The 60,948-nt window shown below is 51.8% G+C and overlaps 1 long non-coding RNA gene and 1 pseudogene across 1 annotated transcript; both read left to right on the top strand.

Annotated features, from left to right (window-relative positions):
- Positions 1-791: 791 nt before the first annotated feature.
- On the top strand, positions 792-6,115 carry LOC105469227 (putative uncharacterized protein FLJ46204; annotated as a pseudogene).
- A 6,527-nt stretch (positions 6,116-12,642) lies between these two features.
- On the top strand, positions 12,643-20,328 carry LOC105469228 (uncharacterized). The gene is made up of 2 exons (XR_979866.2): positions 12,643-15,206; positions 19,100-20,328. It is a non-coding gene; the product is annotated as an uncharacterized lncRNA (long non-coding RNA).
- Positions 20,329-60,948: the final 40,620 nt, after the last annotated feature.

Below are 60,948 nucleotides of genomic sequence, written 5' to 3'. Positions count from 1 at the left end.
AATTTTGTCTTCATCAGACACTGAATTGGGCATCCTCACCTCCCACCTTACAGATGAGGAAACTGAGGCTCAAAGAGCTACAGCGAGACGGAGGAGGAGGTGGCCCCGGCTCTGATGCAGGTGGCTGGTTCGATGGCAGACGCCCCCGTGCCGTGACTCGCAGACCAGATCCGGAAGTCCTGGAGTAGAGTGGGTGGGTCTGCCAGGGCATGGCCAGGCTGTCTGTCTCTGGAGTATCCCCCAAGGAGAGTTTCTTGACCTTGAGGATGATAATGCAGGGTAGGCTCTTGAGGGTTGTGCAGGGACTCCCTGGAGAGCCCTGGGAAAAGCAGGTCCCTGCCTGCCTGGGCCTGCCTCTGCTGCAGGGGCCAGCGCAGGGGTCAGGTCTCCACACATTTCATGTCCAGGCCATTTCCCCACTCCAGCGCCAAGGCTGGGCACTCCCCAGTCAGTGGCACAGCTGCTGCTGTGGGGTCTCTTGCCCTCCAAAGGTTGATTTCAATCCCAAGTGTCACCGCTGGAAACACCAGCCACCCTGGGACATGTGGTCTTGCCAGGCCTTCTGCAGGGCTCTGTTTCTTAGGTCCCAATCGTCTACAGGGAGCACTGGTCTGAGATCTTCCAAGATGCTGGGCAGGAGCAAGCCTGCCATGCTCATTCCCAAAGGACTCCACATCTAGATAAATGAAGACCTGGAAGGCTCTTTGGCTGCACTCTAGCAAAACAGCTTACGTCACCCTGCCTAAAGAGACAGTCAGGAAATCCCCTTGTTCCTGGGCGAGGAGAAGCTGGCCCACAGGGAGTGACGGCATTGAGCAGATACTGCCCTTGGCTCCCTCATGGATGGGGCGTGGTCTGCTGACCTTGACAGCGATCAGGGCAGGGGACTTGGAGGGAAGGGGTTAGCTGGGGAAGGTGAGGGAAAGGACTGGAGTTAGGACAGGGTGCAGCGACCACATCCTGTGACGAGGAGGCATCTGTGACCTGTGTGATCTGCCAGGCAAGCAACACAAGTCATTGTGCTGCTACATGCCTGCTACTGAGATAGGAACAAAGAGAGGCTGGTCCTGCCTCTCGGTGCTCTCCGTTGGACACATCTGCTGGGCAGTACTGGCTTTTACCATAGGTATGTTTCTGCTCTTCCTTCTCTCTTCCTCTCCCTCTCTCTTTTCCAGGGCACTCACACACACACTTGCACATATGTGCACAGTTGCACACACACGCATTGAACACATGTGCACATATATGTGTTTGCATACACTTGCACACCCACACACCTGTGCACTAGCACCCATTTGCATGCATACCCACACACTTGCACACATGTGCATTTGCAGAAATACACCCTTGCACTTGTGTGACACACTTGCACACTTGCACACACCCATTTGCACACAGGCACAGACACACCAACATGCATTTGCACACACAGCCACAAACTTGCATATGCAGCACTTGTACACTGATACACATCCTTTGTGCCTATGCAGTGCACACTTACACCTTTGCACACAGCTACGCCTGCTCCCACATTTGCACACACCCACCTACACACTTGCACACATGCTACACACTTGAGCGTGCAGCACACATACGCATGTGCACACAGGCACATTTGCACATGCACACAGCAGGGGCACACACTTCTCTATCACTCTCCCTAGTCACTGTTCTCTCCTGTGATTCCCACCCCTCTGATCGCCTCTGCTCACTTGCTGCCCCCTCCACTGGAAGGGACCTGGCCTGGTGCCCTGTCTCTGTCTGTCTCCACCATGCAGGGAGGTTTCACAAGGACTGGCTGATATCTCGCCTTGAGCTGGCCTGGCCGCAGCTGCTGCTGAGCGGAAGTCTCTGAGGGGCGAGGCTGAGAGGAAACCACACTCTCGCTCGGGTTCCTGCAGCTCTGGCCTCTGGGGAGGGGTGCGGAGTTGTGTGGGTGTGAGATGGCTTTGAAGGAGGGACAGCGTGAAGCTTTTCTCTGGGTCTCTTCCGTCTCCAGGAGAAAACTAGGCCACTGTGCTCCAGGAGAAGGGAAAACCCGTGGCCCCCCCAGGCTGGGCCCCCACTGGCAAACTGGGCTCCCAGGCCCTTCTCAGCCCATGCCTCTGTCTCTGCCTTCTCAGGCTTATTCTTCGGGCCTTTGAAGCAGCCTTTGGTGGGCAAACAGGATCTCAGGGAGCCCTGGCCCGTCTCCTCCAGAGTTGTGCCTTGGCCCTGGGCAGGGGCCACCATGGGCTGTTAATGTAAATGGCATCCCCTAGAGTTGTGCAGTGTGGGGGCAACCCTGAGGTGGCAGCCCAGCCCCCTGTCTGCAGCTTTTGCTACCCAGCCCAGCTCCAGCTCCGTCTCTGTCACTGGGGGTGGTGGGGGAGGCCGGAGCTCAGGGACAGGGACACTCCTGGCAGATTGTCCCTGCCCCAGGTGGAAGGGGAGGAGGGAAGTGCCCATCCTCCATACTGCTATCCTGCCAGCGGGGTGGGCGCTACTATGCAGGGGAAGGTCTGGCTAAATAATGACGCTGAGCTTCGGACACAAGCCTTCTCCGTGCACCTACTGTGTGCCAAGTACCATCCCAAGTGCATTATGGATGGTAACTTGTACAGTGGCTCGGAAGGCACCACTACAATCACCCCCAGTTTCTGTCTGGTTCCAGTCCTGGTCACACAACTAATAAGCAGCAAATGGATTTGATGTGATTTTATCTGAACCCGGGCAGGCTGGCCCAGAGCCCACCGTCTAACCATTGAGCCGTCCAGCCTGTCAAGACTCCAGGCTCACTGGCGTCGCACCCCTCTGTCATTTCCCAGGGAAACAAGCTCTAGCAGCCCCTACCCTGTGGGCACTTTGGCCCAGACTCCCTGCCTCCCTGCCTTTCATGACAGGAGCCAAAGAACAGTCTCCTTTGCAGGGAAGGAGCCCATTGGGGGTCTTCTCTTGCAGGCTCTGTCTTGCGTGTGGGTCCTGAGCTTTCTCATTGAGTAAGGGGAGGGGGCAGCAGGGTCAGTCCAGTGCAGAGTGGATGGAGGCTGGTTGAGGCTGTCTTGAAACCCTAAACCCAGTTGGGATCCTCGGGGAAGGATCCTTACCTGGGTCCTGACTGGCTCTTCCAAAAGTCAGTGGGGCACGTGGCTGGAGCCCAAGCAGGAGGGAGGGAGCAATGGTGGCCCGAGTCCTGGGGTGACCAGGCCCTGAACCTGCCCTGCTGGGACCCCATTCCCTGACTTTAGGCCCCCTTTCCCCACCACGCAGGACACCAGGCTCTTGCCTTAAGATAGGAAAGGAAATGCCTTATGGTGAACAATTCTCCAGGTCTCTAGTGTAGCTCCAACAGGTGCCAGAGGGACATGGCAGGTGACCCTGGTCTCCTATGACCCTGACTTTACTTGCTGTCACGAGGTCAATCTCCTACCTTGACCCACCTCCTGCCTCTGCTTTCAGAAGGGCAGAAGGGAGGGCCTCCTCCAGCTTCCCAGCCGCCTCCCACCTCCTGCCGCCTGGCAGCGCTGGGCCCCCCAGCAGCAAGGTTCAGGAGGGGAAGAACCTCTCGCAGGTGAACAAATTGCTGCACATCAGACACATTCTTTTCAAGCCTCATTTTCTCTCCTTTTCATGCTAACTTTCCCACTATTAAAGAGCATTTTTAAAAAGAAGATGAAAAAAGGGAGAGAGAAAAGAAGGATGAAAGTGTGAGCGGGCACCCGGAAGTCCTTTTCAATTGCCTGCTGCTGTGTAGGGTCTGATCTAAGAGCAAGAAATTGGAGGATGCTGGAGGGGCGAGGTTTCATTTCAGTCCTGCCTGTTGGGCCGAGTCCGGGGCGGGGAAGGAGAGGTGATGGAGGTGGGCCTGGCTGGGCCCTGTGGCCCTGGAGCCTGCCACCCAGCCCCTGGCCTGTGCCTGGCACAGGAAGCCCCTCAAAAATTTCTTGTTGAATGAATGAAAGAAAAGAAATCAGTGGATGGAGAAGGGCTGGATTCTTTTGTGGGGACCTTCCACGCCACCTTCTCTGTGGGGCTCTAGGGCCGGCTGAGAAAGAAAGGACAGATTTGGCAAAGGTCAGGCAGGAGCTGGAAAAGCATTAGGTGGACCAGGCCTGCTACAGCAAGGCCACGCCTGCACTGCTATCGTACTGGTGACGTCCATGGGTGCAGCCACGGCGGGTGGGCACAGTTTCACATGAGATGGGGGCTGAGCCTGGGTTGGGTAGGTGACCCCTTCCCCTTCCCTACCCCTCTCCCCACCAGCAGGTACTATTGGGTCTGAGTGAAGAAGAAAGCTCAGGAACATGCCAGGAAAGTGTGACCATGATAATACCTCTGAGAAGAACCCAAGAAGAAACAGCAGAGTATTATGCAGGGGAACAGGACTCAGGGTGGGCTTCAAGTATCATTAAACATAATCAAATATTTTAAAAGTTATTATTAGCTGGGTGCAGTGGCTCACACCTTTAATCCCACACTTAGAGAGGCCAAGGTAGGAAGATCACTTTAGCCTAGGAGTTTGAGACCAGCATGGGCAACATAGTGAGACCCCATCTCTAAAAAAAAAAAAAAATAAAACCAGGAAATAAAATACAAGGACTTTTTTGCATCATAGAAACATTCTCTATCTTGATTGGGTGATGGTTCCATGACTATATATACATGTTAAAATCCATCAAATGGTACACTTAAAATTAGTGGGTTTCATTGCATGTAAATTGTACTTCAATGAAATGGGTATTTTAAAAAGCTACAGCTTACTGCAATCCTTCTATGTCCTAGGCATGAGCTGGGAACATCTAAATATAGGATTTTCAATACTCAGAGCAACCTAGTATCTTTTCAGAGAGATGGGCACAGCCTTTGCGAGGTCACACAGCTAATACAGGCCACACAGCTCATATGCCAGCATGGAGATAAAGGCTGAACTTTCTGCCGGGGGCCTGGGGGGCAGTGAGCACAATAAGACCTGACCATGGTGGCCATGGAGCCTGGTCCCTCAGGGTTCTGTGTTCCCAGGGAACTGCTGTGTAAGACCCAGCCATCTGCACACAGGAGCTTAGATCACCTTTCTCTCCAAACCCTTTGGGTATTTGAGTCCCTGGATTTTTCTAAATCAGAGTTTTGGTTAGACCCGGTCCCCCAGAAATGCTCTCAGAATCCCAGGCAGGGACCCTAGCCACTTGCCCTGGAGGAAGCCCCTGGGCTTGCCCGCCTCCTTCCCCCGCCTTCTCTTTCTCTCTGGATATCAGCATATTTGTCACACTTACTTCATTTCTCCTCCCGTTTGGTGACACAAGGTGAGCTGAAGGAGAGCTGCTTGGGTGAGGATTATGAAGGCACGGGTGCCATGGAAACCACTCTGAAGGCCCCCTAAAGCTGCAGCCGTCAGGAGGGGCTGCTCTGCTGTCATTGGTCGGCCACGTGGACCCTCTCCCTAGCGTGATGCATGAGTTTTATTTATTTTACTCTGTTTTGCATCTTATGCCTGCTCTTGGCTTCCTCACAGTCCCGGTGCAGGATGCTGCCTGCAGGTCCATAGGATAAAGGTGCTAATGTTTTTTGTTTCTCTTTTTTTGAACTTCTGACGTTTTAGGCTCATTTTCTGGTGCTCTCTCCTCCATGCCAGAAGGCAGCACTGATTTCAAGCCACAGATATTGGAGGCAGAAAATGGGATTACGATAGACAGAGAGGGAAGCCACCTCCTCTAGCAGGTGCTATAGAAATGGCTTCTGATTTTGGTCACAGAAGCAGTCTCTAACTTTCCCTGCAAATCCAAGAAGCCCTCAAAGGGGGCCAAAGGCAGGCTCTTTAGTACAATGTCAATCTGAGCAGAATGGAAGAGCTTCCAGAGGTTGTTAGTGAGATTCAAAGCCCTGTGGGTGCCTTGATCTTCCTAAGCTTGCTTTTAGAGAAGCGTGCTGTCGAAGCTTCAGGAGGCCGCCAGCTTCTGGTTGGACCTCAACCTCCTCCTCCCTCAACCTCCTCCTCCCTTTGAATAGGAATCAGAAGAATCTCTTACATTAGGCTTTGCCTTGATAGTTTTTATATCTTTCATTTTATTTCTTTCCAGCAATGGCCCTGAGAAATTGGTAGGCGAAGTGCCATTAGCCCTGCATTGGAGAGGAGGAAATTGAGACCATATATATATATATATATTTATTTATTTTTTGAGACAGAGTCTTGCTTTGTCACCCAGGCTGGAGTGCAGTGGCACGATCTCAGTTCACTGAAATCTCCACCTTTCCGGTTCAAGTGATTCTCATGCCTCAGCCTTCTGAGTAGCTGGGATTACAGGCGTGTGCCACCATGCCCGGCTAATTTTTGTATTTTTAGTAGAGATGGGGTTTTGCCATGTTGACCAGACTGGACTTGAACTCCTCAAGTGATCCACCTGCCTTGGCCTCCCAAAGTGCTGGGATTATAGTCGTGAGCCACTGCACCCAGCTGAGACCCAATAATTTAAGTAGAAGGGCTGGGACTGGGGCCTGAGGCTGCTGCTCCCTGCCTGAGGCTCTGAGGCTGCTTGATCACAGGGTCAAGATCTTTGATGAAGCCACTTGCTCAAGCTGTGGGTGGGCTTTTCCTGGTAGGAAAGTTACCTGAGGCCTGGCAAAGATGGGACCTTTGAAGTAGTGAGGGGGAATGAGCAGTCCTTCCAAAGTCAAGTTCCTCAATGAAGTCCTTCTAAACACTGTCTGTCCTCCCTGCACACATGCCTATGTGCACACAACACACATGCTTGTTCACGCTTTATCCCTCTTGGTTAGGGGTCTATCCCCATCGAGCCATTAAAGTTGTTCTGGTGGAATCTCTGATGACATTTTTTTTTTTTTTTTTTGGCTTGTGAAAACCAACCATTTTGTTATTTCATGAGTTTATGAGTTGACTGGGCTCAGCTGGGAGGTTCTTCTGGATGGGCTGCAGTCATAAACAAACACGACTAGGTCAGAGTCCCCAAGATGTATCACTCACAGGACTGGAATTTGATGCCGACTCTGGGCTGGCCACTCCACCGGGGCTGTTGCTTGGAGAGGCTACGCATAACCTAGGCTGGGATTCTCGCAGCATGGGTGCTTGGGTCTGAGAGGGAGGGCCCCAAGAGAGCCTATTTTAAGAAAGAGGAAGTGAAATGTGCCAGTCTTCAAGACTGGACCTAGAACTGGCATAATGTCACTTTTGCTGTGTTCTCCTGGTTGCCTGATGACATCTCAAGTACCACGTCCAGTGGACCATTTGGGGCCTCATCTGAACTGAGCTCTCTGGCCACGTGATGCAGCTGACCTGCCCCTTCTTGAAGCCCCCTCCTCCCCGGCTTCACTGCATCCCTCTGTCTTGGTCTTGTCCCCCTCTGCGTTCCTACCACACTTTGATAATTTCTCTTCTCCAGGTTTTCTCTTCCTTGTTTCATTCTTGGCCTTTTCCTTTCTCAACTCCACACACTGTCCCAGAGACCCCATCCAAGCCCATGATGTGATGTCCTATCTGTGCCAAGGAACTCCAAGTCTGCCACTCCAGCCCACACAACTCCAAGTCTGCCACTCCAGCCCACACCTGAGAACCAGCCTCGGGCATCCAACTCTCCCAGACATTCCTGCCCAGAGGCAGATTCAAGAATTCCAAAGTGCCTCTTGCTCAATCCATCCAGAGAGGAGCTTGCCATCCTACCCCCAAACTCGTTTCTCCTTGTGAGGTCCCCAACTTGGTCCCCTGGACTTCTGACCCCAACCAGCCCCTCCACCATGTTCCTGGATAACAGAAAAGGCACTACTTGGGTCATCAGAAAAAATAACTGGAAGTGATTTAGAAAAATAAAAAGGAGTGCCTACTGCTCTAGGATTTTTCTTACTTTAGAAGGAAAGCAGATAGAGATCTGGGAGCAGCCCCAGCTTAATTGGAAAGCCACATTTGTACAGGCTGGAGGGGCCTCAGGAATGGCAAACAGCTTCTTTTTGCTCAAAGGAATTTTCTGGAAACCATAATGGCTGCCCTTGCTAACCACAGGCTGGTCTTTCTGGCAGAATTAGCACGAGTATGTGGTCAGAATGGCCGGGCTGGAGCCAGCCTGGATGTTTCTGCAGTCTGAGCTCCCTTAGTGTCCACAAGTGGGGGGGCTGGGATTCAGGGGAGCATGTGGGTGCCCCAAGGAGCTGGGGGGGTCACAAGGGAACCTGGAGATTGGTGAAGTGTAGTTTGGCCTAAACAGGGAGTAGGGCCCACCCTCCCTTCTCTCCATGCCCTCTCTTCTCCTGGAGCCCTCCCCTCTCCCTGCATCCTTCCTCTCTCCGCTGAGCAGCTTTCTCTTTCCGAGGAGCTGAGGGGCACAGGAGTAAGCAGGGGAGCTAGTGTGTGCTGAGTGCCCGCTCTGTGCCAGGCATTTTCATACCATCTATCACATCACACTCACCCCGAGGGTGGGTTCCATAATCACCTCCATTCTTCCTAAGAGGAAACAGGCTCAGGGTGGTTCAGAAGTTGCCCAAAGTTGCAAAGAAAAGATGCTGAGGTTTAGTCCAGCTCTGTCTGACTCCACACCCAGCTTCTGGGCACTGCTTATCTTACACTGAGGGTCCACACTCTACTGCAGGGAGGCGGGGCAGTGCAGAAACCGGGCCTCTGAGGGGGTGTACACATACTGGATCCAGGCAGCTGCTGGATACTATAGGAACAGAAATGTCCTCCACCAGTGTGGCTGAGCCGGGCCTCCCCTAACATCTTGCCCCACCCCCCATCATGTAACAGGACACTGCTTTGCTGTTGAGGCCGAGGTGGGACAGGAAAGAAGGATACAGGTTGTGATCTGTGTTTGGTGATGGTGCAGGGAAGGAGGGGGGCAGTCGTCCCTCTGTGGGGACCAGGGAGGGTTTCAGAGGCAGGTTGATTCTTTCGGGGCATGCCACCTGCATTTAAGGGGTGGCCATCAGACAGGACCTACTGGACTAGACTCTTCCCTGGATATCAAAACAGGTGTAAGCTTCAGTCCCACCATGTGGCTGGGGAGGGATGGGGGAAGAAGGGGCCCCTCGAGAATGAGAACATATTATTTGAACATGGGCCTTGCAGGCTTGGTCTGCAAGGCTGGACTCTGCAAGCTTGGCCTGGGGCAAGGGACACAGAGACCTTGAAGGGGACTCCAGTTTTGGGTTTGAGCAGAGTGGAGGGGTTACTGGTTCAGGAAGAGGCTGCTTCGAGTGGAGTCAGCCAGCTGACGCTGAGGCAAAGGGCTTCCCACATGAGCATCTTTTCCAGGATGGCTTTTAAAACAGCCAGGATGAAATGGGCACATCCTTGGACACATTCAGCGAGGAGATGGGGCTCCCACGAGGCAGGGGCCGTGGGGGGCGCGGGATGGGAAAATGGGCTCATTTTTATTGCTTGGTGTCCTTTGTTTCTGGCTCAAACAGACCTGGTCCTGATGTCTGCTTCAGCTGCAGGAGCAGAGCCAGTATGCTTGGCACTTCCGCATGCATCCTCTCCCCTCCTCTCCCCCGCAACCCCCGTCACTATCTCAGATCTCTTTCATCCACCTGCAAAATGATTAAGGCTTGGGGCAGCTTGAGCCAGGACTGACAAATCAGGTGCAGGCTTTCAGGGACTAAATCCTGTTTTGAAGTCTGTTTACTCTAAAAAAAAATTAATCTCTTTGATGCCTGGAGAAGAAAGATGCATATTAAACAAAGACCCAACTCTGAATTCCAAATGCGTGGCCGTTGTTATCAATCTCTCCAGGTCCAAACTCGAGAAAGCGTGCATCCTCCATGTGCGCCCTTTTCACCAGGCGTGTGGACACGTAATTCATTAGAGTTAATTAGTTAGTCACATGCATCCCCCAGATGCTGGATCAGAGCCTTCGTGGGGGCCTGTGCAGCTGTTGGATAGAGAGGGAGACACAGTGGAGATGGCAAGGGCAAGGGAGCTGAGGCTGAACAGTCTTGATCTCTGAAACAGACGGGGTGTGTGTGTGTGTGTGTGTGTGTGTGTGTGTGGTTGTGTGTATGGTCATTTACACCCCTGGGTGCAGCAGCAGGTGCAGAGGAGCATATTTGGGTGGGAGCTCTGAGCACCTGGGCTGTTGGCCGGCTCTGCTCCCACCAACTTTGTGGCTTGAGCTGCCTTCTGCATGTCCCTTATCAAATCAGCTGGGACATCACTGGGGGCCAGATTGTGTCCTCTCCTGGCAAAATTTACATGCTAAAGCCCAAGCCCCCGGTGCCCCAGAATGTGACTGTACTGTGTTTGGAGATGAGGTCTTTCAGAGGTGATAAGGTTGCAATGAAGCCGTTAGGATGGGTCCTCATCCAACCCGACTGGTGTCCTCACAATAATTTGGACACAGAGACACGAGGGATGTGTGAGCGCCCAGAGACCGTGTGAGGACACAGTGGGAAGACAGACACCTGCAAGCCAAGGAGAAAGGCCTGAGGAGAAGCCAAACCTGCTGACACCTTGATCTTGAGCTTCTAACCTACAGCACTGTGAGATGATACATTTCTGCTGTTGAAACCACCCCCAGTCTGTGGTTCTTCGTGATGGCAGCGCCAGGAAACAAATGCAGATACCGTCACCTTCCTGTCGGCAGTCCAAGCTCACCCAGCAGACCCAAGGAGACACTGCAGGCGAAAGTACCATGGAGATTAGCAGGCAATATGCAATTCTCTTTCATTCTTCTCTTATTGTAGTAAGGAGAAAATCTCATTTGGTGAAGGTATGTCTCTAACACCTTGCTAACACTTGGGAATCTCCCGTTTGAAAAAAAATGTAGATAAAATCCACTGAACATAAAATTAACCACTAGCCATTTTAAAGTGTGCACTTCTGTGACATTTAGTGTGCTCGCAATGTTGTGGAACTGTCACTTCTATCTAGTTCTAGGACACTTTTCATCACTCCGAAAGGAAAACCCATACTCATTAAGCAACCACTCCTCATTCCTCCTTCCCTCACCTCGTCTCTGCCCCCCTCCCCACGCCCCCTGGCATTCAGCACCTTGCTTTCTGGCTCTGTGGATTTGCCTATTCTGGATATTTCATAGAAATGTAATTATTTTACATGTGACCTTTTGTGTGTGGCGTCTTTCACTGAACAGAATGTTCTAGAGGTTCCTTTGTGCTACACCCTGAATTGGTGCTTCCCTCCTTTTTGTGGGCCTCCTTTTTTTTTTTTTTTTTGAGACGGAGTCTTGCTCTGTCGCCCAGGCTGGAGTGCAGTGGCCGGATCTCAGCTCACTGCAAGCTCCGCCTCCCGGGTTTATGCCATTCTCCTGCCTCAGCCTCCCGAGTAGCTGGGACTACAGGCGCCCGCCACCTCGCCCCGCTAGTTTTTTGTATTTTTTTAGTAGAGACGGAGTTTCACTGTGTTAACCAGGATGGTCTTGATCTCCTGACCTCGTGATCCGCCCGTCTCGGCCTCCCAAAGTGCTGGGATTACGGGCTTGAGCCACTGCGCCTGGCCGGGCCTCCCTTTTTTTTTTTTTTTTTTTTTTGAGACGAAGTCTCACTCTGTCAGACTGCTGGAGTGCAGTGGTACAATCTCGGCTCACTGCCACCTCCGCCTCCTGGGTTCAAGCAATTCTCCTGCCTCAGCCTCCCCAGTAGCTGGAATTACAGGTGCCCACCACCCCACCTGGCTAATTTTTGTATTTTTAGTAAAGATGGGGTTTCACCATGTTGGCCAGGCTGGTCTCGAACTCCTGACCTCAGGTGATCCGCTCACCACGGCCTCCCAAAAGTGCTGGGATTACAGGCGTAAGTCGCCGCACCCAGCTGTGACCCTCCTTTTGTGATACTCCGCTGTGCGGGTCAACCACATCTTGTGTGTTCATTCAGCCCCGGGCGGACATTTGGGTTGTTTCTACCTCTCTGCTCCTGTGAGTGAACGTGCTCCTGGGAACGTTTGTGTGCAAGGATTCGGATATCTGTTTTCAATTCTTTTGGGTGTATACTAAGAGCGGAATTCCTGGGTCATGGGATAATTCCATGTTTAGACATTTTTGAAGACTGGAAATCTCCTTTTTAAGCAAACAAGAGCGTTTTTCAGGATTCAAGCCTTTAGCAGACAAGAATACTCAGCTAGACTTTGCTGACCTTGATTTCTAATGTTATTTATGTTTACAGGATCAGAACATCCAATACTGGATTTTCATTTGTAGTAGCGACATGAACTTGTCTTTTAAAAATCAATGCTACTTTTTTTTTTTTTCTTTTGAGACAGAGTCTCCCTTGGTCACCCAGGATGGAGGACAGTGGCGGGATCTTGGCTCACTTCAACCTCTGCCTCCGGGTTCAAGTGATTCTCATGCCTCAGCCTCCCAAGTAGCTGGGACTACAGGCGAGCACCACCACACCTGGCTAATTTTTGTATTTTCGGTAGAGACGGGGTTTGGTCATATTAACCAGGCTGGTCTTGAAGCCCTGACCTCAAGTGATTTGCCTGCGTTGGCCTCACAAAGTGCTAGGATTATAGGCCACCACACCCAGACTGAAAATAAATGTCACTTTAAAAGTGAGAAGGTTATTGGTTAGGAGTGGTGGCTCATACCTGTAATCCCAGCACTTTGGGAGACTGAGGTAGGTGGATTGCTTTTGAGCCCAGGAGTTTGAGACCAGCCTGGGAAACATGGTGAAACTTGTCTCTACAAAAACAAAGCAAAACAAAACAAAACAAAAACAAACAAACAAACAAAAACCCAAACCAAACCAAAACAAAAAAAACTAGGTGTGCATGGCGGTATGCACCTGTAGTCCCAGCTACTTCGGAGGCTGAGGTGGGAGGATCACTTGAGCTCAGAAGCAGAGGCTGCAGTGAGCCGTGACTGCACCACTGCACTCCAGCCTGGGTGACAGAGCAAGACCCTATCTCGAAAAATTAAAAGCCCTACATGGGTAGGTATATTTGTCCCTTTTGTTTACTCCGTATCTCTAAACTTGGAATGGTGCCTGGCACATCTATTAGGTCCTCAATAAAAATGTGTTGAATAAATGACGATACCTAATACATACAAACACAATATTATACATCATAGTTCAGGGTGGGACACAGATCTGGCAAAAATCACAAAGGTGGAGAGCCAATGCCTGAGAAACCTGGCCCAGGGGCTGCTGGACAGATCTAAGGTGGAGACCCAGCCTCACTGCTAGTTCACTCTGACTTTGGTCAATTTCTTACCTTTTCTACACCTCAGTTTCCTCATCTGAAAAATGGGGTTGCTGGGAGAGTGAAATGAGTTGTTGTGCAACATACTCAACGAAGCTCGGCTGCTGTCGTTATTACCATCCTCAGCCGCTGCAGGGAGGACCACAGAGGAGGGCTAAATGCAAGCCCATCCCATTTTCTCACCTGATCTGCCCACAGCCTGGTGGGGTTGGCAGAGCTAAAACTGTGAATTGCATTTGACAGGTGAGAAAACCTGAGGTGGAGGAGAGGTTAAGGGCCTCGTCTGAGTTCACACAGCAGGTCAGTGTTGGAGCATGGATTGGTGAGTTGGGAATCACTATGGCCTTGTGGTCTCAAATAAAACATCCCTTTGCTTGTCTGTGGGTTTCTGAAGCTGCCTGCCCGGTAACCTCCCCTGGGCTAGGTCTGCAGAATGAAGTTCCACTGGGGCACTCCAGCTGCCTCATTCTGCAGAGTTCTGGCTCTGGATTCTGAAGCATCTGCAAAGGAGATACATTCGCCTGGGTTTTGAGAAGACAGAACTGTTTGCCCCATGCTGGGAACTACTGGGGAAGGATGAGAGCACGTGAGGCTTGGCCAGAGTGCCTGGAGGCTGGCTTAGGGTCAGCTGCATGATCCTTGCATGAAGGAGGAGGAATAGCCCCTCTTCATATGTCATCACCTAAGGTCACCTCCCATCCTCTGCCCTGGACACTGGCTCCTGGGAAATGCTCTTTCCTCCCAGTGCCACTGCCTCAGCGAGCTTGATGCCAACTCCCCTTCCACAGACACAGAACTCTCTAAACTCCCAATGGTTTGGGAAGAAGAGCCACCACATCCCAAGCCCAGCACCACCTTTTTGGATGTGATATGTCAAAGTAGTAAGATGATGAAGTGTCCTGTGCCAGCCCATCAGAACCTTAGCGACAGATATGGGCCCAGAGTGCCCTGGAGAGTCACAGCCTCTAGAGTGACATGGAATTTATTATACTTTCCATCTATTGCTTGGCAGCCTTCTCCCAGCTCTTTTCTCTTGAAAAATGGTTCCTGCCAATCTTGGTGTTTACTTAAGTGGTTTTAAGTATTTTTCCTGCTGCTAGTCTGGTACTTCTTGATAAACATTATCTATTTAAATAGAACTTTTAGGGAGAGTTCCACTCTGCCCCTACACACACACACACACACACACACACACACACACACACACACAGAGTGTCTGGGCATGAGAGTCCAGGTCCCAAACCCTCCTCTCCAAGCTGGTTGTGGTCAGGCCACCACTGAACGTATCACTTGACCTGATGTGACAGCCTGGTGTCCTCTTCGCCCCTCTGGCTAACCTCCTCTGGGCATTGGAAGTGGCTCCACCTTTGAGCTGCACACAGCTGCCGGTTGTGCCTCCCAAGGCATTCCAGGGCTGCTCTGCTAAGAGCATCCGCTTGGCTTTGCCCTGCAGCAGGTTTGAGGGAGGGGAGGTGGCTCGTGTGCATCGGGGGACCCTCCTATGTGTCAGTGCTAAGATCCTACGTGCATTTCTCGAACCCTCCTGAACTGGAGGGCTGGGGTTCTGGGTGGCACTGAAGTCAGGTGAGGCCTGGATAGGAGGACAGGACACTGAGGAACAGGAAGAAAGGCGACATGGCTGGAACACACTTGCCATGGGTGGGCTGGGGGTCTGGGTGCTTGATTGAAATTAGGCATCTGTGTTAGCAGTGGGTGTCCGAGCCCCACCCACCCAGGCGTGGCAGGGCATGAGACACTGAGCTGTGCCCAGTTTCTGTGGCTTCCCATATGTGCCAAGTGCAAGATGGGCTGCTAGTGAGCTTGGCTACTTTAGGCGAATCCTCCCCTCTCTGGGCCTCAGTTCATTCATCTGGGGACTAAACGGGGTGGGCTCCATCCCTACCCCACAGTCCAGGACTTCCAGAGAGCATGGATCTCATGGACACTCCACAGGCTGAAAATCCTTCAATTTAGGAGCTGCTGCTGCCGCCCTGAAAACCGAGCCAAGCTCACCTTCCAAACGAGAGTCCCGGGTGGATCAATTGTCCAGCGCCTCACCCTGTGTCCGTCCTAGGTCAGTGCTGTTTAAAATGTAGGTGCTGTTGTTATTTAGGTCTGATGTGGCTAACAGACCAGGCCATGGACAAGACAGTTTATTACTCACAGCCCTGAGAAAGGCCCAGACCACACCATGCAGGTCACACGGGGAAGCACCAGGGCTGGCCAGAGGCAGACGGAAGTGGAGCCTGGCAGGAGCCTTTCCTGTGGCTTCCGTGGGAAGGACTGGGTGGGATAAGCAGGTTTAGGATTGCTAGTTTGAATAATTTCAGAGGGCTCTGAGGAGAGGGGTTGTCCCAAGATATCTGGCAGTTGGCCCTGGGGTGATCAGGGCAGGTGCACAGTGGCCCAGGGTGAGAGAGCCTGATAAAGGAGGTGACTAGGGTGTGGGCTCTGGACTGGCTGGTTTGCATATGAAAGGCCCTTTAGAAGGTGAGCTGTTTGCTACGTTTAGGAATTACCTAACCCTGGGAGGGGCAGTCCCACCAGCGTCTGGAAGGCCCCAAGATGTCAAAGCATCAGAATGCAGAAAATAAAAGGCATGGTTAATAGACACACAATGAAATGTGTGTTGTGTGTAATTTATTGTTATTATTTTTTGAGATGGAGTTTTGCTCTTGTTGCCCAGGCTGGAGTGCAATGGCACAATCTTGGCTCACCACAACTTCTGCCTCCTGGGTTCAAGTGATTCTCCTGCCTCAGCCTCCCGAGTAGCTGGGATTACAGGCATGCACCACCGTGCTCATTTTGTATTTTTAGTAGAGACGGGGTTTCTTCATGTTGGTCAGGCTGGTCTCCAACTCCAGACCTCAGGTGATCCGCCCACGTCGGCCTCCCAAAGTGCTGGGATTACAGGCGTGAGCCACTGCGCCTGACCTATTATTATTATTTAATTTAGAGACTACTAAAAATATTTTTTAACAGATGGGGATCTCACTATGTTGCCCAGACTAGAGTTAATTGACTACATTTTAGAGAAGTTTTAGACTTACAGAAAAATTGAGTGGAAAATACAGTGTTCCTGTATTACCCTCCCCACTGCCAACATACACACTTTCCCTATTGCTGAGGCCTTGAGTTAGTGTGGCACATTCCTTCCAACTGAGCCAATGCTGATACATTGTCATTAACTAGGGTCCACAGTTTACATTAGAGGTCACTCTTCGTGTTGTACACTCTGTGGGTTTCAGCAAACACACAATGCCCTGTATCCACCATTCTAGTAAGTTACAGAATCATTTCCTTCACCAAAACCCCCTGTGCTCCACACAGTCGTCCTCCGTTCCCCTCCAAACCCTGGTGGCCACTGGTCTTTTTACTGTCTTCATAGTTTTACCTTTTTTTTTTTTTTTTGAGATGGAGTCTTGTTCTGTCACCCAGGCCAATACACAGTGGCACGATCTCAGCTCACCGCAACCTCTGCCTCCCTGGTTCAAGCGATTCTCCTGCCTCAGCCTCCTGAGTAGCTGGGACCACAGGCACATGTTGCCAAGCCCGGCTAATTTTTGTATATATATATATATGTATGTATATTTTTAGTAGAGATGGCGTTTCGCCATGTTGGTCAGGCTGGTCTTGAACTCCTGACCTCAAATAATCCGCCCACCTTGGCCTCCCAAAGTGCTGGGATTACAGGTGTGAGCCGCTGCACCCGGCCCACAGTTTTACCATTTCCAGAATGTCACAGAGTTGGAATCATATGGGATGCAGTCTTTGGAACTGGCTTCTTTCACCTAGCAATATGTGTTTACATTTCCTTCCATGTCTTTACGTACCTTGATAGCCCATTTCTCTTTCTCTCTGAATAATATTCCATTGTCTAGACGAATCACAATTTAAATGTAATGTTTATCCATTATTACTATTTTTAAAAAATGACAATGGCCTCTGTGGTGAGGGCTGGGCTCCAGAAGTATTCAGACAGTCTAGGGTGGAGGCCCAATGAGACAATTCCAATGAGACAATTATCTGGGCCCTTAGGCCCAAGGTCAGACACTGAAGGTGGGAGTGATCTCTGGGCTTGGAGAATCTGGGCAATTGTTTCTATCCCGCTCTTCACCTGCAGGCAGTGCTGTCTATATCTGGCTTTATTTTTCTTTTTTTAAGAAAGGCCTTGTAGCCGGTGGTGACCCAGGGATATTCCCCTTCATCAACAGGCCCTTGGGCGGAAAATCCCACACAGGAGACGCAAGAAGGCTCTCCAAGCTGGCCAGAATCGAAGCACCCTCTGCTTGCCTGATCAACCACCAACAACTTTGGGAGGTTAAACATCCAAGAGAAAGGTGCCGCTGAGCCAGGGGCTCCAAAGCTGTCCCCAGGGACCCCTGGCAGCCAGGGCTGGCCTGTGGAGCCTCCTGGCCCGTATGGTGGGCCTTGGGCTGCGGTGAATGGGGCTGAGCCCCCTGCCGTGCAGCCAACTGCCTGCCCCAGCCCTCCTCAGAATCCCTTTTCTTTCCAGACATAAACGAGGCCCACCCAGAGTCTGGGACATGGTTTGCTGCTCCTACGCAGGCTGCTGGCCCATGTGGCTCTCAGACAGGGCGTCTGCTCTCCTCTTACTTCACAGCGAGACACTGCATTGGCCCGGCCTGGCCTGGCCTGTTCAGATGTGTGTGTGTGTGTGTGTGTGTGTGTGTGCGCGTGTGTCTGCAGAGGGGGCGGTGCTGGGGACGGCCTCTCTTTCCTTTCCAGAGCCATGCAATCAGGACCCACATGTCTGTTGGGGAATCCTATTGCTGTGAGGACTGAAAGGGAGGGGGTGCTCAGGCCTCGGGCACACCTGATTTTCTGCCACGCCCAGCTTGCTTCAGTGTGTCTGCCTCACTCATTGGTAGTGTCTGACACAACCCTAGCTCCTGGAGTCTCAGAACTGCTTGAGGCTAAATGAAAGTCAGAATCAGCCAGCAAGAGTGATCAGGAAATACTGGCCGCTTCATCTTCTCACCCGCGACACTCAGAAACAGCCCCAAACACACGCCCCAGCTGTCATACATCCCGGCTGGTGTTGGACAGACACCTCAAAGGCTTCAGCAGTTCTCAGAGGTCACAGGAGCAGCTGGCAGGTGGCTGCCCTGCCCAGCAAGCAGACGTGTAGAACCGTGCAGATAATTTAACACCTGAAGTTAGGTACCTGCTTCGGTCCTGGTGCCTCTCCTTCTCAACCTGGTTGACAGTCCCCTTCTTCCAGGGAGACAGCCCTGATTCTATGCGAACCTGAGCACTCGTTTATTGCCTAACCTTAGCTGGTGAGGGTGATCCGGCTCCCCTTGGTTATAAATGCATTCTTCCATCACATCTTCGCCCCGGTGCTCTGCTGGCTGACCTTGTCCTTGAGGGAAGGTGAGGAAAGAATCAGATGTCCTGTCCTTGGTTCCTGCTGGCCCAGGGCATGGTGCTGCCAGTTGCATGGACGTCCACACGCTTCTGGATAATGAACGCTTCTGTTTTCTCACGGGTCAAAAAAGTGAAGAAACGAGGGGGCTGGCCTCCCTGGAAGTCAGGGGCCCATCCTGGAGTCATCTGGGCTTTTCCTGCAGGACTTGGCGGCATGGAAGGTGCCCGTGAGCAGGAGGGATCGTGCTGTTACTGTTTTTTGCTGACCGTTGCCCAAAGCCGAGTGGGCTCCCAAGCCTGCTGTGCTGAGAGGAGCTGTGCACTCAGAACACCCAGATGCCTCTGTGAAAGTGAGGGCAGGGAGTCCCGGGGTCCTGGAATGGCCAGTGCCGGCCTGGAAGGGAGGCGGCTTGCCTGAGGCCCTGGACTCCAGGCTGGGTGCGGCCCAGGCTCCACACTGAAGGCAAGGGTAGCTGCTTTCTTTCACGGCACTCAGTGAAACTGGCCGCTCTGCCCGCTCCCTGTCCCCAGGGCCCTCCCCTCTCTCGCAGGCTTTAATATCTTCTCTTTCTGAAGGGCGGAGAAGAGAGGTCAGCCTTTGGCGGAGAAGAGAGGTCAGCCTTGACCACAGCATGAAGACAACAGGAAGCGTATGAGCAGCTCTTGGTGGTGGAGACCTCAGGAGGGAGGAGTCGGCTTTTCATATTTACCAAGGACTCATTCTCCCCTCCCTGTCATTGGGGCATGAAGTAGTTCCATTGTAAACTCGTCTGGTGGTAGAGTCAGAGGCTGGAGCTCAGAGCCTTGGGAGCCTCCTGCCGCTGCCTTGCTGTGTGTCTCCGGGCAGGCTGCTTTCCCTCTCTGAGCTCACCAGCAACCAGATTCAGATGGTCTAGAGGACGGATGAGTGCTCCCCTGGTTCTTCCAGGGGACAGTGGGGGGACATGGGCAGCCCCAGAAGGAAACTTGTTCCTTGAGCTTTGATACATATTCTGAGATCTGAACCTGTAGGTGGAGGCCAAGGAAAAAACCTAGTGAGCCCAGGGTGGGGTGTGCAATGGTGTCCAAGGACGTGGAGCAAGAAGACAAGGCACAGACCAGGCCTGAGCCGGGGCCTCAAGTTCCCTTAGCCCTACCTCAAGGGAGGCTGAACTGCTGCCTAGTGACTGGGGCTGGAAACTGGCATTGAGCCCATGCCATCCATTCGTCATGGTTTGCTGTAAATAGAATCATATTGTTCACTATTTAGTACACTGTAAATAAAATGGCAGTAATATTTTCATTATTAACAACTTGGACACGGTGCTAGTGACTGTGTGTGTGTCTTCCCATTCACTTTTCACAATAATGCAATGAGGTGGTATTGACATTATCATCATTCTACAGACTGAAGATACCAGGGCTCAGAGAGGTCAAGTGACTTTTCCAAAGTCACACAGCTACTAAGTGGCAGAACAGGATTTGAACCCAGGCCTATACTGCCTTTTAATAAAAATAGTGGAAAAAAAGACCTGAAGGAATTTTCACTAGATAGCCCTCCATTAGGACACTGTGGGGGAGGCTGAGCTGGTAAGCCCAGCTGGCTACAGCTAGTTGTCCCCAAAGAGGTCACTTGAGCTTCACAACTGGAAAAAGGAGAAATCTGCCCGTGTAGGCCTGGCTATTCTCTCTCCAGCATCTGGCCGGGGCCTGGCTGGCAGGCTTACAAAAAGAATGTTTAACTTTACCCAAGGACTCGCTCCAGGGTTTCCTTTGCAGAAGGACTTGGACCTTCAGTCATTAAAGGGATTTAATTTTCAAGCTGAGACATGAGTGTGAACATTTCAGATACAAGTTTTTTTGTGTGTGTAAAGCAAGAGATGCATGGATCAGTAGAGGTGAGTGGGGTGCCAGAGGATGGGCCCGACAGGGACATTCTCCAGAGAGGAGAGAGGAGAGTTGTGACTAGAGAGTGGGCACCTCTTGTGTGTGTGTGTGTACACTTGCAGGCACGTGTGTGTGTTCATGCCTGCATGTGCATATGCACATTGGTGTGCATATGTGCATGCACTGGTGTGTGTGTATGTGTGTGTACGTGCACATGTGTGGTGGCTTTCTGTTGTCATTGAGAAGGGGGTTGGGGGGTTGCGAGGCTGCAGCACTGTCCAAGGCCATGCAGCCATGTTGTGGCAGAACAAAGCACACGGGGTCTCTGGCACACAGGAGCCAAAAGCACAAATAAATAAATCAAGCAGTCCAGGCTGCAAATAGATGCAAGCCCGAGGAGCCCCCAGGTGGCTGCCAGTTCCCTTCCCAAGTGGAGTCCTGGCCCTGGACTCAGGCAGGAAGAGGCCCACCCCAACCTTCATGCAGGGCCAGGGCCTGGGCCAGGACCTGGAGCCCTTCTCAGAAAATCCTTTCTTAGCCAGCTGCTGCCTATTGCATTGATTCCACCACCATTGAACTCCCTCCTTTCTGTGGCCAGTAGACCTGACCTCTAAGACTTTCCACGGCTTAGGGCAGAAGGTGGCTTGCTCTGGTGACTGGGCTGAGGTTTTCTGGGCTCCTCCTATTCTCTGGTTGGCCTTCACTTCCCATCTCCAAGGTGTGAGCAGAGACACTAGAGTAAGCAGGGACACTAGGACTCTGGACAGCTGCTGGGTGGTTTTAGAGTCTGTGGAAACTTCATGTGGAGTCTCCCTGAAGCATTGTACCTGTCTTTCCTCACCCTCTTGCTTAACCTCTTTCTCTGCAGTTTCAGGGAGTATCCTGAGCAAAGGGTCCATTCACCCATCTCCACCCATCCATATGCTCTTTCTTCTTTCTATCTGTCCACTCATTCATTCATCTGTTCATCTATTCATCCATCTTTCCTTCCTTCCTTCTATCCATTCACCCACTTATCCATCCATCTGTCCATTTATTTATTTACAAATGGACATCCTTCCACATTTTCTTCCACCTTTCCTTCCATCCACTCACCCATCTCCACCCATTTACCCACCCATCCATCTATTCATCCATATTTCCTTCCTTCCTTCTACTCATCCACCCATTCATTCATTCATCCATCCATTGACCCATCTACCCACCCATCTATCCATCCATATTTTATTCAACCCTTCCTTCTATCCACCCATCCATTCATTAATCTGTGCATCCATCCACCCATACACACTATCTTTCTTCTCTTCCTTCCTTCTATCCATCCACCCACTCATCCATCTGTCCATTTATCCATCTATTCATCTATCTGTATTTCCTTCCTTTCTTTCATATACCCACCCACCCATCCTCCACTCATTCACCCATCCATCCATCCATCCATCCATCCACCCATCCACCCATCCTCCATCCATTCATCCATCCATCCATCCATCCATCCATCCATCCATCCATCTACCCTTCAACCATCTATTCATTCATCCACCCATCCATCCAGCCATTGACCCATTGATTGGTTTCTCTGTAAAGCATTGATGCTACCTGGTGAAGGGTTCATCTGGTTCCCATCCCTACTTTGCTTGCTCTTTGATGTAGGACACAGTCCAGGCAAAGACAATTCTGAGAGAGCAGAGCTGTAGGAGGAAAAGTGCCAGCCGTTGCGGGAGCTCAATGCAAGGGCTCCATGCTGAGAGGCATTTGCTTTTCAACTCCTGAGTGCTGATCAGGGTGGGGTAGCGCTAAAGGGGACTATGCTATCTGACCACGTTGCCTACCCAATTCCATTGTGTGCATGCGGGCAAGTAATTCACCAATGTGAGTTGGTTTAGAAGCAAATGGAGAATGCATGAGGCAACAGGATATAATTGCGATAATGAGAACAATAATGGGATGGTCATCACTTACTGAGTGCCTACCGTGTGCTAGCACCATGCCAAACACCAGACCCAGATTCTTTCATTTAATTCTCTCAACAATCCCATTTTACAGAAGAGGAAGTGGAAGTTCAGAGGAATTAAGGTAATTGCTCTGATCTGAGGTCAGAGCCTGAGAGAATTCAGGTTCTACCACCGTCACAAGCTGTGTGACCTTGGCCAAGGCTGTTAACTGCTCTGAACAGCAATTTCTTTATCAAAAAAGAAGGATTTGCCATGGAATTGTGGTTCTTCATCTTTCCAAGCCTGTGAACTGCATTTTAATGTCAACCCTTTGAGGATCTCTTCACGTGCGGGCGCTTTTATTTTTAGGTTTCATTGGTTGAGAAAACTCACAATGACAAAAAGCTACTTTGAATTCAGTAGTGGTTTAAAATCAATTTGTATTTGATTATTTGCAACTGCATGCATATACATTTGGAAAATAACCCTGAGATGGGCATTATTTATTCAGGCTACACAAGCAGGATGGGTGTGTGGATCCTGGTCTGTGCATTAAGACTCTGTAGCCTCCCAGGGGTCAGGCCCACAAGCCCTCATCCATTCCAGATCTACATTCTATATTCAATAAAGTGGCCAGCTCCTGCTTCCCCATCCCCTTGGATATCAATGAGGGAAGACAGAAGCAGATAGGACAATGAACAGAGAGACTCTGTTGGAAGTTGACTGTGATGCCAACAAGACAGAAGGAGGAAGGGAGAGGGTCTGCAGTGACCCCCTCCACCTCGATGGGCTCCACAATGAGGCTAGTGCCCCAAGAGTCCATTGCCCAGAAGCAGATGGTGCAGCCAAGCAGAGTACGGTGTCAGATGCTGGCCACCCCTGTTTCAGGTGAAGGTCTCCATCATGAGTATCTTTTACTCATCAAAGATTGTAATTAGTCCAGGCTGAGAACTGGAAGGACCAATGTGGGATGGGGTGGGGGAGAGTACTGGGGGGACCCCACCAGCCATTCTGAGGGGAGATGGATGTAGCTGGTGCTGGGCTAGGGGAAAGAACAGGACAGTGCTGACCAGGCACTGGGGGTGACAGGGGCCCTGGGAGTCTGATCCATTCTGCCCAGGGCTGGCTGGTACCACTGATCCAGCAAGCTAAGTTCTCGAGTGGCTCTTCCTGGGTGGAAGCCTCTTCCTGGAATCTAGCCAGGTACCTAAGAGGAAGGCGTGGTGGTGGTGCTGGGGCTTTGTACCACGGGACGACTCTTCAAATGCCAGTTTCCTCCTAGATTCCAAAACAGAAAATGCAGAAGGCTCGGAAACACATCAGACCTTCAGTTTATCATTCCTTTCTGGGCTTAGATTTGGGTTAAGTGCACACATCAGCATTCTGGCCTCTCTGGGGAATGGGAAGCAGAGCTAGTCCTGCCTCCCTCTCCCTCTCTTCCATGGTCTCCTTCTCCTACCTCCCTGCTGGCACAGGAGGCTCGGCTCACGATGCAACTGCAGGCAAAGGAGGCTCTGGTGGGGTCTCGACTGCTGGCTCTCCCTTGAGCCCAGGGAGGCTGCCTGTGGCCAGCAGCACGGCTGTTTGTCCAGGGGAGACGGGCTGGGCTTGCACTGCTGGTTTCAGTCTTTTGAAAGTTGCTAACGAGCTGGAGTTGGACTTTGGGTCTTGCAGACCATTTGTTGAATGATTTCAGGATCATACAAACATTCCAATAAAGCAGGTTACAGTTTGGATTTTACTGTGTGCCATGTTAGCATTCAGATACTTCCAAGCAGCTGGCCGTTCCTCCCACCCCATCTAGATGAGCTCCCATAATGTTTTCCCTCACAGCTCCTGGTTCTTTTTCTTCAAGCATGTCTCACAGTTTGCAGTTTCTTGGCCCATGTGTTTGCGTGTCACTCTCCCCACTGGGGGTGAGTGCCATCAGGAAAGGATTCATACCCATGGCTCTCCAAAGTCAGAGTTTATGGACTGGATGGATGGATGGTTGGTTGGATGGATGGGTGGATGGGTGGGCAGGTGGATGGATGGATGGATGGATGGATGGATGGGTGGATGGGTGGGTGGGTGTGTGGATGGATGGATGGATGGATGGATGGTTGGATGGATGGATGGATGGATGGATGGATGGGTGAGTGAGTATAAGGGTGTGTGGATAGGTGTTTGAATTGATGAGTGGTTGGTGAGTGGGTAGATGGGTGGGCTGATGTTTGAATGGATAGATGGATGAATGGATGGGTGGAAGGATGGGTGAGCAGATAGTTGTATGGATAGATGAGTAGGTGGGTGAATGGGAGAGGTAATGGAAGAATGAATGGATGGTTGGATGAGTGGATAGATGAATGAGGAGTAGGTGGGTGGATGGGTGGACAGATGGTTGGATGGATAAATGAGTGGGTGGGCAGATGGGAGGGGTGATGGAAGGATGGAGAGATGATTGAATGAGTGGATGAATGGATGAGGGGTAGGTGATTTGCTTGAGTGATAGAAAGCGTGGAAGTGATACTTTGGGACTGCTGAGGCTAGGGCAGAAAAGCCTTCTGGTTTCTGCCTGTGTCCACTGCCTGGAGGACAATTAGACATCACCTCTCAATAAGAGGAGAGTCCAAGACTTGGCAGCCGTTTTTAACCCACCACACCAAGCAGCTATTCATCCAGGTTGGCTTGAAAAAGATGGGGTCCTTGGGAATCTATAGGATCTTGAAATCTATGAGACCTTGAAATCTATCCTCCACATGGAACTCCCTTCCTTCACATGTCAGCCCACTGAAATTATGTTTATGTTAGGCAAATTATGTTACGCAGCTCAAGCGCCCCCACTCTTCCAAGCCTTTGGGGATAAATGAGTCACGGTCACGTGTACAGCCAACTGTGCAGGTGTGTTTATCTTTATCTGTGTTAGTGCAGGACTTGGCCTCAGTCAGTTTGTGTTCAGTCCCCTTCTACCATCCCTGGAAGGCCTGGGGCCCTCACACGCCCTTGATGGTCAGCCCTGACCTCTTCCTATCACTCCTGGTTGCCACCTTGGTGTCATAATGGGTGGCCTGAACCCCAAATCCTCGCCTGATTTCTTTGGAGGATGGAGAAACCATTCACCCTTCTGCGTTCTGTAGTCTTGGGGGCCCCATCCTAGGCTGCCTGAGCTCTGGAGGACAGCGGGGAGTGGTGCAGGAGGCTCACTTGGCCCCACACTCAGCTGTTTTCTTTCTAGGACCGGCCGAGAGGCTACAGGTACTTGTCCTTGAGCCCTGTGACTCCATGATCTCAGGGAACCAGAATCCTCCCCTCAGGGGCCCCAACCCTCCCTGGCGTCGAGTTCGCCAGTCTTCATAGATGTGCCTGTGGGCGCCCCTAGTCAGGTCCAGACGTGGCCCACGTTCTCCTGGAAGTCTACTCAGCCTCCTTGCAAACAGGACCTGAGAAAACAGATGCAGGAAGACTTTTGCACCTCAGCTCAGCCCAGCCGGGACCCAGGGACCTCAAAGACCCCTTCTCTGCAAAGCTCCCGTCTATCCCCCATCATCACCAACACCCCCTCCGCAGCCCCCAACAAGGCTTCTTCAGAGTTTGCCAGGTCCTCTGGTGATGTGTGCACACGTCAGTCACCCCACGGAAGGAAGTGAGGTCCTAGGGGTGAGGGACTGCATCTTAGTCACAGCAAAGTGCCTTCCAAAGTGACCCAAGAAAGGTGGCCCCACAAGGAGGAAGGAGGGGGGAGATGCATTATGCAATTCAAGATATGGATAAAACTGATTAAAAATCAAAAGCCTGGTGTGCACACATGCTGTGAAGCTTGTAGAATGGCCAGGTTCAGTTCTCCCTGCCGTCTGCTGCATGGGAGTAGCCTGATCTCCTGGAGACCGTTTCTAAGACCTTGCATGGAAGACACAGCATCAGCCCCACACCCACAGGGCTATTACACAGCAGAGGTGGGAGTCAGGCCCGGGGGCCCTGGCACAAGCAACTGCAAAAAACCACTGGGTCGCACTGCCCGTGATGGAGGAAAGCGGGGGCTCCCACAAGCCCACCACGCCCACACTCCACCCTGGAGTCAGGCGCCTGCAGTGCTGCGTTTCTCACCTTGCTGACTCTGGGGAGCAGGGGCAGCTGGGGAGCCATACTGACCTCCTGGACACGAACTGGGAAAAAGTTATTTGTTTCTGTTTTTTTCATTTATTTATTTTCTTTTCTGAGGCGGTGTCTTGCTCTGTCTCCCAGACTGGAGTGCAGTGGCATGATCTTGGCTCACAGCAACCTCTGCCTCCCGGGTTCAAGCAATTCTCCTGTCACAGCCTCCCAAGTAGCTGGGACTACAGGTGTGCACCACCACGCCCGGCTAAATTTTTCGTATTTTTAGTAGAGATGGGATTTTGCCACATTGGTCAGGTTGGTCTTGAACTCCTGACCTCAAGTGATCTGCCTGTGTCGGCCTCCCACAGTGCTGGGATTACAGGCAGGATCCACCGCACCCAGATGAAGAGGTCTCTTTTTCTGGTGGCTTCTGTCCCACTGGTTGGGTGGCCATGAGTAAACCAGAAGTCCGGTTCAGACTCAGGCTCTGGGAGTGCTCACCCGGCCTTCAGATCCCAGGACATCTGCCAGCCGCCGATATGAGGTTGAGAAATTATCCAGCCCAAGTGGTGAAGTTCAAAGTCGAGAAAATCGAAGTCCCAAGAGGGGCAGTCATTACATTAGGGCTTCCCAAGAACAGACCTAGAACTGGAATCCATACCTCCCGACTCCCTGATGCTTCCAGAGAAGAAGTGGGGTGTATATATAAATAAAGAGAGGGGTGAAACCAACAAGAAAATGGCACACTCTGTGGGCTCCCTGAATGCCAGTCGCACCTTGCCTCACCTCAACCCCATCAGCTGCCTCTAGTCTTCATTAACCCTCACCTCTTGGAGGTTTCCCGAGCTGGGTTTATCTTCCTAACCTGGATGCCCAGGAAGAGTCCCTGGGATGTCAGTGTCTCTAGAGAGGCCAGTAAGTACCATGTCAGGAGGCCCGCCCACTGTCCCTTTGACATTATTCACTCATTCATTCATTCAGCACCTACATCTTAAACACTTGCTATGTGCCAGGCCCTGTGCTCTCCTCCGGGACGGAGAGGCAAACCGGGTTGAGGTGGCCCCTGCACTTGTGATGCTGAAAGTCCACAGGGACATAGGCTTTCAAACAAGCACAAGAGTTCCTTATGATAAGGGAGGGGCGGTTCTTATCTTCCTGGAAGAGCTGATGCTCATGAAGAGAAGTGAAGGATGGGTAGGCGATGGCAGAGTGACCTGCAGGTGCCAAGCCTGAGAAAGGACATAATGTGGCCTAGTGGGTCCTGAGTGTCTACAGGGAGGACACAGAGGGAGGCATGGCATTGAGGAGGCTGCCGAGTTGAGCAGGCCCATGAGGACAGGAAGGAACCCCTGGAGGATGCTGGGGCTGTGTGGGGAGGGCCTTTGAGGCCGCATTGGACCTTGCTCTACCCCATGCCTGGCAGGTGGATGTGAGTCCACTCAGGTGTTCGCAGCACTGCAGGGCTCACTCCTTGATGAGGTGGCCTTTCCCTGCCCGTCAGCTCTCTTAGTTCCCAGCAGGTTCCTGCTGTCAGGCTAAAGCCTGTTCCTGCTTCCCGATGTGCCACCACTGTGCCCAGGGTTCTGGGGCCACAGAACTCATCTCATCCCTCCCTTGGCTGCTGTCCAAGTTTCTGAAGTCCAAACACCACCCCTATAAATCTTCTTTCTGTTTCTTAGATCAAACTCAACCAGCCTGCCTTCCACACCTCCTATTAACAGGACGCGCTACATAGCAGGCAGGCACCTTTGGGGGTGATGGCCCAGCCTTCCGTAGTGCTGGGGGCCCATGCTTTAACTACCACCCCCCTAACCCTTGTTGGTTCTGTGGACCTGCCCCACCATCCCAGCCACAACTGCTCAGGAACTGGGCCCAGATTGGCCCATCAGCTCGTGTCTTTTTGGGATTGCTGTTACGACCCAGGCATTGGGTGAGGGTGGTCCCCGGGGGAAGTTGCTGAAGGCAACCACCTTCTGTTGAGGGGGGCGGCAGTGGAGGGTGGGGGTGGGAGAAAGAGGCACTGCCTGGATGTCCGGACTTTGCTAGCTCTGCAGCTACCCTCCCTCAGGGCCAGCGCATTTCTGCCCCAGGGCACTGCTCTGCCCCACTCCCTGGCTGAAGCTGGGGTTCCCTTCCCTGCAGGCAAAGCTTTCCCAGCGCCTTCTCCTCTCCCTCCCTGTCCTTACCTCCCTCTCCTCTCCTCGGCCCCAACCAGGTGAACTCAGTTTGCCAGGATCTCTTTTGAAGTAAGGTGCCTACAGCAGAGGCCACAGGAGGGGCTCCTAGGGGTGCAGGGGGAAGAAGCTTGTCTTGGGGATTCTGCTGCTTCTGTGAATGAGTCTCGGGCCAGGGCAGGCTCTCTGGGCTCCAGAGCCAAGGCCTGGGACAGGAAATGCTCCTGCCGATGCTGCCTCCCTGCAGAGGTGCCCACCTGCGGCCAAGGGTTGTGGCTGGGGTTGCAGGCCTTTGCCCCTCAGTCACTTCCCTGCAGTCCCAAGCCTGGGGAGCTTCTTTAGTTTCTGAGAATGTTCCTCTCCCCTGTGTTAAAGAGTCCCTTGAGGCAGCCACCATCCTGCCCAGGAGCCTATGATTAGGATGTTACTATTATTTTCGTTATTGCGATGAATGATAATGATGAACACAACGTCTGCTGAGAGCCCACAAAACCCCTGGCTGGGAGAAAGCCCGCGGGGACACTTTTCCAGGACTGAAGGGGGCTCATCCCGCCACCCCTCGCAGCCCCGGGCATCTCCAGGGCCACACATTGGCTCCATTGAGCCCAGATCCCACGGAGCTGTAGACTGTTGGAGTGGGGACAGTCCTTGTCACCTGGAATAATTCTGTTCCTTTGAGGAGAGGGCCATGGGGCCTAGAGTGGGAAGGGATGTACCCAAGGGCATGGTGTGAGTCAGCTGCAGGGCCTGGACCAGAGATCCACGGACTCCAATTCTGGGCTCCAATCCAGGTTGCTGGGTTCCCTGGTGTTTCTTCTCCCAGGAGGGCTGGGGTCATAGAGCAGAGATGTGGGCCAGTGGAAGAGGACAGCCCTTGCCGGGGCTGGCCACGACCCTTCTCGCTGGACACTTACCTTTGCCTGTCTCTTCTGTCCAGGCCAGCCAGGGTCACGCTGACGGTGTGGCAGGTGTGGCCTGGGCTTTGGGTCCAGCTCCTGGGCAGGGCCACCCGGAGGCTTGACAGGGAGGCTCCCAGGCCAGGGCTTGGTTAGGAACGTTTGGAGGCTGGGGGACTCCTCCGTCAGGGAGCGTCAGCCATCATCACAGCTGGCTGATCTGGCACGGGTGTGGCTAGGTCCTTCCCTGAGGACCAATTCCCAGAGCATCAATGGCATAGCCTTGAGACCAGACAACTGCATTTCTATCAGGCAAGGGCAGGCGCTCGGCTGAATGCCCACGCTTGCTTGCTCATTTTTAGGTGTCATTAAGGGAACAATCCCTGAAAAAGGTGGTGGGCAGCCCCTCCAGGGCAGCGCAGTCAGCACCTGGCCTGGGCCATGCATAATTTAGGTGCTGCGTCTGCTCGCAGGGAACACTGGCCTGATTGTCAGCTCCAGGGTGCCCTCCTCCTCGCCTCGCCTTGGCTGCGGTGCTCTGGGCTTGGGGGCACGGAGGTGAGGCACTCCCGCTGTGTGATCAGGGCAGGAGCCAGGAGGCCCACGGTGCAGGGCCCACCTCCACTCCGGCTCCTGCCTACGCCAAGGCTCTGCCCTGCCGCCTCTCTGCCTCCGCCAGCTGGGAGCTCATTTGGCACATGCGCTAGTGCTTTACCCTCTTGAATCTTTCATGGCACTCTAGAACATTGTTCAGGCATATGCAGTGGGGTCACCGCAGGGCTGCGCGCTCCAGCAGCAGGGTCGGGAAACAGAGGAGGCGGAGGTGGTGAAGGTGGGAATGGGGGCATGAGAGTGGCCGCGGAGGAGGCACAGGCCTGAGTCCCAGCCACAGCTGGTGAAGGACCAGGGCAGCCTCAAGCAGTGGGCAGAATCTCCCCGTGCACACACACATGCATGTGAGCGGATGCATACCCACACACACGCACACACATAAACACATGCACACACACAAAACATACACACATACACAGAACACACACGAACACATGCTCGCAAACACAAACACACACACTAAACTCGCAAACACACATAAACACACAAACACATGCACACATATAAACACACACAAACATACAGACACACACAAACACATGCATACGCAAACACGCACACACATAAACACACATGCACAGACACACACAGACGCACATGCACACATAAACACATGCACACACACATGCACACACAGAAACACACACCAAAACCTGCACACACAAACACAAACACACACAACCTGCACACACAAACACAAACACACACAAACACATGCATACACACACAATCACACACATAAACACACGAACACACACAGACACATAAACACACACATAAACACACATATAGGCACGCACAGCATCAGGAGGGGTCTATGGATAGTCCTGGCTGAGAGAGAGGTGGAGACAGAGGAAGAGGGGCCCAGATGGAACAGGAGGAAAGCAGGATAGTGAGCAGGAGGGTGGCGGGAGGCCCTGGAGGAACAGAGAGAGCTGAGCAGGAACACGGAGGAGAAGGCAGAGGCCCTGGCTGCAGACCCTGCCCTCCTGTTCAAGCCCATTTCAGGGGCTTTTGTCATGTGACAAGCCAGGTTCTCCCCATTCCCCATGTGCCTGCCCCATGAGAATACAGACAAAGCCACTGACGCCTGAGCCCCAGACATGGTCCCCCGGCCTGACAGAGATGAGCCCTGTGGGCCTTTCCCCAAATCGACAACAAACGTGTCAATCAAACCCACCTCGCACGGACTCTCACAGAGAACAGAGAAAGAGGGATGCCTCTCAGCTCCTTTTATGAGGCAGTTTAACCCTGATACACAGACCTTCCACCGAAACGTCGAGGAAAGAAAAGAAAATTACAGGTGGGCCTCGCTCATGAATGTGAGTGCAATAGTCCTAAGACAAACACCGGCGACTCTGACCAAACAACATGCAAAAAGTGAATGCATCGCAAGCAAGCTGAGTTTATTCCAGGAATGGAGAGGTGGTTTAACAATGGAGAACCTATCAGTGTAAGTCACTGCATTAACTGAATAAAGAAGCAGCATCACCTTGAGAAAGTCTGAGAGGACATTTGTAATCCACATCCATATCTATGATATGTCTATGTCTGCATCCATATTTATATCCATATCCATATCCATATCCATATCTACATCCATATCCATATCCAATCTATCCATATCTATATCTATATCTGCAACCATAGCTATATACATATCCACATCCATATCCATATCTATATCCACATCCATATCCATATCTATATCCATATCCACATCTATATTCATATCCAATCTATCCATGTCTAATCCTTATCTATATCCATATCTATATCCACATCCATGTCTATATCCACATCCACATCCATATCCATATCCACATCTATATCCATATCCAATCTATCCGTGTCTATATCCTTATCTATATCCATATCTATATCCACATCCATGTCTATATCCACATCCACATCCATATCCATATCCACATCTATATCCATATCCAATCTATCCATGTCTATATCCATATCTATATCTATATCCATATCAAGATCTGCATCCATATCTATATCCATATCCACATCTATATTCATATCCATATCCATATCCATTTCCAGTCTGTCCATATCTATATCCATATCTGTATCTATATCCACATCCACATCTATATCCATATCCATATCTATACCCACAACCAAAGCTATATCCATATCCACATCCATATCCATATGCACATCTATATCCATATCCAATCTATCCATGTCTATATCCTTATCTATATCTATATCCATATCCATATCTATATCCATATCCAATCTATCCATATCTATATCTGTGTCTATACCCATATCTATATCCATACCCATATCTATATCCATATCCATATCCATATCCATATCCACATCCATATCCACATCCATATCTGTATCTATATCTATATCCATATCCATACCCAATCTATCCATATCTATATCCATATCCATATCCACATCCATATCCACATCCATATCTACATCCATATCTGTATCTATATCCATATCCATATCCAATCCATCCATATCTATATCCATATCCATATCCACATCCATATATATATCCACATCCATATCCATATCTATATCCATATCCGATCTATCCATATCTATATCTGTGTCTATATCCATATCTATATCTATATCCATATCCACATCCATATCCACATCCATATCTGTATCTATATCTATACCCATATCCATATCCAATCTATCCATATCCACATCCATATATATCCATATCCATATCTATATCCATATCCAAACTACCCATATCTATATCCATATCCATATCTATATCCATATCCATTTCTATATCCATATCCATATTCAACCTATCCATATCCATATCTGTGTTTATACTCATATCTATATCTATGTTTAGTGCCCAGAATATATAAAGAACTTCAGTATGAAAGGACAGCTGAGCCCCCATGTTTACTGAAGCACTATTCACAGTAGCCAAGAGATGAGATCAACCTCAGTGTTCATCAAGGACACTGGATAAAGGAAATGGGGTTCATATACCCAGTGGAATATTATTCAGCCACAAAAAGAATGAAATCTTATCATGTGCAGCAACATGGATGGACCCAGAGGTCATAATATTAAGTGAAATTAGCCAGGCGCAGAAAGACAGATACTGCATGTTCTTATATGTGGGAGCTAAAAGGATGGACCTCATGGTGGTAGAGAGTAGAAGAGTGGTTCCCAGAGGCTGGGAAGGGTAGGGAGTTGGAGAGAGGATGAAGAGAGGTTGGTTAATGAGTACAAAAATACAGTTAGATAGAAGGAACATGTTCTAGTGTTCAATAGCATGGTAGGGTGACTATGGATATCAATAATTTGTAGTGTATTTCAAAATAGCTAGAAGAATGTTCCTAACACAAAGAAATGGTAAATATTTGAAGGGATATATGTCCTGAAATCCCGATTTGATCATTACAAATTGTATGCATGCACCAATATATCACATATACCTCATAAATATGTACAATTATTATGTGTCTATTAAAAACACAAAAGAAAAAAAGAAAAAAGAAAGATGATGGCATAGAAAAAGGTGCTCAACCTCACTAGTCATCACAGAAATACAAATTACAATCACAGCATTACACGAAATCCAAGAAAGAGAGTGGTTCAAAAGAAAAAGACATCCCAGATGTTGGTGCCGAGGGGCAGCTTGGGGCCTCCCACAATGGTGGAGGGAGGGTGAATTTGTACGGCCACTTGAGGAAGCTGGCAGGGCCTACTGCAGCTGAACACATGTCAGCCCAACAACCCAGCAATTCCTTTCCCAAGGATTTCCCAAAGCAAACGTGTGGAAACGTTCACCAAAAGACTGTTCATGACAGCACCATAATAGCCCAAACCCAAAACCGAGCCAAGCATCCATCCACAGAGGCATGGATACACGGATGGTGCTTTGTTCATGAGATGGGCTGGGCTACAGCAGTGAGAGGAAGGAGTCATGACGTCACGTGGTGAGGCTCCGACTCCCCGTGGGAGGAGAGGCCAGACGCAACAGCATACCTGTCGTATAATTCCAAAGTAGGCCAGATTAACCTCTGGGCTAACCTCTGGGATTAGTAGTCAAGGTCGTGGTTGTCTTGGGGTATTAATGACAGGAAGAGGCAGAAGGGGACTTGGGAGCCGGCAATATGTTCTTCTTGATCTGAGAGCTGAGGACATGAATGTACTCACTTTGTGAAAGTCCAAATGGAGTTGGACACATAGTGTTAGACTTTTCTTTATTCATATTGTACTGCAAGAAAAAGTTAACTTAAAAGAAGCTGATGCGACAGGGACTCCCAAGAAGAAGGTCTCGAGCCCTGTTGGGGATGCTTACTCTGGACTTGCTTTCATGCACTGTGAAGCTGAAAGTGGGACAGAGACCACACGGTTTTCAGAAGGTTGTCACTGCCGTGGACATCCGAGCCACGGACTTCAGAGAGCGCCACGCTTCCGAACGCTCACTCTCTGAGAAGACACAGCACGGGGTATGGAGGGTCTGGGCAGATGACTTGTCCAAGGCCGCTCACAGGGAAGACCAGAGCTCAACGTCCCTGAGAACCCTGCCCAGTGCTCATTCTGGGATCCCATCCCTGTGTGGCTGGTGGCTCTGCCTGGGGACAGTGGCTATTTTCTTCCCTCTACTGGTGGACTTTGGAGCCTCTGCCCTTCCTGGTCTGGGGTCCCGATGACTTGCCCACCTCCAGGTTGTCATTGACCTGCTAGTCAAGCGGATGAAACATGTCAGCGCTGATGTCAGTGCTCTCAGGTCCCCACCCACTGAGAGCCAGACCAGCTCAGAGAAAAAGAGCAACACAGTCCCGAGAGGCAGCTGTGGCAGGAACAGGGGAGCGCTGCCACCTCAAAGACCGGGGAGGGAGGGACTCAACAGTCTTGGGCAGAGTCCTGGGTCCACCCCTCGAGATCCTGTTCAAGTAGGCCGGGGAGGGTGGGGGCCCAGGACTGCTTTTCGCCAATGCCCCAGGTTGAGTCTGGGGCAGGTGGGCTTCCTGCACAGCTGGAGGCAAGCCTGGGAGAAGGGCTCTCCGCCAGCCCTGCCTGAGGTTTCTTTTTCGGGTTCCTGATGCCACCAGAGGGGCAGTGCTTGTGGGGGGGCCAGAGGCAGAGTTTTGGGACGAGAAGAGGCTCTGCCATTCACTGGGAGTTCCTTGGGCAGGCTGGGCCTTTCGGATCTTCAGTCTCCCCATACAGTGGGGCCTCCTCTCAAGGCTCCTTTGGGGATAGGAGTGAGTCTGCAGCAGGCAGCCGCCCACCCCATTGCACTCCGCTTGCTGAGAGGGAGCCGGGAAGCTGCTTTTCCAGCCAGCGATGATCACAGCTTCCTCCTGGACCCGCAAGGCTCGGGTGTGTGAAGACCACGTGGGTGCTTGACCACCTGTGGCATCTGCAAAGCAGCGAGAAGAGTGAGGCTGTCCATGCCAGGCTGTCTGGCTGGTCCCCGGAGGCCACACCCACAGGCTGCCTGGAACTGGGGGCCCCTTATCTCTGCCCCCAAGCTCTGGGTGTTTCTCCCCTTCCTGCCTTGCTGCTGCCCTGAGACTTCCCCACCCCTGCCCAGCTTGTGGTGGAGTCCAGGCCTTCACACGCTTCAACCCCGGGGCCTTCTCTCTTCCCTCTGATTGACAGCAGCAGGGCCTGAGCCACACGTGCGAGGCCTGGAGGAGGAGGAGGTGGAGTGTGAGTGTGATAGAACCTTTCAGGCCCCACCCACAGGAAACACCTGGCCTCCAGGGCTCTGGTTTACACAGGAGTCCAGAGGGAGCCCAGAGGGAGCCCAGAGGGAGCCCAGGACTTCAGGGCCAGCACTGGCTAGGATGTCCTGGGCGCCAGGGGCTCTGTGGGGAAGGAGGGCCTGTCGGCCCAGGTGGCTTATGGTGTGTCACTGGGGAGGGTGTGACAGAGCTGTCCTGTGGCCGTGCCGGGAAAGAAGGAGACCATGTGGATTCATGGTGGGGAAAGGGGGCTGGAGGCAGGAGCACCCAGGCCTTGGGTGGTCAACCAAGGTGCAGACAGAAGGGTCCTGGCTGAAGCTGAGGGCACTGCTTCTGGCTTTCATGGAACCTTCTGGGACTATACTGAGCCCCCTCCTGGCCCCAGGGACCTTTAATGAATTTGCCTGCTCCAAGATGACCTGTGCGAGGGGACTGCAGCCTCTTCAGGGTGACAAGTCCCAGCCGCCTCTGTGGGGTTTCATAGGAGGAACTGATGGCTGCCCTGACGGTCACTACGCAGTCGCCGGCACCTTGTCCACCCCACTGGGCTGGGGCTCCTCCACCTTGAAGCCCCGCGTGTCTGTGGACGAGACCCGCTTCTTGGCTCCTTTCCGCCCAGTCCTTCCCTGACACTTGGGACGGAGGTGCAAAGAGAGACCCCACAACTGAATGGTGAGAACTGCAGCTGTGTCCAGGGTCCACCCATAGCCTGTGACACCTTCCCTGCGGCCCCAGGAAGCAGAGAGGCCCCGTCCCACCCCGAGGGCCACCTGCAGGCAGCTCTGCGGATTCTCTCCCCACCTGCTTCTCGGGTGTGTCTTGACAGACACGGGAGACAAATGGCCCCTCCTCAGCTCCCCGGCTGCCAGAGGCTCTGAGTAAAATGCAGCGCCTCTTCCCGCAGGCCTTCTGGGGACAGTGACCTTACCTTCCTACCGAGGGTCACCTCGACAGGAGACAGGAATGATTCTCTTGCCCCAGAGAGCAGCAACCCCCACGGTCAGGCTCCGACTGACTGAGCTGAGCGAAGGCTAGAAAAACAAAGGAGGAAGAGCCCCCCGCAACAACCTGCAGGGCAGGCCCGTGAGGTGGGGGCTGACTGAGAGGAGAAGGAGGGCATCGGAAGACGTAGCCCTGAGATGTCCTTAGAGGGGCAAAGCAGCAGCCTCAGGAGGTGTCACTGTCCTCCCTGGGTGTTTCTTTTCTTTTCTTTTCTTCCTTTCCCTTCTCTCTCTCTTTTCTTTTCTTTCCTTTCCCTTCTCTCTCTCTTTTCTTTTCTTTCCTTTCCTTTCCTTTTTTTTTTTTTTTTTGTGAGATGGGGTCTCACTCTGTCACCCAGGCTAGAGTACAGTGGCACAATCTTGGCTCACTGCAAGCTCTGCCTCCCGGGTTCAAGTGATTCTCCCACCTCAGCCTCCCGAGTAGCTGGGATTATAGGGGTCCGTCACCACACCCGGCTAATTTTTGTGTTTTTAGTAGAGACGGGGTTTTGCCATGGTGGCCAGGCTGGTCTCGAACTGCTGATCTCAAGTGATCTGCCCATCTTGGCCTCCCAAAGTGCTGGGATTACAGGTGTGAGCCACCATGCTTGGCCTCCCTGGGTTTTTCTGAGTAATTTTATGTAGGCAGTTTGCAACAGTCTGCAGGGGAAAATGGCAAATACCCCCCAGTGCTGTTCACTGGACTTGCCCAGCCGAAGAGGGTGGGTGACCAGCACAGGGTGGTGGGCGGGGAATCCTGACCCTGGTGACCAGCAAATGGTGAGTGGACAAGTAGAGAGAGGCTTTGGAGAAGCGTGGGAGGCTGGTGGGGGTTGGGGGACTAGCAGCCACCCGGGGCTCCAGTGGTCAGGGAAGGTGGGCTGGTGGGTGTGATATGCTCTGGGGCCGGCTCTGTGTTCATCAGCTGTGTGACCTGAAGTACAGGTTTTGTTTTTGTCATTTTTGGTAAATCAAGGTGAAACTCACATCTCAAAATGAGCCATTTTTAAGTGTACAATTCACTGGCATTTAGTATATTCAGTGTTGTGCAACCACTACCTCTACAAGTTCCCAAACCTTGGCATCACCCAAGAGGAAACCCCGTGCCCACTGGTAGTCAGTCCTCCTTCCTCCTCCCGCAGCCCCTGGCAGCCACCAATCTGTGTTGTCTCCATGTATTGCTGCCTCTGAATAATTCATAAAAATGCAATCAGTACTTTGGGAGGCTGAGGTGGGCTTATCACCTGAGATCAGGAGTTCAAGACCAGCCTGGCCAACATGGCGAAACCCCTCTATACTAAAACATACAAAAATTAGCTGGAGGTGGTGGCGAACGCCTGTAATCCCAGCTACTTGGGAGGCTTACACAGAAGAATGGCTTGAACCTGGGAGGCAGAGGTTGCAGTGAGCCGAGATCACGCCACTGCACTCCAGCCTGAGTGACAGAATGAGACTCCATCTCAAAAAAAAAAAAAAAAAAAAAAAAAGTGATCGGGTTAAATGGGAGCTTTGCATGTGGCCTGTGGCCTCTCTCACTGAGTTTTACGTTCTCAGGCTTCATCTGTGTAAGAGCTTCATTCCTCTTTAAGGAATCATATTCAGGCGTGTGGATGGACCACAATTCATTTGTCCATTCACTGTTGGATGGACATCTGGGTTGTTTCCAGTTTTTGGATGGCGTGAATAATGCTGCTATGAACGTGTGTGCGCATGTATTTGTTTGAGTATCTATTTTCAGGTTTTTCTGGGTATAGTTGTAGGAGTGGAATCATGGATTATGCAGTAATTTTATGATTAACTTTTTGAGGAATCACCAAATTGTTTTCCACAGTGGCTGAAACATATTACATTTCCACCAGCAATGTGCAAGTGTTCTAATTTCTCTATAACCTCACCAACACTTATTTTCAGTTTTAAAACAAAATTAGGGCTGTTGTTGAGCGTGTGAATGGCACCTCAACCTCATTGTGGTTTTGATTTGCATTTCCCTGATGACTAATGCTGTTGAGCATCTTTACGTGGGCTTCTTGGCCATTCGTATGTCTTCTCTGGAGAAACGTCTACTTACGTCCTTTGCTTGCCCCTTTTTTGATCAGATTCCGAGGCAGGTTTTTTGTTTTTGTTTTTGTTTTCTGAGACAGTCTCACTTTGTCACCCAGGCTAGAGTGCAGTGGTGTGATCTCGGCTCATTGCAACCTCCGCCTCCTGGGTTCAAGCAAGTCTCATGCCTCAGCCCCCCGAGTAGCCAGGACTACAGGCATGTGCCACCGTAGCTGGCAAATTTTTGTATATTTTGGTAGAGATGGGGTTTCACCATGTTGGCAAGGCTAGTCTCGAACTCCTGACCTCAACTGATCTCCCCACCTTGGCCTCCCAAAGTGCTGGGATTACAAGCATGAGCCACTGTGCCTGGCCCCGAGGCAGAGTTTTAAGCCTCTTTGAGCCTCAGTTTTCTCATCTACAAAATGGGGAACATGATAGTGCCTCCTTGATGGAAGGGTGGCCAACCCTCCTGGTTTGCCTGAGATTATCCCAGTTTTTGCAATAAAAGTCTCTTGTCCCAGGAAGCCCCTCAGGCCTGGGCCATCTGGGACAGTTGATAACCCTACATGGGTTTGTCAAGGGGCTGAACCGATAGGATGCATAGGAAACTTCTAGCACGAGGGACGGCCCAGAGTTCCTGCTCAGCCAACGTCAGCTCTTATTCATCGTAATCCGCTTAGAGATATGTGCGTGGTAGAGAACTCTGACATGTGAAAATGCAAAGGCAGAAATAAAAATCATCGATAGCCAACCACTGGGAAACATTTTGGAAGGTTTTAATTTTCTTAGGTGATAGAACCTTGAATGTGTTAATATAGAGAGGGAGAAGAGGCAGGAACAGGAGTGACTATTTAATGACTCATATTTATTGAATGCTTATTATATAGCAGCCATGGAAGGGGGAAGTTGGAGGCACAGGATAAAGAGAAGGAAGCTGATGGTGGGAGGGTTGCTTAGAGGCAGGGAAGTAGAAAGGAAGGTGTTGGGGATAATGGTGACATGGACATTGCCGAGAAGGGAAAGTGGCTTTCAGGTCCTGCTTCTCCTCGTGGCCTTTCCATTTCCCCAGAACTGGAAATTCAGTCTCAGCTCCCTCCGACTCCTCGACTTGCAGGCAGGGTTGCAGCAGGGGCTTCCTGGAGCCCTGTAGATGCTCCACCTCTCCTCTCACTGGCTCAGGCAGGCTGTGCCTCACCTCTGAGATTCCCAGCCAAGGTCTTCAGATCCTGTGGACTCAAATCATCCATTCAACACTTGCTAAATTCACCATGGGTCAAGGCCTGTACTGCAGCTGCAGGTGCAGTGATGAAGGACCTGGGGGCCCCTTGAGAAGCTCCAGAGCAAATGGACCTGACTGCCAGGAAACTGGAAGCCTGGAGGCTGAAGTAGGCTGGGCGCTCAGTGTTGGGGAGGCCACCAACACCCTAGGAGGTATACTGGGTGTGGTCATTCCTGGTGGGAGAAGGAGAGCAGGTGCACAGCAGTCCTAAGTGAAAGCGGCAGGCAGTGACTGCCTGGATCCCTGCTGCAGCCCGCAGAGGCCCGCTGCTCACCTGTGTCTGGCTTTGAGGATACCACGTCTAGTTTGCTGGCCAGGGATCGAGGCAGTTCACAGAAGGTAGAGGAAATAGCTTTGAGTTGCACACTCCCAGGAGGCAGGATCCAGGCCTGTCTGGTGTCCCTGTCTCACATTCAGTCACACACAAAGATAGGGAGGCAGAGAAATGCTAGGAGTCAAGAGGCCTGGCGTCCAACACCTGCCATTTACCAGTTATGTGACCTTGAGCAAGTCATATGTCAGGGTTGGAATAGAGCCTCTTAAAGTGCCAATCTCCCAAGGAAGGGTGTGAAGGTCTGTCCCTCAAGACACAGGATAAGCAAGTTCCTATACAAGGCTACCTCTGCATTTGAAAGCGGCCAATAAGCTGCTGAGACAACCTCTTGAACCACTCTGTTCTCTATTCTCAACACGTAGTTATGGAATACCTTTGATGTGCCTGGAACTTTCCAGCAACCCTCTTCTCCGAGGATACAGCAAATCCCTGCCCTCCTGGAGTCCAACTTCTGCCAGATTAGAATTTTTCCTTTTTTTTTTCTTGAGATGGAGTCTTGCTGTATCGCCCAGGCGTTGCTGTATCCTGGAAAGTTGCTGGAAAGTTCCAGGCACATCAAAGGTATTGCTGGAGTACAGTGGTGTGATCCCAGCTCACTGCAACCTCTGCCTCCTGGGTTTAAGTGATTTTCCCACCTCAGCCTCTCGAGCAACTGGGACTATAGGCATGTACCACCATGCCCAGCTAATTTTTTGTGTTTTTAGCAGAGATGGGGTTTCACCATGTTGGCCAGGCTGGTCTTGAACTCCTGAACTCGAGTGATCTGCCCACCTTGGCCTCCCAAAGTGTTGGGATTAGAGGAGTAAGCCACCGTGCCTGGCCCACATTAGAATTTTTCTATGTCATTCCAGACGGCAGGGCTTGGATCAATGATTAAAAGCCATAGGGAGATGGATTTGGGCTTGATGCTAGGAAGAACTTTCTAACCATTCAAGTGACATCAGAATGGAATGAGCTGCCTTGTGAGGGAGTGGTCAGTGTGTCTCTGAAGATGTTCAGGGAGAGTTGGAAGACCTAGCAGATGAGGTGGACAGCTTGTATGCTGGCTCCATGGTCCTACCTGCCAGCGTTCATGGCTTTATGCAGTCCTCTTGCCTTCAGTGCAAGCAGCACCTGTGACTTGCCTTTACATTGCAATAGAATACAGCAAAGCGATGGGATGTCACTCTTGTGATTCCATAAGATTGTGACATCTGTCTTGCTGAGAGACTCTCTTGCTGGTTTTGATGGAGTAAGTGGCCACACTGGGGAGGCCCACAAAGCAAGGAGCTGACAGCAGCCTCTGTCCAACAGCATGATGCGATGGTGACCTGCGGCCAATAGCCAGCAAGAAAGTGGGGCTTTCCATTTAACAGGCCACAAGCAACTGAACGCTGCCACCATCCATGAGAGCTGGGAAGCAGACCTTCCTAGGCTGAGCCTCAGATAAACCTGCAGCTCTGATCTCGGCTACAGCTTTTAGATGAGACCCTGAAGCGGAGGGCCCAGCTAAGCCACACTCAGACTCCTGACCCACAGAAACTGTTGTTTTAAACTGCCAAGTTTGTGGTGATTTTGGTTTACAGCAATAACCAGCATGCAATGCCGTAAAGGAGATTCCTGCATTGGAAGGTCAGACTGGCTCTCCTGTGGAGTCTCTTTACAACCAGAACTTACTCGAATATCTTTATCTCCTGCATTGCACTTAGTTCAGTTTCTTGCATCAGATAGGGACTCGGTGAATATCTGTTAAGTGATATGTTGCGTTAGCACTGGTTTATGCATCGGGGAAACAGGAGGCTGCCCTTTAAGGAGGATGTGTCAGAGCAGGGCTGTGGTGGAAGCTGGAAGCCTGGATTCTGGGCTGGGTCCAGCTGCTTCCTCCCGGTGTGACCTTGGGCAAAGCTCTCTGGGCTTTGTGTACCTCATCAGTAAAATATAGAACCTACCAACTCACAGGTATGTGCAAGTCAAATGAGCCAGTATGACTGCCTCTTAGGAAGCCCACGGAGGTAAGAAATGGTTATTATTTGTTATGAAATGTCACAAGCATTCCTGCTGGTTGATTATGAGGCTCAGACACTTGGAGAGTTTCCTTTCCAAACAAGGCTCAGACAGTGCTTTGCATTTGAGTCCAGAGTCTCCAGGCACTGGGCTGGTCTGAAGGTCTTGCTACTCATACCTGTTCTTCCTGCTTGCTCCTTAGAGAAACCCATGCTGAAAAGATATGATTACAGAACCCAGCTCTTTGTTGAAGCCAGTGGGTGTCCTCCTCCCCGATGCATAACGTGTGGCTTGTATTTATTTTTAATATGAGTGCTGATTGTATGCCAGACACTGTCTGAGGATTTAGAGATACAGCGATAAGCAAAATAGACAGAGTCCTTGTTCTTGTGAAGCTGAGGTCCCAGTGGCAGAGGCAGGTGACAAAGAGGTAGACAATTATCTACATATCACATGGCAATGCGTGCCGCCAAGAACAATGAAGCTGAGGAGAGAGGAGGGAATGGTCAGTTGATTTTTTAGATCAGCGGTTGGCAAACAGCGGTCCCTGGGTCAAATCAGTCCACGGTAGCCAGTGTTTTTAAATAAAGTTTTATTGGAATACAGCGCTGTTCCTCCACGCATGTGTGGCCTAGGACTGCTTTTGAGCTGAAGAGTTGCTGCAGAGACTGTCTGGCTTGCAAAGCTGAAAATGTTTACAATCTGGCCCTTTCCAGAAAAAGTTTGCTGATGGCTGTTTAGACGGTGTGGACGGGGAAGACCTCTTGGGGAAGGTGAAGAAGCAAGCCAAGCGGTTTCTGGCGGAAGAGGGCTCAAGGCACAGGGAACTGCAAGTGTCACGGCCGTAATGTGGAATGTGCTGGGCGCTGTGGAGGAAGGCAAGGAGGCCGGTTGGGAGCGAGAGAAGGGAGTTGTGAGGGTTGTGTGCTTCCTCTGATTGGGATGAAGGCCTCTGGGGTTTTCTGAGCCAAAGAGGCTGCTGTGTTGACACTCGATGTGTTCAGACACTGCGGGGGACAGGGGGTTAGGGGAAGCATGGGGAGCTGTTGGGAGGCTACTGCAGTCGTCGCATGATATTTGGAGAAGGTAAGAAGTGGCTGATTCTGGATAAATTTAGAAGGCAAGAGTGCCGTGATTTGCTGATGAGCCAAGAATGCAGGTATCTGTTTTTAATGCTTTGGAGAGTTTGTTGAATGAATGAATGAGGTGACTTTCCAGAGATCAGGGATTCTGGGCTGGCTCCAGCTGCTTCCTCCCGGTGTGACCTTGGGCAAAGCTATCTGGGCTTTGTGTACCTCACTGGTAAAATATAGAACCTACCAACTCACAGGTATGTGCAAGTCAAATGAGCCAGTATGACTGCCTGTTAGGAAGCCCACGGAGGTAAGAAAGTCAGTGTCCCAGCAGGGCCCAGCAGCCAGCCGCCTGGCTCCTGTGACCCTCCCCGCTGCATGGCTGTCTCCTGTTAGGGTCCTCCTTGGCACTAGTTGAGCGCTGACCTATAGACACTGGGAGTCCCAGATCCCTTGGTCATACACAAGTCCGAACTTCTTGTCTCCTGTAGTCCTGGTCAAGATTTCATCCTGAGCAGCCATTGCCACAGATTCTTTGGGTTAACTGGCGGAGGCAACAGGCACTGCGTTTTCTTACCCACTCTGAATTCACCAGACTCTGACCTCATTATGCTTCTCCAGGCCATGAGACCAGGCTTGCAGGGAGAAAAGTTGGAGCTGAGTCCCAGAAGAACTGTCGGGGAGGCTTTCACCACCTTTAATCATCTGACACCAACAACAGCCTCCTAACAGGTCATCTCTGCATTGTTGTGTTTACACTAATTAGTTAATATCCACAGAATGCTTTGAAGGTGCCAGGCCCGCCAGGAGCGCACAGGAGAGCAACTCACAACAGAAGGAGAGACGGCTCGCATCTTGGAGGCATCGCCCTTCTGGTGCATCAGCAGGGGCTGCAGGCTCCAACAGGCAGCCTGGTGGGCGGTGTGCCTTGGGAGAGGGAGCCAGCCCTCCAGGGCCTGCTTCAGACACCCACTGCTGGCGGCTGCCATGGGAAGCCCTGTTTGTTCTGTGTTCAGGTCATCTCTGTGGAGCCCTTGGGGTGCTGGGGAAAGAGAGTGGATGAGGGAGCTCAGTCTCCAGTCCCCCCAGCTTTCCCATCCACCCTCAGGCCTGGGTTCAGGTTTGAGTGGGGTGGTCCTGGCCAGGCTATGAGCTACCTGAGGTGGGGACCAACGCCCACCCTGGTGATACCCCTGAAGGCAGGGCACCTGTTACCTTGTGGGGACTCGCCTCCAATTTCCTCTCTTTGTCCCTGCCCTAGCACAGCCTGGTACATGTCGGCGAGTCAGCTTAGATTTCCTCGTGGATGTTTGGAGGGACACCTGGCTCCTTGCAGGGGCTGAGGCTCCTAGAGACGCTTCAAGCCCAAAGAGTCCACCTGTCCCATCAGGTGTGAGCCAGGTCTGCTAGACTCCAAACCATCACCCCCTGCCTGTGGCCTGGCCTGCCCATTTGAGGTTAGTGGAAGCTGGGACAGTCACCTTTGATTCCGGAGAAATATGGGAGGAAGTTAAACGGTGACCTCCCTTGGAGAGGAATAAGAGCCCCCTCTTTGGCAAAAGCTGTGGGGATCTTTCGCTCATTTTCTAAAACACAGTTTTATTGAGATTTGATTCATATGGCCTAAACTGTGTCCTTCCAAAACTCATGTTGAGGCCCTCATCCCCAGTCCCTCAGGACGTGACTGTATTTGGAAATAGGACTTTAGAGAGGTGATTAAGTTAAAATGTGGCCATGAGAGTGGGCTCCAATCTAGTAAGATTTGTTTGTGTTTTTTTTTTTTTTTTTTTGAGACAGTCTCACTCTGTCGCCCAGGCTGGAGTGCAGTGGCCCCGTCTTGGCTCACTGCAACCTCCGCCTCCTGGGTTCAAGCAATTCTCTGCCTCAGCCTCCCAAGTAGCTGGGATTACAGGCACCCGCCACCACGCCCGGCTAACTTTTTGTATTTTTAGTAGAGACGGGGTTTCACCATCGTGGCCAGGATGGTCTTGAACTCCTGACCTCGTGATCCACCCGCCTCGGCCTTCCAAAGTGCTGGGATTACAGGCGTGAGCCACCGCGCCCGGCCTCCAATCTAGTAAGATTGATGTTCTCCTGAGAGAAGGAGATTTGGACTCACAGAGAAACCGCAGAGATGCCCACAGGCAGAGGAAGGACCATGTGGCACCAGGCACCAGGAGAAGGTGGCCGTCTGCAACTCAAGGCCAGAGGCCTCAGAAGAAATCGACCCTGTGGTCTGGGCACAGTGGCTCATGCCCATAATCCCAGTAATTTGGGAGGCTAAGGCGGGAGGATAGCTTGTGCCCAGGAGTTCAAGACCAGCCTGGGCAATATGGCAAAACCCCATCTCTACAGAAAGTACAAAAATTAGCCAGCTGTGGTGGCACACACCTGTAGTCCCAGCTACTCGGGGGCTGAGGTGGGAGAATCGCTTGAGCCTGGGAGGAAGAGGCTGCAGTGAGCCATGATTGCACCACTGCCAGTGAGACAGAGTGAGACCCCGTCTCAAAAAAACAAAAGAAGAAACCAACCCTGCTGACACCTTCTCTTAGACTTCCAGCCTCCGGAACTGTGAGGAAATACATTTCTGTTGTTGAAGGCACCCTGCCTGTTGTATTCTGTTATAGTAGCCCTGGCAAATGAATCCACCATGTGACTCACCCATTGTGTTTTTGGCAGGTGGTTTTTGGCATATTCACAGATATCTGCAATCATCACTTAAGTCAACTTTGGAGCATTTCATCACCTTGGAAAAAACTCAAGCCCTTGTGCCCTTTAGCTATCATCTCAGCTACGGTTTGAATGTGACCCCGAAGGCATGTGTTGGACACGTAATCCCCTAATGCTTGTTTTAAGTAAGTGCTGTGAGTCATTTCAAGGGAAAAGTGACAGCAGCAGCAGCAAGACCTTAATGTTACTCAGCAACTGCAGAGATGGGCAGGCGGGGTGGCAGGGGTGGCGGTTCTGGGACAGTTTCTAAAAGCAGAGTCCTGGGAACTTTTTTTTTTTTGTATTTTTGTGAAGACGGTTTCACCATGTTGGCCAGGCTGGTCTCGAACTCCTGACCTCAAGTAATCTGCCTGCCTTGGCCTCCCAAAGTACTGAGATTACAGGCGTGAGTCACCATGCCTTGGAGTCCTGGGAACTCCTGAGTCAGTCTCAAAGGAAAATGGGCAAGGCCAGAGTTGGCTTGGAGGAGAATGTAGGGTCGAGGGTAGACAGGGACAGCTGGCCCCCACTCCCGTCTCCTGCTGGACATTCCAAATACATAAACGCTTAAATGCTCCATCCTCCAGCTCTTACCCACAGAGCTTGAAAGACCACCAATTAGTGGTCCACCCTTGCTAAAGGGTAATTTTTAAATTTTATTTAAAAAGGTTTTTTTTTTTTTTTTTTTTTTTTTTTTTTTGCTGGGTGTGGTGGCTCACGCCTGTAATCCCAAAACTTTGGGAGGCTGAGGTGGGCAGATCATGAGATCAAGAGTTCAAGACCAGCCTGGTCAACATAGTGAAACCCTGTCTCTACTAAAAATACAAAAAATTAGCTGGATGTGGTGGCAGGCACCTGTAATCCCAGCTACTCAGGAGACTGAGGCAGGAGAATCGCTTGAACCCGGGAGGTGGAGGTTGCTCCACTCAGGTGGAGCTGAGATAATGTCATTGCACTCCAGCCCGGGGGACAATGAAAGACTCTGTCTCAAAACAAAAAAAAATTTTTTTTTGAGATAGGGTCTCACTCTGTGGCCCAGGCTGGAGTGCAGTGTTGGAGTCATAGCTCACTGCAGCTTGAAACTCCAGGGCTCAAGCAATCCTCCCACCTCAGTCTCCCAAGTAGCTAAGACTATAGGTGTGTACCACCATGTCTGGCTAACTTTTTAATTTTTGTAGAGGTGGGGTCTTGCTATGTTGCCCAGGCTGGCCCCTAACTTCTGGGCTGAAGAGATCCTCTTACTTCAGCCTCTCAAAGTGCTGGAATTACAGGTGTGAGCCACCACACCCAGTTGATAATTTTGATAAAAGGTAAGCTCTTGAGTCTCATACAAATATAAAATGAATATGTGCCAGTGATTTCATTTAACTTGTTAATTAGGGAAGATACCGGTGCATTGTTACAACGGGTTCAAAGAACTTCACACCCATAGGCAGTAAGGAATGCTGAAGTGTATTCACAAGCGCGCAACAGGGCAACAGTCAATTGCATTCTGCAGGGCACTCTGCTGTATTCACCCGCATTCCACTGGACGCAATTCATTTGCGTTTCTATGGACAAGGGTCATGTGCATGATTATGAGTTTTCTACAACTTGCAGAGTGGCAAAATAGCTCAAAGACAATGAAAAATGAAGATAACCTCAAAAGGTGTGCTAGATAGGTACCCATTCATCTTTTTTGCCTATTCCAAGGGCTTGCACTATTTTCCCTAACACCCTTGCCTTCCTCCAGGCCTCCAGTTAAGGCGGTCAGTGAAGAAATGGGGCAAGGGGAGGCAAGGACAGAGGGGGTTATTGGGGGCATGCAGCCCCTGTGGGAGGAAGGGCTGATTGGGGTAAGGAGCTCAAAGAGGCGTTTGGGAATGTGGTTGCTTTGGACAGCAAGAGGGTGGGAGGAGCTGGCAGAAGAGAGGGGTCCGGGACCACCCTTTGCCTGCTCCATGGTTTTGCCTCTGGTCAGCCTGGTCCATTTTGTCCCCCTGCCTTAGAGAGGCCAAGAGCAACTGCTACTTAATTCTTATCTGTTCTGAGAAGCCCTCTCCCAGTGGGGTGGTCAGGGCATGCGTGGGAGGAGCTAAGCCAGCCACAGTAGGCTCCGCTGAGACTGATGAGTCACTCAGCAGCCAGGAGGACTGCCACAGCCAGCCGGACTCAGGGCAGCTTCCCTTCTGCCAGGGACTGGGGCGAGTGTAAGGAGCTCTGAGCATTCGGCTTTCCTTTCCTGGCATTCCAGAGGCCTAGGTAGGAAAGCCTCGTGGGATATCAGGGCTGGGAGGGGCTGCAGAATCATCTCAGAAGCGTGACCACCCTGCAGTATCCTCCAAAAGAACCTTGGGGTTTGCACGGAGATTCTGGCCTGGGAAGATGCCTCTTGAGAACAGGGTGCCGCTTTGGAGGTCACCCAGGGAGGGAGGTCTGGAACGCTCCCTGGACAGATCAGCCCACTCAGCTCCGGTTATAGTTGAGTGACAGGCAGCAAAAGGTCCTTTGACTTCAGAGTCAGGAGCACTATTGCATCCCTGGGGCATTAGACTGATCCCCAAAGTGCAACAAAAGCAGAACATGCTAGATCCCAGACTCCCTGGGGACAGCATTGTTGGTAGTGGGAAGATGTTTTCAGTCAGCTGCTGGGGTGGTGGGGCCAGGGGGAGTGCAGGGCTGGGATTCCCCAGAGAGTGAGGTAGGGGAACAACCTCACGGGTGAGCTGCCTTCTGTGGAGGGGCGGGGTCTGATTACCTGCTGAGCACGGAGAGGCTGAGGCTGCTACCATTCCCACCACACTCCTTCCCACACAGCTTTCCGCTCTTTCTCCCATGCAGGGCTCAGCCTCCATCTGAATCAATGTCCAATGAGTATTATCATACGTCAGATCAAAGAGACAGTAATCCATCAGTTTACCCATGGGGCCAAATTAAAACCTGCCAGGGAAAACCCCAAAGTCTTGATCTTGAACTGAGTCCTCTTGTGCTATTCTCCACAACTGGTTTTCCAGTATTTGAATGCCTCCTGTGATGAGGACCTCAGTAACCTTCCAACAGCAGCTTATGGCATCTTGAGTCAGCTATGAGACTGAAAATCCATATTGCTAGAGCTTTCACTCACTCATCTTAATTTTATCCCTTGTGCCTGCTATGGTTTGAATGATGGCGTCTCCTCCAGATTTCCATTGAAACTTAATTCTAGTGCAAGAGTATTAAGAGGCATGTCCTTTGGGAGGTGATTGAATCATGAGGGCCCCACCTTCATGAATGGTATTGGCACTGTTATAAAAGGTCCTGAGATTGAAGGGAGTGCTCACTTGCCCTTCCACTTTCTGCCATGTGAGGATGCAGCACCAAGATGCCACCTTGGAGAGAGAGCAGCCCTCACGAGACACCAAATGTGGTGCCTCAACCTTGGACTTCCCAGCCTCCAGAATTGTAAGAATAGTCTAGGGTGTTTTGTTATAGAAGCATAAATGGGCTAAGACAAGGCCCACAGAGTGCATCTATTTCCTTTTCCCCCCCCTTTTTTTTTTGAGCTAGAGTCACTCTCATTGCCCAGGCTGGAGTGCAATGGTGCCATCTCAGCTCACTGCAAACTCCACCTTCCAGGTTCAAGAGATTCTCCTGCCTCAGCCTCCTGAGTAGCTGGGATTACAGGTGCGTGCCACCACACTTGGCTGATTTTTGTATTTTTAGTACAGATGGGGTTTCACCATGTTGGTCAAGCTGGTCTGAAACTCCTAACCTCGTGATCTGCCTGCCTCAGCCTCCCAAAGTGCTGGGATTACAGGCGTGAGCCACCATGCCAGGCCTCGAGTGCATATGTTTTCTTTGTAGTGGTGTAACCCCTAGCATTCTTGAAGAGAGGCTTTTGTCCCTCCTGAGTTTGTCTTCTCCAGTCCTAATCATTTTTCAAGGAGCCTGATTTCAACCTTTACCTTCCTGGTTAGTTCCCTGTAATATGATTTACTCTCTGATCCCCTGTTCCTCCTTTTACCAAAACTAAATAATAGGACAGAGCAGTGATCCTCAACCTTTTTGGCACCAGGGATCAGTTTTGTGGAAGACAGTTTTTCCATGGACCAGGGGCAGGGGATGGTTTCAGGATGATTCAAGCGCATTACATTGATTGTCCATTTTATTTCTATTAGTATTACATTGTAATGTAATGAAATAACTATACAACTCACCATAATGTAGAATCAGTGGGAGCCCTGAGCTTGTTTTCCTGCAACTAGATGGTCCCATCTGGGGGTGATGGGAGATGGTGACAGATCATCAGGCATTAGATTTTCACAGTGACAGATCATCAGGCATTAGATTTTCACAAGGAGTGTGCAACCCAGATCCCTCACATATGCAGCTTACAGTAGGGATTGTGCTCCTGTGAGAATCAAATGCCGCTGCTGATCTGACAGGAGGCAGAGCTCAGGGGACAATGCGAAGGATCGGCAGCGGCTATAAATACAGATGAAGTTTCACTTGCTCACCCATAGCTCACCTCCTGCTGAAGCTCCAGTGTCCAGTGGTCCCCCAGGGCTGGGGACCCCTGGGCTAGAGGGTGTCAGGCCAGAGTAGAGGAGAGTGAGTTATTCTCATCTCCCTTCTTAAGGAGACAATACTTTTAGCAATGGAGCCCAGGTGTATTAGTCAGGGTTTTCCAGAGAAACAGAACCAGTAGGATATATGGAGATATGTAAGAGAAGACGACTTATGGGAATTGGCTCACATGACTATGGAGGCCAAGAAGTCCCAGGAAATACTGCCTGTAAGCTGGAGGACCAGAAAAGCCTATGCTATGACTCAGCCTGGGTCCGAAGACCTGAGAACAAGGCAGGGCAGGAGGTGGATGCTGGCATCAGCCCAGGAGAAGCTCCAATGTCCAATGTCTGAGGGTGGGAGAAGATGGCTGTCCCCGCTCCAGCAGAGAAAAATGTGCTCTTCCTATGCCTTTGTGTTCTGTTGGCTCTCAGTGGATTGGCTGATGTCCATCTACCTCAGTGAGGGCAGATCTTTACTGATTCAAATGCGAATCTCCTGGAAACACCCTCACACACTGTGCCAGAAATAATGTCTGGCATCCCTTAGCCCAGTCAAATTGACACTTAAAGTTTAACCATCACACCGAGACTGCATCAGCAGCCCCCGTGCACGGCTGACTCAGAGTGAGCCAATTCCCTTCAACAAAACGAAAACCCACACAGCTGTCCGTAACCACAGGGAGCACGTTGGTTTTCAATCAGAGGCAAATCAGGACTTTTGAAGATAAATCCAGCCCCGCTAAGCAGGACATCAGGAAAGAAGCAGGATACATTTGCGTGAAAGAGGATAGAGGAGCGGGTGGCTGGAGCATCGCCGCCCCTCCCATCTTATTTTGGATTCCCTCCGAAGCAGACGCTGACTCAAATACTTGAGTCCCAGTAGTTTATTTGGGAGGTGATCCCAGGGGCACAGGCAGGGGCATGAGAAATGAGCCGGGGAAGGGAAGGACCTTTGCACGCAGAAAGTGGGCTGTGAAGCGGGTTACCACGGCAGGCGGCTGGAGCACAGTCCTGCCGGGACCTGTGGAAGGCAGGTGGAGGCTCATCCCTCAGGACCCAGGGACCTGGGGCATTCATTCACCAAGCCTTGCTGGGCTTTGACTGAGGCTGCTTTGGCTGGAGGCAGGTGTTGCTTCCCTGGCGCTTCCGATCTGCTGCGCTCGTGGCCAGGGAAAGAGATGCAGGTGCTGGCGGTGGGGAGCTCAGTCAGCAAGCCCAGAAGTGGAATGGGCTGCGGGCAGTGCTCACACCTGCACCCTCCCCTTTGGCCCTGTATCCAGCCCTGTCGGCCTTTGCCTCACTTCTGCCTTGGATTTCTCTGGAGGTGGTGGGAGGGGTGAACGTCTCCTGTCCTCTCCTCCCAGCATTTCAACCTATTATTGGCCCAGGCGTCAACCCTACCCACCCCTACCTGACCTCCCCAAAGAGCAGAGACAGAAGCTGGAGGACATCACCTGCCTGGGACAGGCAGGCGGGGAGCCAGATGTGCCGAGATGGGCCAGGCTGGGAGGGGACACTGGCCTGGGCACAGCAGGGTGCAGCCATCCACCCACAGGCTGGGGCAGGGGATCAAAAGCCAGTTACCTCCAGGGCCTTCCAAGGAGGGGAGAAGAGGGCCCATCTCCAAGAGTGGCTTTCCCCTCCTCCCAGCTCTGCGACTCAGAGGAGGCCGGAAGGGGAAAATAGAACGCCCACAACTCAGCGGCTTTCACGGTGAGCCCGAGTGGGCTGGTTCTCCAAGGAGAGGGAGGGAGGATAAACTTCAGGACTGACGGAGCCTTGGGGGCTGCAGAGACTCAGTGACAGCTTTTCAGAATCAGAACCCTAACTTGTGTGTCCAGAGGGGTGGGTGGGGTCCGGAGCTGGTCCTGGGCCATGGCTCTGCAATGGAGCCCTCTCTCTGGACCCCTCCTACTCAGGCCCAGGCTGACTGGTCCTGCCTCTTTTTTGCTTTGGATTCAAACTCCAACAAGGCCTGGGCCTTCTGAGCAGGAAGCGGGAAGGCCTTCTTTAGCCAAGGAGGAGAGAGGATTTGCCAGGCACAGCATCGGTGGCCAGGCCAGGCGAGGGTTTAATCAAGAGAATAACAATTCCCCAGGGGTGGGGGAGGCTGTTTCCATTTTAATTTTTTCCTTTTGGCAGAAACTAACTTTTCTGTAAAAACAATGAAAAATCAGGGTGGCGTTTCCTCTGCCCCGCCCCCCAGCCACTCAGCTCTCCCGGGAGGAAACGTTTGTTACTGGGACAGAGGGAGAAGGGACTGGCTCTGGGAGAGGTGCGCCGCTGGGCTGGGCCGAGTGGGTGGGCAGGGGCCCCTCCTGCCCAGGACTTCCAGTGAGGGAGTCTTCCAGGGTCTGCTGCCCGCTTGTGTCCCCGGCTGTGCTGAGGCCCTGTCGGCCTCACAGATGGCCCCATTGTGGCCTAGACTTCGGCTTTCATTCTGGGAAGGTTACTGTTCCTTCCCAGGGACTGGCCTTCTTGAGCAATGCTCCTGGTGACCATGTGGAGAGACAGGGGGCTGAAGAAACGAGGGCTGTCCCTCTGTGCTGGGACAGAGGCTTCTTCGAGCAGGCACGTCTTCCTGTCCTCCCTGTGTTTGGTACACTTAGGACCCCAAAGCCAAGGTAGTCGACATGTGATGCATGAAGCTCGCTCTTTGCTGACCTTGTCCCTAGGAGCTGGCTTTGAGCTGCCTTTCCTGGGGACCACAGGCTCTCTCTGAGCTTCCTGAGTGTCCACTTTGTGCCTTTGCACATCTGCACTGAAGCTGGCATGGTAGCGGGCACCTGCGCTCCCAGCTACTCAGAGGCTGAGGCGGGATGATCACTTGAGGCTAGGAGATCAAAGCTGCAGTGAGCTGTGATCACGTCTGTGAATAGCCACTGTACTGTCCAGCCTGGACAACATAGCAAGACTCTGTCCCGGAACAGGTGGGCGTCAATGAAGGAAGGCAAATACACACACAAAAGCATACACATGCACGCACACATACACATACACACATGCATGCATGCACACATGAACACACGCACACCCCACATGCATATACATGTACACGCATGGATGCATGCACACCCCCCACATGCATATACACACACATGCACACACGGATGCACGCTCACACACATGCACACACATGTGCACGCCATACATGCACACGCATGCATGCACACGCATGAGCGCATGCATACCCCACATGCATATACATGCACAGACAACATGCTCACACACATGCACACACATGAACGAATGCACGCCCCCACATGCATATACATGCACACACGGACACACATGCACACACATGCCCTCACACACACAGGCACACATGCATACGCAAAGCCTCCCTGCCTATTCCTGTCATCAGTGGAGCCGAGTGAGAGAGCAGGTGGAGAGGGCAGAAGCCTCCAGAGGCTGAGTGAGGGGCTTGGGGACTCTGAGCTGACTTGGGAGAGGAGGCACCGCGGAGCTCACAGCCACCTCAGAAGCCTCCCACAGACATTGTTCTTTGTTTTCATTAGAGGAAGAACTCAATTAAAATAATTACAGTGACAACAAAAAAAATCACAGAAGAGAGAGAGAAAAAAGGAGTTCAGTTAAATGCAAATATATTCAGAATGATGTTATGAACTCAGCTCACCCCTGTAAAATTACCCATTAACCATTACACGCTAATTATCCACCTTTTTATTGTTTTAGAAAAGAAGAGATTCATTCTTCTTCCAACTGAACAGACATCCAGAAATTGATGCCTGGCCCTTCAGGGTGGACCAAATGCCCCACCTTTTGATTAAATTATGAGGAACCTGGGATTGTTCCACAGAGCTGAGAGCTTTGCCTCAAACAACAAACAAACCCACCAAACTGAGTCATGGTTTTCCATTATGGATATCTTTTCCCCCTTTTTTCCAATAGGGTGATTTGTAGTGGAAGCCCAGGCACCTGTTTGGGGTCTGTCTCCACCTGCAGGGATGCCGGAGCCAGGGAGGGTCTGATGCTTTTACGATTGGCATCATTTCCCTCCCCGATAGTGGTGGACTCAGTTCTCTTCCTCTGCCTGGTGGGCTGCTCTTGGCACCAGCTCCATGCTAAGCCAGGGACGTCGAGTCCTTGTTGCTGCATCAAGGACAGGGGCGGGCACCCTGCAGCCCAGGCCTCTGGGTAATGGGTGAGGTAGCAGGTGAGGGGGAAGGTTGGACATCTGGGGTCAGGCAGGACCAACCCTTGTGTCTATGTAGGAGACTCAGTCTGGAGTCCCAGAGCTGTCCCGTTTTCAAAGTCAGCTCCACCTGCAGGATGTGGATTTCCTGCCATTTTGACATTCAGATGGAATCCTTCAACCCCTCTTGTGTATCTAAGAAGAGCCCAGAAATCCTTTGTCAAACCACGTGTTTCAGTTTTGGGTGCGGAAGATGTGATCACGCCACTCACGGAGCAGGATGGGGCGGGAGGCGGCGGAGAGGAGGGGAGAGCTCTGTCTCAGGTGCTGTCTGCATGTCACCCTGTGGCTCCCCTTCCCAGCAGTTCTGGGGGCGGGGGCGGTGTCATCCCCTCCGCAGAATAGGTGAGCAAACCTCAGGCCTGGGAGGGTGGCTTGTTCAAGGACACGCAACAGTAAGTGCTATTTTCCAATCCGGGTCTGTGGAGCCCGCAAGCTCACGATCATGCCCTGCTCTGAGATGCCCCTCAAGCACACCGTTGCATGGTCTGGGAAATTGGGGTGGGTGTGTGGGTGGCTGTCTGAGGCCCTGAAGGTCCCAGGGGCCATCTCCAGCAGATGCCAACAATGAAGGTTCCCCAGAGTTAGCAGTGAGGTCCTTGTCCTGGGAAGCGGTGGGGGGTGGGGGGGGCTTAGCAGATAGAGATGTTCCCATTCGCCCCGGGGGTCTAGGAATTCCTGGCTTGTGGATGCCAGCCTCTGCTTCCTGAGCAGGGGGCGGGGGGGGGGGCAGTGATGGGGAGGGGTGGCCGGGTGGGCGGAGCTATCCTGAGGGAGTGCCATTCACATGCTCCTCGGGCACTGACCACTGCTCTGTAGGAGAGTCCTGCTGCCTCCGTCTCTCCTCCACTCCTTTGGGGGTCAAGGTCACACCTTGGCCTTTACATCTGGACTCCCCCAGTCTGCTCTCTGCCGTCAGCAGCCAGCCTTGGTGGAGCTGCCTACCGGTACTTATGCTCCCTGGCACCTGGACATGACCCTGCCTAGTCCCCCATACCGGCTTATTCTGTTTTGTTCTTCGGGGGCCATATGGCCCTACCAGTTCTCTGCGGAGGGTTTTCTTACACAGATGCATGCCAGGTTCCCAGTCTCTTGCAGAGGAACGCTGGCCACTAGGGAGAATTGAGACCGTCTTAGAGATGAATGAATGAATGAATTCACACACATTTGCCCATATCTCCTACACACCTGGCACTGCGCTAGGCCCAGGAGGAGGAAGGTGGAAGTGGCTTGAGCCAGGTGAGCATCTTTGCGGAGCGCAGGGCTGCTGAAAAGCTCTCCATGCCACAGCTACCCTCCGGGTGGGTTTGCTGGTGAAGGGCCGGCGGCACATCTGGCGGACAGGTGCGTATCGTCCAGGGAAGTCATCTCCTCAGACTTCTCTAAGACACGGCCAGGAGGTGGAAGACTGGACTGTCCCATCCCAAGTGCCAGGTCATCCGTTGAGCACAGCCACCCACATGCACACAAAGTCCGCAGAGCAGACAAGCTGGAAGAATGCCTCTGTTCCCCAAAAACTAATGTCACCCAGGTCGGTCAAATTCCGAGCCCGGGATTAATGTCCAACCAACACATGCCAAGTGATTAAGGCAGGCCCTGGAGACTAGGAACTCACAGGCAGGGAGGGCCTCTCGCAGGAGCACCCGAGATGACATGAGTGAGGGAGGACCGGGTGCTCGTGTATATACAGCCTACAGTGTCTCAGGAGGAGCAGAGAGGAGTGCGCAGGCTGGGTGTGCTGGTGTGCGTGCAGGGAACCAAGGGCTTTGCACTTCACTGAAGAGCAACTAAGTGAGTTCAAATCATGGTTTTTGAAAGCCTTTCCCTCCTCCTGGGCTGAGCGTGTCCTGGCTTGGTCCTTGACCTCATCATGCTGTTGGTTCTGCACACACCAGAAGCCGCTAGGAAGGAAGAGACCACTGCGGGGCCGTTGAAGGCACCTTTTGTTCTAATCTGAGTGGTTGGAGGATTTTCTTGCTGTGACCCACTGTCCGCTGATTCCTAAAGGTGGAACAAGTTGTGTAAGAGAACGAGTCCTTCCCACCCCCAGGGAAGCAGGGTAGACATGGTTGAATAGACAGCTGCCAATCTGAACTTAGAGGGGCATCCCTAATCCACAGCAAGGACTCAGGCGTGGGGGAACCCGGCCCCTTCTTCCCACCTCTTCTGCCTCTGGGATGTCCCTGGAGGACGTGCGTTCAGTGGGGAGCTGGAGGGAGCCTGGAATTTCAGATGTTGCCATTTTCCATGTGATACAGCATGCCATACATTTCTAGGTGCAACTTGGGTCTTCCTTGCTTGTGAAAATGTATCTTTGCTTTGCTGAGCCTAGCATGGCCGGGTGAGTTATGGGGAGGAGAAGCAGCCGGACAAGGTGGTCTTCACCCTGGAGGGCACCAGGTAGGCTAATGGGCCTGGCAAGGGGCGGCCCTGCATGCAACACATTTTGCTGAGCCTCACAGGGACCCTATGCCGTGGAGGCTGCAGGAGGACCCTGGCCAGGGAGCCAGGGAGTCTGGGCCTTAAGAGCCCATATCAACACCCATCCTGGGCTACATGCCTTTCACATGAACCTCAGTGAATCCTCATAAGGGCCCAGTGAGGTGGAGGCTATTTTACAGAAGACGAAACAGCCTCAGAGAGGTTCAGTCATTTGCCTAAGGCCACACAGCTAGTATTCTGCAGTGCTGGGGTTGGAACTCAGGCAATCTGGCTCAATAATACTTGACACTGCCGACCTCCTCGATGCTTCCTGGGCCCCTCCTCCTCAGAGTGACTCAATCTGCCCCATTTCCACCCTCCAGACCAAGCCTTCCTCTGTCCCGCATTTGGTTTAAGCCATCTCTAAACTTTGTCTCCTGAGGCTGAGAACTGGCAGGGCCTTCTCCTCATTCCTGGCCCTGGCTCTGCATCCCCCAAGACCCAGGCCTGTTGATCCTCTCTCCCTGCTCCTTTTGCCTGACACTGGCACCGGTTCAGGCTTCTTTGCCTCTTGCCTCCTGGCTGGTCTTCTGCCCTTCCTTCCTGCTCTCTGTCCTGCCTGCCTTTGTCAAATGCCAGTCTGATGGGGGTTCTTCCCGCTGCACACAGGCCAAACACTGGACTCTGCGGGGCACACTCAGCTTCCAATCTGATGATCCTGCCTCTCCCCCTTGGTGTTTTATACCGGGACACGACTCAACAACCTGTTGTTCTCATAATGTATTTTGTTGTTCCATGACTCCTTTCCTTACTCGTGTTTCCTCTGCCCAGAGCACCCTCCCTCACCCTTTGTCTGCTTGGCAAACTCCTATTCATACGTCAAAACCCAGCCTCCAAGTTACCCTCCTCCATTCTCTCTCCTCCGTTGAGCTACTTCTTACTATCTAGAACATATTCTATCTTTGTCCTTGTCACTTATTGTTAATCTGCTCACCAGCATCCACTACCCTTTGGACTCTGAGCCCCCCATGGAGGCAGACAGCGGTGCTGGAAGCATCCTGCTTTCCTATCGTCTAGCAGAGCTTGGTCTTCAGGGCTACTGGTTGAGTGGAATCGAATAACCTCAATCCTTCTCCACTCCTGCTGTCCCTTCGTCCCTCAAGGAGGCTCCTACTCGTCTGTCAACTTGCAGACATTGGGAGTCCACCTGCGGTTTATTACAGGGCTTGGGGCTCTCCTGCCATCTCCAGCTGGATGACCATCTCTCTTGGGGCCTGAGTCCCCTGGCCACTTTTCCACTCAAATATTTGGTCGTGGGTGAGGCCAAACACCAAGACGCCATTTTTGCTTGGTAGAAGGGATGTGTTCTAGCCAAGTTGGCTGAAAAGTGATTTTCTGCAAAGTAGAATAATTGGACAAGTGTTCCCATGGCAACAGTGTCTTTTCTGGAAACCATTTGGGGCAAGGCAGGAGAGGAAGAACCCTGGCTCTGCAGGGTACTGGGGCAGGGCCTGGCAGAAATCGTGATGCCACTTGCCTAACAGGCCACACTGCCTCCATGCCCTTTCCTGGCTCCAGGGCACCCTTTATGGCCCTCCCCTTGCTTCCTTAGGCCCCAGAGATCATTTCCATGCAATGCTGGAAGAGGTCCTGAGTGCACATATAGTTCCCAGAATCTGTCCTCTGCCCCCTCCACTAACAGAAAATAGGATTTTTATTTATTTATTTTTTTGAGACAGAGTCTCCCTCTGTTGTCCAGGCTGGAGTGCAGTGGTGTCATCTCGACTCACTGCGACCTCTGCCTCCCTAATTCAAGCAATTCTTGTGCCTCAACATCCTGAGTAGCTGGGATTACAGGCGCCCACCACCTTGCCTGGCTAATTTTTGTAATTCTAGTAGAGACAGCATTTCACCATGTTGTCCAGGCTGGTCTTGAACTCCTGACCTCAGGTGATTCGCCTGCCTTGGCCTCCCAAAGTGCTGGGATTACAGGTTTGAGCCACTGTACCTGGCCAGAAAATACGATTTTTAATGATAGTATTTTACAGTGCCTGCATTAACAGTGTACGGGGTGCTTTCATGAGGGCCGCCATGGGATTCTCCAAAAATGACCTGGGAAGCTTTATGATAATAAAATGCCCATTTGACAGAGGCAGGAGCCGAGGCTTGCACTGATGAAGGGACTGGGAGCACCGAGGCCAGAGGTGTGGCAACGCCAGGTGGGTGCGGCCCCAACCTCTCCTGAGCACAGGGCACAGGGCACTCTCCTCCCTCCGCTGGGAGGGGTGACCTTCCCGCGACCTCCTTTCTCCAGCTGGGGAATTCCAGTGACCACACCCTCCTGGCAGAGGTGGGAAGAGGCAGGCTGCTCCCACGAGTGGGCAGTTCTTGGCTGCTGCTTCTCATCAGCTTCCCTGTGAGATTTCATCAGCACCTCCTCCCTCTCCACTGCCTGAAGAATCCAGGGCCGCCAATCAAAACGACAACAGGATGAGGAGGCCTCTAGCCCTTGCTTCACTGTTTGTCCTTTGGTCCGGAAAGGGGTCTCGTGTCTGAGCAAGAGGCACCGTCTCGCCTGTTCGGAAGAGTCTGTGTGAGTGTGTGTGTGCAAGGTGTGTGAATATGTGTGTGAGGGTGTGTGAGTGTGCGTGTGAGTGGAGGAGCAGCGGGGGCTGGAGTGTCTCCAGAGGGCGACAGAGCATGGGCCTTGGGGGCTCTGGGAACCCCCTCTTGAGGCCCACATTTGGTGTGGAGAGAGCTTAGGGGAGGTGTGGGCCTCCAGGGAAGTGGCTGGGCTCTTCATTTCCCTCTGACAGCTCATCAGTGTTGAGGTCACACCATTTCTCAGGTCAGGATGGGGATTGGGTCCCACACTCACACACTCCCAGCCCGAGACCTCTTCCCTACTGCGGTCCCAGATGCCACAGCACAGACACATATCACCCACGCTGTGGATGGTTTCTTCCAAATTCCTGACCCACAGATGTGCATCATAAAATGGTCATTTGACACCACTAAGTTAGGGGCTGTTATTTGTGCAGCAAAACATAACTGGGGCCCGTCTGCACCTGTATCTCTAGGGCAAGGCTCCCCCTGAGCTCCTGGCATGTGCACCTTACTGCCTACTGGATGCCGACTCTTCCCAAAGTCCTAAAGCTCACAGAATCTTCCCCAAGTGCATCAGCCCAGAGCGTCCAAGGTGAAGCCATTATCTTCTCGTCCAAATCTGAAACCACTGGTGACCTGGACAAAATTGGACCCAGTGAGGCCTATGACCACCTGGCAGGAGGGCACGTGCGGGCGAGATGGGTTCCAGCTGTCCATGTATGTGCTTGACCCGTTTTGTTGTTGTTGTTTTTTTTTTTTTTTGTTTGTTTGTTTGTTTTTTGAGACAGGGTCTGGCTCTATCGCCCAGGCTGGAATGCAGTGGAGCAATCTCAGCTCACTTCAACCTCCACCTCCTGGGCTCAAATGATCCTCCCGCCTCAGCCTCCCGAGTAGCTGGGACTACAGGCGTGTGCCACCACGTCTGGCTAATTTTTGTGTTTTTTGTAGAGACTGAGCTTTGCTATGTTGCCCAGGCTTGTC

The sequence above is a fragment of the Macaca nemestrina genome, chromosome 17, assembly GCF_043159975.1.
Source record: "Macaca nemestrina isolate mMacNem1 chromosome 17, mMacNem.hap1, whole genome shotgun sequence".
NCBI classification, from domain to species: Eukaryota; Metazoa; Chordata; class Mammalia; order Primates; family Cercopithecidae; genus Macaca; species Macaca nemestrina.
Note: the sequence above shows the minus strand (reverse complement) of the source record. Positions and strands in the feature narration are given on the sequence as shown.